Genomic DNA, 72,089 nt, shown 5'->3' with positions numbered 1-72,089 from the left:
AGAACATGCGAAAGAAGCCAACTTGCTTCTTTTAATTGTTAGTTTATTACAAGTTGGGGAGACATGTGCTAAAAACATGTGGAGATGTAAGTTTCCCTTTTAAATATTATTTCTACATGCAAGTTGGCAAAAGCAATGCAAGCTGCCCAAGTTTCTTTTGGGCAAGTACAAGGTTCTCAGCATGTGGCTCTTTTCAGATCTCCATTTAAAGGGGCAGATGCACAAGGATTATGGACACTCAATCAAACAAACAAATTAACAAACTCTGCTCAAGCCAGATTTGCATACGAAGCTGTAGTCAGCACCAAGCCTTCATCCTTTTCGGGATCAACCTTCACCAAAAGCCTTCTTTTATCTAGTTTATTAGCTCTGCTGCTCACTTGCAGTATCGATCTCCTTTGTAGTTTTCATGTATAACTCATTTTTAGTCATTTAAATTACAAGCAATCTACAATATTAGTCACTTTCCTCTGTCCTTTACATTTCCGAGCAACCTTGTCATATACATATTGTTCTATCTCTCCATATAAGTTGTTTGTACCATACTTGACCAATCCCAAAACTCCTGAGCACCGGTCAACGTTATATCGTCAAGGACCCAGAAGAGTTTCCCTCCAACCAGGAGGCCAATTACAGCACGACACGTGTCGACATCAGAAGCCAATCGTAGCGCGACACGTGTCAACATCAGAAGCCAATCACAATACAACACGTGTCAATGTCAGAATGAAATTAGAAACTCTCTTCTATAAATAGAGATCATTCTCTCACAATATTTCTAATGTCATTTGTACTAAATCATTCACTAATACTCACTAAAGGGGAGCTTAAACGTATATACTTGTGTAAACCCTTCACGATTAATGAGAACTCCTCTACTCTGTGGACGTAACCAATCTGGGTGAACCACGTACATCTTGTGTTTCCTTCCCTGTCCCTATCCATTTACTTACTTATCCACACTAGTGACCAGAGCAATCTAGCGAAGGTCACAAACTTAACATTTTCTGTTGTACCAAAGTCCTCACCGATTTTGTGCATCAACATTTGGCGCCGTCTGTGGGGACGACACTTATTCCCACTCTCTTCAACTTTGTCAAGCTGGTTTCCACCATTTGTACACTCTCTTTTGACCAGGCATCCCTCTCCAACATGGGGAGCGAAAGAAGCCACAGCACACAGAATGACAACCATCTTGCACTTAGTGCGAAGCAACGAAAGAATGAAGGAAAGAGGGTTGCTCTTCAAGCTAAAGTCGATGAGCTAGAAGCTCAAAACAACAAGATAGCAATGAAGAATGAGGTCCTCCAAGAGCCGTATGAGAAGCTCTTTGAGACGCTCCACAAAGAGGATCACCTGTGGATATCAACCATCATCTGGGTGCCCTCCAACACAGAGGATCACCTTCATTCGACACGGGTATCCCTGATGAGGAGCGAGCTAATCATCAAAACATTGATCAACATGAGACTTCTCTCAACCCCGCGACTTCGACCTGAAGTAAGAGAAGTGGAGGAAGACACTTCTTTGCAGAAGGGTTGGAATGATCGAAAGTCATTTATTGTGACTGCCGAGACTTCCTAAAGCAACGTCGAAAGAATCCCCTCCACATATGCTCGAAGATCAATGACCCAAGGGTTTCTGAACGACTCGGTCCCCTCCCACGACCCAGGCCAACTGTCAATCTAGGGAAGGAACGACATGTCTTAGAGGAACATGAAGGTAAAAATGACTCTAAGGTATTCCGACAGACTCGCCCTAGAAGTCAGTACGGCGAGTCCAAGGAAAAATCACAAGCCCTTGCTCAAACTTTCCTACTTCAAAGAGGCGATGGAGACTTACGAAAGAAAATCCAGTGGTACATGACTCCACTCAAGACCCCCTTGTCCTACAGCTCATTGAGGAAGTAAACAAGTTGAAGACCAAACGTCAAGCCGAGATACCTAACTGGAACCAACCCAGGCCTGACCCTCTCACAAGAAGGATCCTTAACACCCTCTTTCAAGCGAAGACAAAACAAAAGCTTTGTTTACAACTCTATACTGGAAAGGATGAACCAATTGAACACCTTACCCTCTTTGAGTCCACCATGGCATATTGAATGCACACCGACGAAGAGTGATGTCTTCTCTTCCCCTTTATCCTCTCTGGCGGAGCTCTAAACTGGTATTGCCATCTTCCACCTAAGACAGTAGACTCTTTTGACGAACTGAGGAAACTGTTTGTCTCTCAACACATCTTCTAAACCGATCGCTTGCATTCTGTAGATGACTTGTACACTATTCGCCAGAAGTCGGACGAGTCATTACGAGAGTATGCTGGTCATTTCAGCCATGAGTATTCTCGGTGCACTGAGACAGATGACAAGATTGCCCTTAAGGCCTTCACGATAGGCCTACGTGATTGTTTCTTCAAGTACATGATCAATGCCAACACTTGGAAGACTTACTCTGAGGTAATGGCACAGGCTTATAACCATGTCTCCGCCGAGGCAAGGACATATCAAGGGAAACCCCCTACAACCACCCCTTATCAGCAAGTAAGGAGTGGAAGCCAAATCCAACCAAATGAGAAGACCTCGACCTTCCAAACGGCAGCGGTGCCTCCCTCTGCCTTACTTAATACTTTGCTAAGTCAACAGACATATCAATCTCAAGGCAAAAGGAAAGATTTCCATCCTCACCAGTCTTATTTTAGTAAAAAGAGTAAGGGACACTACCGCGATAACCAAGGGTATCGCCATGATAATCCCTAACCCCAGGCAGTCAACACAGTGGGTCAAGCACATGTTAGGACAGCCCATACCTCGAGGTATGAGGCATACACACCCTTGAACGCCACATGCATGGCCATTTACCCTAGCATAACACACTTGATACCGAAGCCAAAGCCGAGGCACCCGGATTACAAGCCCACGAAGAACACGGGCACGTTTTGCTACTACCACGAGCATAATGGCCATGACGACAAGAAGTGTATCACCCTTCGTGATCATATTGAAGCTTTGGCACGTGAAGGAAAAATTGATCAATCCCTCCTTCACCCTCCAAAGGGTAACCGTAACCAACGCAAGGTAAATATGATATATTCCATAAGTGGTGGCACACCTATATCTAAATCTTCCAACAGGGCTATGAAAAATAGTGAACGAGCTTTAAGGTCTGGCTACCAAGTGTTTCACGTGGAAGATATCAGGGAAGGTAAGTATCAAAAGGCTAACTGGGATCCAATATGTTTCTACCCTAAGGAAGAAAGAGGTATCATCTACCCTCACAACGACCCACTGATCGTGGAAGCTCACATAGCCAACTTTGAAATACGACGAATGCTGGTAGACACAGAGGCTTCAATCAATATCATGTTTGCTGAAGCTTTCAGGGCACTTAATGTAGCTTAACACTTGCACAACCGCTCGATTTCCCCTCTGATAAGCTTCTCCGGTGATATCGTACAACCTTTGGGGAGCATACACTTACCTTTCACCATTGGTACAGGCCTTTACACAGTTACCATTACCACTAACTTCCTGGTGGTTGATTGCCCAACGGCATACAATGTCATCTTCGGACGCACAGGCATCAATGATTTCAAGGCCATGGTATCCACACATATGTTGTTGATGAAATTTCCAACCCCCTATGGCAATGGTTACATCAGAGGAGATCAACTTAGTGCACGATCATGTTACAACACTTCGGTCAAGCAACAGCACCTGCATGTGCCCAAGGAAACCCTTTCTATACATGAGCAAGTCATAAAGACAAGCCTAGATGAAGGCAACTTGGATCTTCACGGTGGTAACAGTCAACTCGACGATCCTCGAGATGACTCTTTCACCCAGCAAGCACAACCCGCTGAAGAGTTGGAAAAGGTCTCTATCTCAAAAGATTATCCGAATCGCATGGTGAAGATTGGTACCACCTTGTCACCACCCATTCGGTTGGCATTGATCTATTTTTTGCAAGAGAACACTGAGGTCTTCGCCTGGTCATACGAGGACATGCCAGGTATCTCTCCCTATATCATCTGTCATTGCTTAAGTATTGACCCCAAGACCAAGCCAGTGAGACAGAAGCGAAGATCTTATGACGCTGAACGGTATGAGGCAATGAAGGCAGAAGTTGAAAAACTCAAAGGCATAGGCTTCGTCCGCGAAGTCAATTATCCAACGTGGGTAGCAAATGTTGTCTTTGTTAAGAAAAATCCCACCAAGGAAAGTCTCCTACTTCAAAAGGTTTTATGAAGAATGTGTGTCGATTACACCGACCTAAACAAAGGATGCCCGAAGGATAGCTTTCATCTTCATCTCATAGACAGACTTATAGACTCTACGACAGGGTGTGAACTCCTGAGCTTCATGGATGCTTACTCAGGATACAACCAAATCCTCATGAACCCTCCAGACCAAGAACACACAGCCTTCACTACTGACAGGGGACTATATTGCTATAAAGTCATGCCCTTCGGCCTAAAGAATGCAGGAGCGACTTATCAGAGACTGGTCAATTCAATGTTCGCCGAACAGATTGGGGAGAGCATGGAAGTTTACGTTGATGATATGCTAGTCAAGAGCAAACATGCTGACCAACACATCACCAACCTATCTGAAACTTTCACCATTCTGAAGAGGTATCGAATAAGGTTGAACCCTAACAAATGTGCCTTCGGCGTAGGCTCTGGCAAATTCTTAAGCTTCATGATAAGCCAACTAGGCATTAAGGCTAATCCCGAGAAGATCAAAGCAATCCCCGACATGAAGGAACCGGTAACTTCAAAAGACATCCAGAGCCTTACTGGCAAGGTGGTAGCCTTAACTAGATTCATTTCTAAGGCCACAGACAGATGTGCTCATTTCTTCAAAGCACTTAAGGGAAGTAAGAAGTACATTACATAGACTGATGAATGTGCTGAGGCATTCAAGAACCTCAAAGACTACATGAGTAAAGCCTCTTTGCTCTGCAAACCTAAGGCTGGTGACACTCTCATTATCTATCTGTCGGTATCGGCTTCAGCAGTAAAATCCGTTCTCATTCGAAATGATGGTAATGTCAAACGGCATGTCTACTACGCTAGCAAGGCCTTACAAGATGCGGACGCACGATACTCCAACATTGAGAAATTGGCTCTAGCATTGGTCATGTCTGCTCAAAAACTTCGCCCTTACTTCCAAGCACACTCCATCATCATGCTTACCAATCATCCTCTTCGACAGATACTCCAAAATCCTGACACTTCCGGGCGAATGATCAAATAGGCGATAGCATTGGGTGAGTTTAACATCTCCTACCAACCAAAGCCAGCTGAGAAAGGCCAAAGCTTCAACCTCAAAGCTTCAACCTCAAGATAGTGTGAAGCAAAATCAATTCATGGTGCCCAACAAAGCTTCAACCTCAAAGCTTCACCTACAAAGCTTCAACACCAAAGCTTCACCAACAAAGCTTCACCTATAAAGCTTTAAAAAAAATATATATATATATATATTTTTTTTTTCGGAAATTCGAAAATTTGAAAGAAAAAAAAAATTACCTAGGCCTCCTTTTCTTTGGGCCTAACAACTTTCATAACAAATATATATGAAGAAGGAGTTTTGGGCTACCACTTAGAAAGGAAATGCCTCATTCGTCAACTCCCTCAACCGGAGACTTGGGGGACTCCTACCATATGCTACTGCACCTTGATACTCGGAAGTCTCACGACCACTCAGTGACTTGGATTTTTCAAGTCTCCAAATGAGAAGTTTTCCTCATTCGGGAAATTAAGGGAGCACTACCTCAACCTACATGCTTCGCTCACAAAGCTTCAACAAAAAGAAAAATTCAAAGAACTTAGTGAAGAATGCCTTGGTGTATTTAACAAAATACGTTGAAATGAAGCAAAGCTTGTTTATTGATATCTCCGATAAGTTACAAATATGTACATATACATTAATCAAAATAAACAAACAAGAGGGAGCCTTCACAAAGGTTGGTTAGGAGAAGTCTCAGCAGTCGGCAGAGCCCCAGAAAGAGGAGGCACCAGAGGGTGATTATTCGGAGCCTCAGTACTAGGCAGAACCCCAAAATGAGGAGGCACCGAAGGTTGATCATTTGGAGCTTCATTACACGATACAGCCTCAAAAGACGAAGGCAATAAATGCCTTTGGAACAAACCCAAAAACCTCTGATGATCAAGTAAAATCTAACCATTAGATTCTTACAGCTGGTCAAGCTTCCTCTTCATGTTTGTAGCATAGTCATGTGCGAGCCTGTGTAACTGTTTATTCTTATGCTTGAGCCCTTTAATCTCCTATTTGAGACTTATCACTTCAACCGCCAATGATTCAACTTGGCAGGTTCGAGCAAATAGGCGTTGGGACATATTAGACACGGAACCTGCACATTGAACACTGAGAGCCAGAGAATCCTTAACAGCCAACTCATCAGACCGTTCGGAAAGTAGTTTGTTATCTTTGGGAGTGAGAAGGTTCATAGCCACCACCGCAGTGGTCATATCATTCTTCATCACAGAGTCCCTAACGGTAAGAGAACCAGTAGGGGATAAGAAGGATGGGCGCCATATGTTGTCTTGAGAAGGCATGGCTGCCTCTTCACCAAAGTTCAAGTCAAAACGATGGTCGGATGGGCTAAAGATTCTCAGAAATGATGAAGGAGAAATGAGGTGTAATAAATCTCTGAAGTAAGGGGAAAATTCCTACAAGCAATAACTCTCTGAATGAACTCCTTGCACAAAATTGGTGCCCATATAAAAGATAGGGCAACAGGGCCGTTGGTTCAAAAATCGAAGAGGCACTACTCTCCGGATTCTGAAAAGACACCACTCTCCGGATTTCAAAGAGACACCACTTTCCACACGCAACATCAGCTCATCGGGTACCACATATAACTTTGCCAAAGATCTCTGACAAAGTTTAGACACATGAATTTTGAAGGTCCAGCTACCCTACTATTACCCACAAGGGTAAAGGAACAGCACCACTGCTTGATAACTAGAAAGTCCCAATGTGTGTCAACCTTCGTGCTCCATGGCAAAGCAGACTGGCAAAAATGCCCAACCTTAACTCACATTCGAGAAAACACTCCCAACAAGATTGCTTGCTAAAAAATCGAAGAGGAACCACTTTCCAAATCTCGAGAGCCAGACTCCCAACAAGATTACTTTCTCAAAAATCAAAGAGGCACCGCTCTCCAAATCTCAAGAGCCAGACTCCCAACAGGATTGCTTTCTTAAAAATCGAAGAGACACTGTTCTCTGAATCTCGAGAGCCAGATCCCCGACAGGATTGCTTGTTTGAAAACTGAAGAGACACCGCTCTCCGAATTTTGAGAGCCAGATTTCCTTGGATAAAGCTTATCTGCAATCTTCACACACAACATCAGCTTTCCAGATACCACAGACCATTTTTTCAAAGCGCTCTGACAAAGTTAAAACATGTGAAGCTTACAGCTCCCACTACATTGCTATGACCAAGAAGGGTAAAGGAATACCATTATTACTTGCTCAAAAATCGAAGAGGCACCGCCATTCGAATCTCGAGAGCCAGACTCCCAACAGGATTACTTTCTCAAAAATCGAAGAGGCACCGCTCTCCGAATCTCAAGAACCAGACTCCCAATAGGATTGCTTTCTCAAAAATCGAAGAGGCACCACTCTCTGAATCTCGAGAGCCAGATCTCCAACAGGATTGCTTGTTCGAAAACCAAAGAGGCATCGCTCTCTGAACTTCGAGAGCCAAATTTCCTTGGATAAAGCTTGTCTGCAATCTTCACACGCAACATCAGCTTTCTAGATACCACATACCACTTTTTCAAAGTGCTCTGACAAAGTTAAAACACGTGAAGCTTGCAGCTCCCACTACATTGTTACGACCAAGAAGGGTAAAGGAATAACATTACTACTTGTTGTTAGGGAGACTCCTATATATGTCGACCTTCATCATCCACGGACAGGCAGACCTGCAAAAATGGTTAACCCTTTCTCATATCTGAGAGGGAACTCCCAACGAAGCCTCTCGAAATACTCAGCTTTCTTCCCCCCAATAATACCTATGCAAACCAGCCACACCAGTGCAAGAGTATCTCATATCATCAGGATCAAAAGCAAGAGTATCCCATATTATGCTTTTTCCCTGTCTTTTCCTTTGCCCTTGTTCTTACCTGCAAGACAATGAGAAAGAGAGCAATCAGTCAGCACTTGGAATCAAGCTTCCAGTCAGGAACTGACTGCTTGGAAACTCTTGCCTGATTACTTACCTGGCATTGCTCTCGAGTACTCATCTTCAACATCTTATGCTTCTAGAAAAGACACCACATCTGCCTGAGGAACGGATATGGCAAGTGAGAATGATACAAGGAAGCATGTGGAGACAAGCGCAACAAAACACATGCCGATTCATCTATTACTTCGTCAATAGCAAAAGTATCTCATATCATCAAGGTCGAACGCACTCTTGATTTGATGGACTTGTTTTGACTCTTAAATTCTTGAGTCGGCCTTATACTCTGGAGGAAACCAGAAAACCCTCCAACCCTGTTCAAGAATAAGCCTGTGAAAAGTTACTTCTTCAAAAGCAAAAGTATCTCATATCATCTCTTCTCCATTTGCTTCTCCTTATCCTTGTTGCTGTTTACGACACAAGGAGAATGAGAACAATCAACCGGAAGCCGAAGTCGAACCTCCGATCCAGGTTGCTTGCTTGGAAGTCTGATTGCTTACCTTGTCTGTTACCTCTTTCAGCAAATCTTCTAACTCGGTAACTTGGGGGACTTCTACTATAGGGTTTTGTATCGCACTCCGAAACTACAAGTAAGCTTCAAGTGAAATTGATACATTACCTTGTGCATCTTCATCGGTTAAATATACCACCCCTGGATGGAGGAAAAATACTTTCAGAGAAGATGCCACAGCTACGTATGAGACAGATAATGCAAGTGAAAATGATACCACACTTTGATACTTAGAAGTTTCGTGATTACTCAATGGCTTGGATCTTGCAAGTCCCCAACCGAGGAGTTTCCCTCCCTCGGGAACTTAGGGGAGCACTGTTTGTACCATACTTGACCGATCTTGAAACTACTGAGCACCGGTCAACGTTATACCGTCAAGGACCCAGAAGAGTTTCCCTCCAACCAGGAGGCCAATTACAGCGTGACACGTGTCGACATCAGAAGCCAGTCATAGCGCGACACTTGTCAACATCAGAAGCCAATCACAACACGACACGTGTCAATGTCAGAATGAAACTAGAAACTCTCTTCTATAAATAAAGATCATTCTCTCACAATATTTCCTAATATCATTTGTACTAAATCATTCACTAGTACTCATTATAGGAGAGCTTGAACCTATGTACTTGTGTAAGCCCTTCATAATTAATGAGAACTCCTCTACTTCGTGGACATAGCCAATCTGGGTGAACCAAGTACATCTTGTGTTTGCTTCCCTGTCCCTATCCGTTTACTTACTTATCCACACTAGTGACCGGAGCAATCTAGCGAAGGTCACAAACTTAACACTTTCTGTTGTACCAAAGTAAATCCCCGGCTTGTTCGCGAGGCCCATGGTGGATTTAAGGAGCGAACAGGACTTTATGGAATGAGCTATTGTTGGGAGATGTACCCATAATGATATTACTGCTTCTATTCCCATTTTTTAGCACACTTCATTTTCTGAATTGTGCAACCAGGTTAGCTCAAGGTTCAATGGTTTGGTAGTTGGTTCATTTAACCTTACATATGCTATGAATGGATACGCATGTTGTCTTTTGGAATGTGATATGGATGTGCGTGTATTGCACATGTCTGTAACGAAAGAGAAGACATATTTTGTTGATATATTGGTGAGCTTAAAAGAATCAATTGAAATTGGCAATGCTTGTCAAGATATTCGTATTACAGAACCATTTTTGGCTGAACGTATAATGCACACCGATGGGAATGAGTTTTTGGGGAAATTTAGAACACCTAATGCTAAGATGTATTTATCACATCCTTGGAAAAGCTATATTAGTAATGTTGATCAGGATTATGAGGTTGGAGCGGATGAGTTCAGGCTTAAACTATGCAAGTATGCTGTTGAGATGGGTTTTGAATTTAAGTATTTCGAAAATGAGCATAAAAGGATAACAGCTTCTTGCATTAAGAAAGATATCGAAGGTTGTTCGTGGCATGTTCATGCATCTATATGCAGTGCTAATGGCCATTTTATTATCCAGACATTAAATAATCAGCACACATGCACCAGTTGCATTTGAGAACGTAAAAGTGGGATGATGACCTCAAAGATTGTGTGTTCCATAATGGTTGAACAAATTCGGTCCAATCCACACATTAAACCAATTCAGATAGTTGATGATTTCAAAAAGAATTAAGGTTTGGATATTTCCTATTACAATGCATGGTACGGAAAAGAGATGGCGATGACAATGGTTCATGGTGATGACGTTTTATCTTACCAAAAGTTAGGTTGGTATGTTGAAGAGATCCACAAAAGTAATCCTGGATCCCATTGTGTGTTGGAGTGCGACCCAAACGCCTCCCACTTTCGTCGTCTATTTATTGCTTTTAGAGGTTCTATTGAGGAGTTTAATTATTGTAGACCCTAATTATTTTTGGATGGTACGTTTGTGAAAAGCAAGTACAAAGGCACTTTGCTTGGTGAGACGGGAAAAATGGTAACCAAGGTATGCATGTAAAGATGTTTATATATTTTTGTATGTTAATTAACATCATGATGTATTAATTCTGTTATATTTTTCATTTGTATAGGTTTTTTCCCTTTTGCATTTGCTTTGATTGATGCTGAAGATGAGGCTCACTGGACTTGGTTTTTGATGAACTTATCTGCCGTATTATTTGAAGATGAACATACCATTACATTCATATCGAACAGGCATAAAGAATTGCTTCAATCTGTGGCAAATGTTTTCCCTACTTCTCCACATGGATTTTGTATTTACCACATAGAAAGAATATTAAGACCATATATCCTATTGGCTTTGGGAAAACGTTTCGTAAGAAAATGGTCGAATTATTCAAGAACTGTGCTTATTCGTCCACTCCAGAAGTGTTCGACGTAAACCTGCAGATTTTGAGAAAAAAAGGGTGGTGGACTAATTGACAAATTTTTGGAGGACTTGCCCAAAGAGAACCATTCATATGCATTATCGTTAAAACTCAAAGTTTTCAAGTCATTTTCATTAGTTTTCCTTTCTTTTTAGGTGCCAGGTATAATAGTTATGTTGAGTTTTAATGAAGAGGTGCTTGTGTACATGATTTGGTTTAAGACTTGTTGTCCTATCACTATTCCTTTTCCTCATTGTATTCCTTCTCTTATTATGCTTTCATTGACAACATATTTTTTAGGAGTTTTTAGTTGGTATGAAAACTTGGTTATGGAACAACATAGTGTTTGGATTATGTAGTGTTTTGATTAACAATTTTTTTGGTAGGTACGGTGAAATGTGTCAAATGTTGCCGAGTCATTCAATTCTTAGATTAGGAAAGAACGATTATTACCATTATTCCAATTGGTTGAAAGCATAAAAGTTAAATTGATGGTGATGAATGCTGAGAGACGTATTGTTGCAGAGAAATTGAACTCTTATTTATGCCCCAAAATGGAGAACAAGTTGGATAAGTTATTGGAGGTGGGAAGACATTGGCACATTAGCCGGTCAAGCGAGTTTGTATTTGAAGTACGTAGTGATGACTCGGTGATGGTGGACTTCGAGAAATGGTATTGTTCATGTTGTCAGTAGCAGGTTAAAGGTTTACCTTGCTCACACGCAGTTGCAGCTATCATGCACAACAGTAGCAATCCTTATGACTACATTGAAGACTATTTCATAGCTAATTACTATAAGTCTTCATATTCTTTTCCAATTGAACCGATTCCTAACATTCATCAACCCCCACTTGATATAGTGAAGGATTTTGTCATCAAGCCTCTAGTGACAAGAAAACAACCTAGGAAACCAAGGGTTAAGAGGATTAAGTCTAATAGGGAAGAATCAAGACCAATGAAGTGTGGGAAGTGCAAGAAGCTTAGACACCACAATAAGAACACTTGCTCAGCACCCTTTTGATTATTAGTCATATATATCTTCTTCTTTTTTTAATTTGCTCAGCACCCTTTTGATTTTGCTCAATATTATGTTTTTGGTGATAAATCATTAAGTTTTTTTTATCTACCATTATAAACACTTCTCTTTCATGCTCGATGTTGTATACGCTAAGTTATCATATACTTTTGAAAGACATAGCTCATCTTCAAAATATTCTTGATATCTAAAAAACCCACCTATCGGAGAACCATTTGATAATCAAATAGTATAAATAGCGCACAGTAATTTACATGGTAATTTACAATAGTTCAAACTTATCGCATTAATGTGTCAATATAATGCTAATTAACGTATTTATTAGTTGATAGTTTAATACCAATCAACTATATATTAGTTGATAGTTGCAGTTATAACTCTAATTAACGTACCTATTAGTTGATAGTTTAATACCAATTAATCATTAATCGTCGAACTAATGACAAAAGAGAAACCAAATAATTGATACATTTGGATTAACACACCAACACTTTGCCAAACCCTTAGGTTTCAAAAATAAAAAAAACTTTACGTACCAAACGCCTTGAATGATCTAATTTAATATTATATCATGAACCAAACGATCATTATGAGTCTGTGTAACATTAAGTAACGTACCAAACTCCTGGTACATTACAAACACACTATATAACGTTTTTCCAGACATATACGTTTCAAAAAAAAAAAAACTTTATGTACCAAATGCCTAGAATGGTCTAATTTAATATTATATTATGAACCAAATGATCATTATGAGTTAGTGTAACATTAAGTAACGTACCAAACTCCTGATACATTACAAACACACATTGTATAACATTTTTCCAGACAAATACGTTTCAAGAATAAAAAAACTTTACGTACCAAACGCCGTGAATGATCTAATTTAATATTATTTCATGAACCAAACAATCAATATGAGTCAATGTAACATTAAGTAACGCCTAACATTCAGTTGCAGCCAAGGCCTCACTCAACATAATAGCTTTTAGTTCAGCTTGTTCACGCCTAACATTCATTGCATCCAACTCCTTTAGAATTTCTTTTTCAGCATGAAGTTAATCTATGTTCTTCTTTCCATCCATGTCATTAGACTGTACCTCTCCATATATTTTCAGTGGGATTTGAATTGACTTGGAAGTATATCCCATGTAAGTCCTTCAAATTGATCACTTATTGTCTTCAACCTACACATGTTCTTTTCAATGTTATTTTCCATTGATTTGGATGTAAGAGTACGTAATATAGGTTCTATAGGTGAAACAGGTATGTTTGTATGTGCAACAACTCCAATTCTGAAATCTTTAGCCACTTCATCTTCCTTAATAGGATCATCTGCCTAAAATTCTACTTGTGTTTCAGGCAGGCAATGCATTATCTTCATCATAGGCCTACATCACCATCAAAACCCCAACCACACAGGTTTCAATAAAATAAAAATATAAATCAAACAAACTCATAAACAAGATTGAAACTTTATAAAGATATACTCTGTAATCATTTATACTTAATAGTAAACTCCTTGTGTATTACAGAACCATTTTTGGCTGAAGGTGTAATGCACACCGATGGGAATGAGTTTCTGGGGAAATTTAAAACACTTAATGCTAAGATGTATTTATCGCATTCTTGGAAAAGCTATATTAGTCATGTTGGTCAGGATTATGAGGGTGGCGCGGATGAGTTCAGGCTTAAACTATGCAAGTATGCTGTTGAGATGGGTTTTGAATTTGAGTATGTCGCAAATCAGCATAAAAGGATAACAGCTTCTTGCATTAAGAAAGATATTGAAGGTTGTCTGTGGCGTGTTCATGCATTTATATGCAGTGTTAATGGCCATTTTGTTATAAGAACATTAATTAATCAACACACATGCACTGATCGCATTCAAGAACATAAAAGTGGAATGATGACCTCAAAGATTTTGTATTACAGAACCATTGGCCATGCAGATTTCATGGAACGGTAGAATTTGTCAACTTGAAGTCATGGAATGTAACATAAATACTGTGTTAGACTATGGGTAGCATTCAAAACAATATTCCAACGATAACATATGCTAGTTCACTTAATTTCATAGTAAAATACACGAAATAAAGAAAGTTAGACAAAAAAGCATAATATCATTAGTTAACATATATAAACGTACCTCCAATGTTTTTAAGTCCATGTTGATCAATGTTTTGTGTAGTTGGAATAAACCCCACTATACAAAGTTAGGTAGTTTGTTCTCTCTACCAATGATGGGGGTAAGTAATCTTGTTTTTCCGCCAAACCAAAACTATACACATAAATAGTAATATAATGCATTAGAATCAACAACTACAGCACTTTTCAACAAAAGAAAAAAAAACCACATTATGAAAAACGTACCAACAAAGCCGGAACACATCCTGTTACCAAATGTGGCTTACTGGCATGTACAAGCGATTTGTAACACTCCGCAATTGCTGCTACCCAATTATATGTTTGAATTTGATCCAAGTTTTCACATATAACCACAAGTTTCCACGAAATTTGAGTAGAACTATTGCACAATAAGAGTGTGTTACAGAAATAAATGCACACTAAACGTGCAAAGTCTGCATGCTCTTCATTTGATCTTCCTGCAACTATATTTCTTATGGATGCCTCAATTCTAGTCTTCATAACACAATCGACCATATCAGAGAAATATCTGGACATGAATGTTGTTTTCTTTGTTTTCTCTCCTGGCGTACCGGTGTATTCCAAAATTTTCCCCTTATTAGGGATGCCGAATATATCAGCAAGGTCATTAGTTGTCACCACCCCTTTGATGTCACCAAATACAAAGCACCCTTGGTCTTTGTCATGTTGTTCAATTATCATCTTGATACCATTGTCCAAAGTACTAAAGTGCTCGGTTGTCACAAGTTTATCTCTGTATGCTCATATAGTCTCCAAAATGGTATTGTCTTCATATGAATATCGTGTCTGACTTTAACATATTCTTCAATTGTACCATACAAACCAGCGAAGTGTAGAAGATTAGATCGGTAGTTCATGCTCCCATTCTTAGCCGTTGGTAGCGCCATAATGTACCTGAAACATTTTTAGTCAAATAATTTGTACCAATATATATAAGTTCTAGGCTGCAACATGTGCACACGAATCATATATATAGCACACTACACGAATCATAAATTCTAGGCTGTAAACGTACCAAAAGCTAGGTGTCAAACTACGAACATGTTTACCAATTAAAAATTGAAATCAAAATCTTAGAATGCAAAAGACTATCAAAACCAAACAGCATATAATATTCATGTTCAAGCACACTACAAGAAGAGATGTAGGAGTATGCTAACGAATGTACCCATCATAGCCTCGCTTAGGATCCTCAACTTCTTATACTAGCTATGTACGTTGAGGTGTAACTCCTAGCAAGTTGGATGGATCTGAGATCCAACTGAAGCTCCATTTGGGATTCTTAATTTGATTAATACTAAAACCCTAATTAACAATTTGGCTAATACACAACATGCATCGACCCTAACGTGTGAATCATTTTTTTAACTCGATAACAGCTTCAGCTATACCTAGATTAATCAAGTTTTCATCTTTTTATTATTATTATTTTTTTCGTTTAATCAAAACCTTCGACTTCGAAAGACAATCAAAATCAACGCACCCAATTGATAATTGAATAAAAATCAATAACTGGAACCTAAATACCAACGTCAACCTCGATACGAAAAGAAGGCTTCTAAAACTTATGGTATGTTCATAGGAAGGAAGTGCCGCTAGAAAATAAAATTCACTAGAAAAATAACATTATTAATATCCTTAAATTCAAATCCTTCTTCTATTCAACCAGTGTTCTTCTCGGATTAAAACTCTGAGACATTAGTTAGCAAGAATCTAGGAAACTTGCATGCATTTTGGGGTGAAGAAACTGGATACGGCAAAGAGAATGTTAAGGGCCATGGCAAAATATGTAATTTAGGTACATGACAATGGGTTAATTAAAATACACATGGCACCAAAATTATAGGAGAATGTTTAATCAAATTGTTAAATTGAACAGATATTTAATCTAAGAAGCCTAAAAATGAGGGGTCTATATCAAAATTCCCCTTTAATTTACTATTGTGACTGTTAATGGGTACGCTCATGTCAGAGTTTATTTCAATTAAAATTTATAACGGGTATCGCTTATGACTGTTATTACCCATTTCCCTATTTTAATTTACTTTGTAATCATATGGATTATAATTAAAGACTTGCTTGGGTGTAGCAGAAAAATATCGTTCGTAAATTATTATTTCAATTATTGGAATTGTATGAGGACTTAAATGATTAAAATAGGGAAATGCATGCTAAAATATACCTATAACGGTGTTTAATTGTCAGAAAACGAAAATTATGACAAATTTTTCTTTTGTAATTTTCAAGTTGTTAAAAAAAAACATAGTAGACAGGGTGAAAAAAAGGTAAATGGGTAAACAAGGATAAACGGGTTCAAAAACAGGTAAATGGTTATGGTTAAATAGGTATACGGTTATGGGTATGAGTATAATTGTTTATGCAATTACCCAACGGGTAAACAGTTATATAGATATGAATATAAACGGTTATGGGTAAATAACGGTTATCCATCCACCATAACCGATTTCCATCCTGGTGTCTCTACTTGCTTCCTATGTCGGCCAGAAAATAAAAAACAAAAAGGAAAAAAAAGCATTGCGTAGACGGCTGTTGACCTAAATTTGAAGTCTACTACTCCAACCACCATGATGTTTACACTAAACAAATCAAATTCTTGTTACAACAACCAAGCAATTAGGCTGCTAGCTCAAGACCAATATACCATTAAATCTCTTAAGATCCACCTCAACTATATGCTATCACCCAGCTGCTTGAACCTTACAGTTCATGACCCAAAATCGGATTCGGACAGTCGCGGTCGAGGTCACACTTGCATTGGAGCCACCGCGTGCGTGAACGACTGTTTCTAGTAAAATCCGTTCACTAAACTCTTACACTGATGCAAACCTTGTTTATTATACAAGTTACAATTGCCCAACAAAAACAAATTACAGTAGCCTTCCTTTCAATTAGGCTCGAGAGTTCGAAAATTACAGTAGCCTGAAGGGAACAAGTAGATACATACATATCGTGCAAAAAGTCCTGCAACTATTTTACATCCACAAAACTGCAAACATACATATCTATATAATCTAAATGCAATGATCCGAGGCTCTGGCTAATATGTTACAAGCAATCTCAGCTCTCGTAATTGGGCTGCTTCGACCAATTAATTTTCATAGCGCGGCAGGAGTCTTGATTAGTTTCAATTCTCTATACCCTTCACTAGTTCCATTTTCTTATTACCAGAGGCATCATCTTTGCCGATAACAATTTTGAGCAATTTAAACGTCTCGTGAGCCTCTTCTAGCATTTGAACCACACTTCTCATGGAGGGTCTTAGCTCCGGCAGCCTAGCCGTGCACAGAACTGCAATTCTTAACACCTTGATAGCCTCTTCCTTGTACACCTCTGGAATATATGAGTCCACCATACTTAATATGCTCTCTCTACTCTTGAGCATGCTGCTTACCCAGCTCACTATGTCCTTGTTCTCCCCGAACTCTGCCTCTATCGGCCTTTTCCCCGTCACTAGCTCCATTAGTACCACTCCAAAGCTGTACACATCACTCTTCTCGTTCACTTTGTACGTGTATCCATATTCTGCATATTTAAAAATCACATTAGCCACAACTAATAACAAATTAATGAACTCAAAGGTACTAAAATATTTCCATGAATGGAGTATTTGACTAACCAGGAGCAATGTAGCCATGTGTTCCGGCAATAACGTGAGTAGAGTCCTTGCCTGCAGTGGCCTGAACAATCTTGGCAAGCCCAAAATCCGCAATTCTCGGCTTCAAAAACTCATCCAATAAAATGTTACTAGACTTGACATCTCTGTGTATCACCAGCCTCTCCAAGCCATGATGTAAATACTCCAACCCTTTGGCTGCTCCCACTGCTATCTCATGCCTTGTCTCCCAATCAAGCTTCATCTTCTGGCATGTATGAAGCCGATCCCACAAGCTTCCATTCGGCATGTACTCATACACCAACAAGCTCGAATCCTCGCTGGTAATGCTGCAGTACAACTTCACCACATTCACATGCCTAATTGAGCTCAACGTCTGCACCTCAGCGTCGAATTCCTTGGACTTCCCACCTCGTTTTGCAAGCATTGGGGTCGTGCTCTCGAACTTTTTCCTGCCACTTGGATTGGTATTCCATATATGTTTTACGGCGAGTTCTTTGCCATTCGCAAGTAAAACTCTATAAACATTTCCGGAACCCCCTTTTCCGATAAGATTCTCTTGCTTAATGGAATCAAGAATCTCACCCTCAGTGAAGCTCATCACATGGAAAGACTTCACATCCCAAGATTCCTCCTTTAATGAACGGTCTTCGTCCTTTTCTCCCTTCTTTAAGAACAAGAAGCATGTGAGGGACGCAAGCAGGATTGCTAAACCTACCGAGAAGCAAATAATTAGCGTCCGGACATCCTTGGACATCCCCGATCTAGAAGAACACCGCGGGAATGAGCTTACGTCCGTGCTGCAGAGACCGGAGTTACCAGAAAAGCTACCGTTGTAAGCGGCAATCGACAGAGATTTTGGTATGGCGCCGGTGAGCCTGTTGTCTGATAGGTCAAGAAGGCTTAGCCTTAGAGATCCTAAGCTCTTCGGGATTTCACCCGAAAGTTGATTTCGCGACAAATTCAGAGAGTTCAAGGTTGGAAGAGAGCCTAACGATGATGGGATATCACCGGAAAGCGAGTTTTCAGCAATGTTTAAGTCACTCAGAAAATCACAGCTTCCTAAAGACTTTGGTATCGAAGCAGAGAACATGTTGCTCTGCAAATACAGAGTCCCCAGATGCTTCAAGTCACCAATATTCCCCGGGATTTTCCCCGAAAACCTATTGTTGTTCAAAACAATCGACAACAAAGATGTTGCTTTGGAAATCTCATCCGGCAGCTCGCCAGATAACTGATTGTAACTGACGAACAACTGCGCAAGCGTCTTCGCGTTTCCGATGTCAGAAGTAATCGGGCCTTGGAATTGATTGGAAGTAAGGTCGATGATTTCCGCATTCGGCAACCCCCAAATTCCAGGAGGAACAACACCGGACAGCGAGTTGATGTTAACTCTGAACCGCTTCAACGTCGGACATTTTGCGTAATTCGCCGGAATTTCGCCGGTAAAGTTGTTCTGGAGCAAGAAAAAGCCTCTCATCGTCCCCATCTTGCACATATCCGGCGGAATACTCCCCGTCAGGAGGTTCTCAGAGACATCAATGAAATCAGTCTTGGACCAAGAGCCAAGTTTCTGAGGCAGAGGACCGGTCAGCTTGTTCGTGTACAAGGACAGATTGACAAGCTTCTTGAATTCCCCGAACTCGGCAGGTATTTCTCCGGTGAAATTGTTCTCGTAGAATTGGAGGGTAACTGAGTTCTCCAAAAATCTCAGCTCCGACAAATCGCCTTCGAGTCGATTCGCGGAGGCGTCGAAGTTTTCGAGGTTGGTGAGGTTTCCTAGGCCGGAAGGAAGCCTCCCGGTGAGCTTGTTGTCGTAGAGCTCGAGCTGCCAGAGCTTGTTGAGCTTTGTAATCTCGGATGGGATTTCTCCGACCATATTGTTTTGGGATAACTCCAAGTTGATAAGCTCCGTGAGGTTTCCGATTCCCTTCGGGATCGGACCTCCGAGGCTGCAATTCGCCAAGTAAAGCCAGTTGAGTTTCTTCAGATTCAACAACTCGGTTGGGAATAGGCTTTGATCAAAAGGGTTGTCTCCCAAGCTCAGTAGAATCAAACCCGTCATGTTCGCCAATGATTTCCATGGAAAAGTACCCGAAAATCCGCTGTTGTTGAGATGAAGATGTTCTAACCGGGACAGGGATGATATGTCGGGGAACGATCCTGAGAACGAGTTGTGGCCCAAGTCCAAGTACTTCAAATTTACGCAGTTGTTCAGGTCCTCTTTGATTGTCCCGTCCAAGAAGTTGAACCCCAAGGAAAGCGTTTCCAATGATTTGAGCTGGCATATTGCGTCCGCCGCAAGAAACCCGGATAGGTTCTGATTCGAAAGATCGATATCTCGAACGAATCCGTTTTCGTTGCAGGCAATTCCGGTGAAGCTGCAAACGCGACTGGTGGAGTTCCATGTGTTGAATATGTTGTTGGTGTTTGAACCTTGGAACGCGGATTTGAGTGTGAGAAGAATCTGAAGCTCGTCGGCCGCCGCGGCGGAGAGGAGGCAAAGGAGGAGGAAGAGGATGTGGAGGGGTAGATGGAATTTTCTCCGGCCTGTCGACGACGACATTTTTGTGGGGTTGACGGGAGAGTGGACTTTGGGGAGTGCGGGGAATTTTGAAGAGGGAAGGGTGGAAGTTAGTCTTAAGAGTGTACCATTTTTAACGTATGAGATGAATGAGTGGATGTAATCATTAACCACTTTCAAAGTGTAAATTATTAAAAAAAAAAATTAACTCTCAATAATCATCACATGGAGTGTCTGCTACCGTGATTTCTCTAACATTTTTTTCTTTTTACATAAGACTAAATTAGAAGATGCAATTTATTATTACGGTCTAATGATATTTCTCTTTATTTGTAAATGAGATGATTTAGATTCGATTCTCCTTAAACACGAATTTGAACCACATAATTGCTAGCTCATTGTGAAGCTAAGCACTTCCTCTCTCCTTTGATTCTCCTTAATGTAGATATTATTGATTGTTCCAAAAGAAAAAAGACCAAATTAGAAGAGGAAGCTTCGAAAGCATTAACAAATTTGCAAAATTTACAGACCAACTACTTTGACCTATTGGAATTTGGAAGTGCTCACGTTCCATTAACTTGAGTGGTAAAAACACTTCCATTTTCAGATTTTTACTAAAAATCTTTGAGCAAAATCAATTGGAAGTTGTTTCTTTAAGTAACATCCTCCATAGAAGTAAACAACACAGTTTTCATAAACGCTATCAAACACTCTACTCTGATGTTTGATAACTATTTCATTTTAACCACTTTTTGTTTGCAATTATTTGAAAAATTGATAGTAATTACCAAAAAAGTTTTTTTTAGAGAAAGCGAAAGCTAAAAATAAAAAACTGAAAATGAAAAAGTTTATCAAACAACCCTAATATAAACTCTTGTTTTTTGTCAGAAAATGTTGTTTTAATCATTTTAAAAACACAGCCAAAAAAAAATTTTATCCGTCGAAAAATAATTATTTAAAAAAAAAGTGTGAGAATGAGCTTTGTTTCAGCAAGTAAACCACTTTCTAATCAAGGTTGGTTTGTCGTGAATATGTAAAATTAATTTGGAAGCAGTCTGCTTTTCCAAACTTATCTGTATTTCATATATAAAATGTATTTTATTGGCTTTGTTTGTTGGCCTTACTCTCTCGACCGCATTATTTAACCCAGTTATGGTACCTTGTCTTGTGGTGGTTGTACTATTAATATTATTATTATTATTATTATAATAATTATTTTCCTCTCTTGTTAATTATTGGGAATATTCCAACTTGTATTTTTGTCTGATCGGCTTAAAAGTTATGTATGTGAATAATATTGCTGGAAAGGAGATCGTGTGTATCAGCACCACTTTTTGCCTCTGTTCTCCACTTCTTTTTGATGTGTGAGATGAGTTGTGTGCCACTTTTAGTTGTTGGTTGAAGACGTACCGGAAGCAACTGAGAAGGACGCAGCTAATTAAGCAGGAGACATGGCATGGAGGGGTCATCTCAATTTGACTTGAAGTTAACAAGAGCCAAATGCAATGACTCTAACGAAATGCATCTACACTTGTAACATAGAACAAGAGAAGGCAAAAAATAGTAGCCAAGCTCATCACAAGCTAGCAAGTTGGTCCCACATTTTCAATGGGAGCTACTATATGCTTGATACAGTTCGACGAAGTTGGTAAGAGCGTTTACCCTTGCATTCGAAGTTTTAAGTTTGATTATATCCTACCGACTATAAGATATGATAGGTTTGTTTTGTTTAAGGGTTTTTCTTTCTTTTTTTGAGAAATATATCAATCTTGTTGCCCATGTGGTTGCTTCCTATGCTGCCTTGCACAGTGGTTCTTTATGGGACGAGATTTGTCCAAATTTCTTTTTTTTAATTTTCTTGATGAAGATGTATACCTTACTATTAGATTATAAAAAATTATATCCTTGATAAAAAAAAAATTTAAATGATGAAAATAGTTGTTTTTATTTTCCAAAAAGAAATATACAAAATTTCTAGGATGCTTCAAAATATTGGATCTTCATTTTAACAGTTCAACTTTATAAACAAAATTTAAGGGTTAATATATCTAAAATATTGTATGGAACCACAAATATCTAATCAAACAAATGGAACACCATCATGCGATTCACCATCGGTAAGAATCGAACCCACGATATGTCGTATGAAAAACAAGCTTGAAATTCTCCCCCAACCACTGGATCATCCCGTAGTAATTGATAGCTTTGTTCTGCCTAAGGGATTTTCTTTTTCATTTTTTGAGAAAGGAGGCAAATGATGAAAATAATTATTTTTGTTTTCGAAACAGAAAAATACAAAATTTTATGACGCTTTAGAGCATGGAATATTCGTTTTAACCGTTAAATTTTATATTTTTATAAACAAAGTTTAAGGGTTAATGTATCTGAAATATTGTAGGGACCGCGACTACCGAATCAAACAAATGGAGAATGTGGGTGAAGCACGGCAGCGTGAAGCCGCCCTTCTTGACCTTAATAAAAATCGTTCACACAAAAATGTGGATAATGTTGAACTATCAACTGCCCCCGACCCCCACGCGCTTCAAGAGGTATGACCTTTACAATTATCATTCATTTATTATTCTTCCGGAGTCAGAAATAAGGAATAGGATTGTCTGTCATTGCACTTTCGGTGTCCTTCCGTGCTTTTCTGTTTATGTGATTACGGTTAAATCAAGTTAATATTTTATATTACTATTCATTTTTGTCTTATTATCTCTATAAAAAATAATATAAAATGTTGACGTGATTTAACCGTGATAACACAAAATAAGAGGACACGGGAGGACATCGGAAGTGGAAGGGCAGACAATCTTTGTCTCAGAAATAAACGTTCTAACACTGCAATCCGAATAGATTTCTCTCCTCTTTTAATTTCTTTCTCTTTCTATCTTATTTTTTTGTTTTATTTAAACGATTATGATTACGACATTTCATTTTTTAAAGTTTTATATAAAAGTAGAACACAAACACATGAGACGATAATAGAATGAGGAAAAATCCTACTCGTGCACACACCTCTAATGAAGATTTATTAATAAGTATTTTGTCATTCTTCGAGGAAGATTCAACGCACTCAGTCTATGTGTCCCAAGGTGACACGTGGGCTCCACCTTCTGGAAGATTGGTATGATTGTCGTACATAACAGTGATATCTTTGAGAAATGTTGAAGAAGACTCTGAATTTAACCCTTTAGTCATCAATCGCAAGACCCACTTATGTTGAAAATTATTCATTTTTTTCTAGTGGGTAAGTCCAAACAAGTGTAATTTTCTTCGAAAGGTAGACAAAAAATGGATTTGGAGAGGAAACTTTTAGTTATAGTTGTTTGATCAAAATTCAACGATTTGTGTGTTTGAGTAAAGAGGATCCGTCTCCCTTGCTCGTGAGAGGATCCAAATCCACGAAAAATTGTCTGTGAATGAAGTCCAAGTGATTGGAACTTTCTCCTTTTGTCCTCGACATTTCAAACATCCCAAAGAAAATTTGGGACGGAGTTGTTTGTTAATGTTAATCCACCTACCCCTGGTATAGTTTTCCACGCAACTGTGTTTGCTAATTATGCAGTCCCATTATTTGAGCCAGAGGAAATTCAACAACACGATAACAGACACAAAAATGACACTTGCCTCACCCTTCCGATTATCATATAGAAGAATTTTGCTTGAGTTAGACAATCTCCAACCCAAAATTATGTGAAATTCTAAATTTTTGTATTGCATCTGCAGCTTCTGATATCATGTAATTGCTGAACCAATTTGTGAGCTTCACTTCCTTTTAAGCATGGTGCTGTTGCTATATGTGACCTGTTTTTGGATTTAGACTAAGGCTAGGGAAGAAATGGTGCTAAAAAACAAATTTTAAGTTTTAACATCGGTGTTAGAGATGGTCTTACAATTTGAAATATATATTGAGCCAAAAGCAATTAACCGCAGTTCATACTATATGTGAATCTTAACAAAAAAAACAACAAAAGTTTTCTGAAATATTCATGTAATTATGAATGTGTACAATATCGCTTTTACCATGTCTGGACATGAGTCATGTTCTTGACTACCACCGCCTTCTCCAATATCGCTTGTAAAAGAGTAAATTGTTAGAGTAAACATAATCCAAGAACAAGTTATATGAGCTACTGTTATTAAAACACAAGTCATTGTTCATTAAACTAATGTTGGAGAAAACCGTACCTGCAGATGAACCCGAAGAAGCAACCATATTCGAATTCAGCAATAAAACCGTAGTGTGTCTTCTCCTCTCTTCAGTAATCAAAACTCTTGACTAATAATAGGTCTTAGTCCTGATAATAGAGCGTACAAACTGCGAGAGCAGAGGCCACTATATATACAACATAATCTTAGCCAAATTCTATAAGGATTTCCCTATTAAAATCCATATAGAAAACTGATTCCTATCCAACAGTGGTTTAGTATCTCTGTTCCTTAAGCATTCCAGAACAATATGAATTACAAATCCATTCCCAATGAGACTTCCTATTAAATCTTGAATTCAAAAACTAAATACAGTCTCATACCAATGCTCATATTCTTACATAAATAATATTAAAAGGTACAAATAAGCTCTGAGACACACTATTCTTATTTAAAATGACATCAAAACAAAACGATGCCATCTAGAAGGACATGCATGGCATTTTTCTGCATGGTTTATTATCAGATTTACAATGCCATCTAGAAGGCAGAAGAGTTCATGAAACTTACTTCATCAAACCAAACCAAACTTCATTTCATTTTTATATTATTTTTTTAGTATATCGATATTTCAACACTAAGGAGATGGGGAGTTCGGTTAATTCACATAATGGGCAGCCTAATTTGATATCGAATATAAGATCTTTCACTTCCAAATGAAGAAGAATGTTACCAGACTGTAGTACTGAATGGTAATTTTATATTATTTATTTATTACTATTAACTTGTTCTTTATATTATTACCTAAAATGTTGTTGTTGTGGACTAATTTGTACCGCACCCGTTGGAAAGTTCTTGTCACAGGAATCTGATGGGGCAGCTACGTAATCTACAGTTTAATCAGCATATACCAGTCTTATTTAATAATTTAATTCTGATTCTATAAGAACGACAGATGAATTACACATAATTTACAACTTAGATAAAGAGAAGTGCTAAAGTTGATTTCCCAAAAAAAAAAAAAAAAAAAAAAAAAGGAGAAGTGCTAAAGAAGGAAAAGCTAAAAGCCAAAAAGTGATTACGACTTTTTTAAGGCCATACATAGCTCGACACTTAACACATAATGAGTCAAGTCCGTGCTTTGCACAATGGTGACAATGTATATTAGGCCATTATATAATTGATGTAGGATAGTGCTATCACACATTAATTTTGATTTTTCACATGTTTTTCTCAAATTTTGAACGTCAGATCAAATAAATTGAAAAAGTTCAATGTAAAAAATTAACAAGGGATGAAAACAAAGCATCAACTTACACAAGGACATAACACCAAATTCTACATGTGACGAATGTAATATGACACAATTATTTATCTATAACAAAGTTATAGTTTATTTTTCCATTGAAAGGGAATTTGAGTCATTTGATACTATTATCTATCTATGAAAATTATTTATCATCATTATCTACTTATAAATACAAATATATTAAACATCATTGTCTATCCATATAGATAAAATTTGAAGGCAATCTTCTACTTATAACAAAGATGAAATCGAAATTACTCGTGAAAAATTAATTTTTTTTATTGAACTCTATAAAATATGGAAATTGAAGGAAATAGTAACCTTGTAAAAGAATTTGCAAAACCTATATGGGCAAAAGAATTATATACGTATAGTATGTCTCGACAATGATTTAGGAAGATAATGCTGATCGACTAAATTAAGAAGGGATATATCAAAAGAGACAACACCAAGTATATTATGTCAAAGTTCTTCTTTTCACATCAGCAACAAGAACATAAAAATATTGAAGTCAAGCATATCTGATCCCTAGACAACCTTTCGACCACTTCACGAAGTTATTGTAAAAGTCTACTTTTCACAAGTTTGTTCAAGGAATTGGTATGCGTAAATTATCTGATTTGCAATGCTTGTAGTTCTCATTTAGGAATATTCTTCAAACGCAAGGGGAGTATCCTGAAATGTACTCATTTGACCTTAATGTACTTTTTTCCCTACCATCATGATCATTATTTTCCCATTGGTTTTTGTTGCCTTAAAGGTTTTGATAAGGCTCCTACTCTGGGTTGGTCATACCCTTAGGTGTGTTTTACTTGCACCATGAAGATGTTTAGTTTTGACTTATTGCATTTACTCACTTTTCTCATTAGACTATGGGTTTTGTCCTACTTGAGTTTTACCATAGTCAGGTTTTGTGAGGTTTATCCCAAGATACATATTTTTTTTCTTATCCTGAGAACTCGCATTTGTTACTTATGTTGACCAAACGAGACGACTTCATCAACTGCTTCTATATCATCCATAATGAGCTGATGTGACATAATTACTTGAGTATTTATACACTTAATGGGGAATGTTTAACATTATAGCACATGTGTGATTGCGTAAATCCTAGTAAATTGTATTTAGGATTCTTATGTAATCTAGAACTTAGGCTTGCTTACATGTAGGAAAAGTAAGTCCATTATGTTTACTATAAATAAGGTACATGGTAAGGGAAATAACACAAAAATTTCCTACATCTTTCTTTTCTCTCTCTTTGCCGTTGCACCTCTCCTTCAATTAAATTTAGGCCACGACAGTTTTTAGTTTTTATGCAATTAATCTAGCCAAGTAGATGTACTCCCAACAAGTCGAATAATCGTACTAAAATTTCATCTGTAGACACGATTTAAAACTTTGAAAAAGAACATGTTTTCGAGCATTGCCTTGCTCCTTGCATGATGAGCCATTGCTACTTACAGTAAAAGAGAAGCTTAAATTATTGGACTCAGAGCGCCACCAGAGGCACTGAACGCAGTGAAGTGGGCACATGTAATAATCAGAACTTTTTATAGAAAAGAAGGGTATACAAAACCTTTTGGAACACTTTTCCCGATAACCCTAATTAATAGTGTGGTTTATTATCAGTCTAAACATCCTGCTATTCCAGCGTTCATGGTATAAGCCTAAGGAATGCCGGAGCATGCATGCATATCTGTTTCCAAACCACGTTATGCATTAGAACCAACACAAACGGGATTAAATTCTCACACAACATAACTAATTATTTTAAAGAATATATATGTTCACACATTAGACATAAGGAAATGTGCTATAAAATCTGTCATTGCTACTAGAAATTACTATTTGTCTGACGGAAAACCTATATTCATCTGGCAAAACCAATCAACGTTGTTTGAATGTCAAGAAAATAAAAATTTAATTTTATAAGAGTTGTATAACTTAAGTAGCTAATTGTGTTGGTAATCTCCACTATTTGTCCGATGGAAAACCTATATTTGTCGGACAAAACCAATCAACGTTGTTTGAATGACAAGAAAATAAAAAATAAATTTTATAAGAGTTGTATAACTTAAGTAGCTAATTGTGTTAGTAATCTCCACTCGTGTCGGAGTTTGAATTCCTTCTTTCATAACATTTGTTCTAACAAAAAGAGATCAGGTAGATTGATCTTTGCTTACAAACACAGTATAAAGTGCACTGATTAATGTTTCTTCATTTGACAGCGTGCAAATCCTATCGGATCCCTCAAAACTACAGACAAATCAAAAGGGAAAAAGGAAACAATAAATTACAAGAAAAGTAGATGAGTCAGCTGCGAGATCCAACCAATAATTTGAGCCTCACTTATCATTTCATATGGAGACATGAATGGCCGTAGTAGTCGACTCAGAAGGCATTTCTAGCACCCATGCATGCACATTTAGCACAATCCATGCATAATTGCACATATTTTTTTAATTAATTCAAATAGAAGATAAACTAGCTTTTCGGAGTACGAAGACGTAGGTTGTGAAAAATGGAGGCAGATTCTCTGTTCTCTTATTTTTCGTGCCTTCTTATTTTGTGTGATAATAATTAAGTTACATCAACATTTTATATTATTATTTTTTTTTATCTTATTATCTTTATAAAAAATAATAAAAAATATTAATATGACTTAACTGTGATTATACAAACAAAAGACACGGAAAATGAGACAACAGAGAATCTGCCTCCGTGAAAAATGTCCACGTACCCAAAAGCAAAGGATCACAGTCTGGGAACCCACCACCCATGTACCATGTCTTTTCAATCCCGTCCATCGATCAAGAAGTTATCATTCATTTCTGTTTTTTTCTTTTGGTATTAACGATTGAGTCCATTCAACGCAATCTGGTCTTCGATCGATCATCCATCAAATATCTACAGTCTTCTTCTTCCTCATCTCCTCAATTAATATAATTGCAGAACAAGACGGGGGTGTGTGTGCGCCTTTTATCTTCCTAGTGGAGCCAGTCCAAGCCATTGACCTAGGCTTTTTATTGGGTCCTGACCTCCTTTGAGCCTCAAAGTTTGTGAACGTCACACTAGTGTATGCTGTGTCATTCCTCACGAATGATAATTGATAAAGCAAGTGATCATTTGCTTTCCGCTCCATTCACATTTCTGCCTACTAACCCACTCAATGCCACAATTTTGACTAACTATTCCTAAGCTAAAACTTTTGTTTTTGACCCACAGAGTTCATGTGTTCGGCTTTTCCTATCCATAGCTAGTTTATTTTAAAGGGGCATATAGGCCTAGTAGCTTTTGCATGACCTATTAACTAGATATGAAATGATACAAAAATAACAGATTTAGAGTCAATCTGTTAACGAGACATGTTGTTATTAGGTTACCCGTTAAGATTTAGACATTAAATATGACAATTTCTTACATAATTAGTTAACCTGACACAAAACGGCTAACAAAGCAGGTTGATCAAGTCGCGTATAGTCGTTATTGGGTCCATTATTAATAATCCGTTAAGAAAACGAATATGATACGAAAAAAAACACGGGCACGATAAACACTACTTATTGATCAGGCCGCGTATAGTTGTTTCATTCCTTACAGTTTATAAATAAGGAGATATAGATATATAGGCTTAATATTATAAAATATGATTTAGGTAAATTGAGTCAAAGTAACTTTTAGAAGATGAAGTGAGAGTCATAAACACCGGCCGACAGAGTTAAAGCGTACGTAGAAGTACACAAGCGAAGAGTAAGAACTCACTACTCGCAGGATTCAGCATTTCCCTTTACAAACTTCCATTTGAGAAACGGTGTCGAATTTTATTTGTACCATACTTGACTAATTCTAAAACTACTGAGCATCGGTCAACGTTATACCGTTAAGGACCCAGAAGAGTTTTCCTTCAACCAGGAGGCCAATCACAACGCGACACGTGTCAACATCAGAAGCCAATCACAATACAACACGTGTCAATGTCAGAACAAAGCTAGAAACTCTCTTCTATAAAAGGAGATCATTCCCCCACAATATTTCCTAATGTCATTTGTACTAAATCATTCACTAGTACTCACTAAAGGAGAGCTTGAACCTACGTACTTGTGTAAACCCTTCACAATTAATGAGAACTCTACTCCGTAGACGTAACCAATCTGGGTGAACCATGTACATCTTATGTTTGCTTCCCTATCTCTATATGTTTGCATACTTATCCATACTAGTGACCGGAGCAATCTAGCGAAGGTCACAAATTTAACACTTTCTGTTGTATCAAAGTCCTCACTGATTTTGTGTATCAACATATTTCAACACTCCCATAACTATCAAAATTCTGTAAAGTTTATTTTATATTTATGTTTACTAACTAATGGTTTGATGATAAAACTTTGATTTTCACGATATTCTACAAATTTATCTAAATTATAATAAAAAGATTCAAACTTAGATGCAGACGAAAATCATACTGTTCTAACCAATTTAACGGATCAGTTAAAGAATTTTTATACTCAATTCAAATACATGCATGTTTGGCTGTGGGGAAGTTTACCATGCCAATTCCAATTTTTGTTTCTCTCTTCTAGATGTTAGCAGCCAGTTCATTGTCCTAATGCTACGGCTATAGCATTACATCATTGCAGCTGGTTGCTTCCGAGTGGAGTATATCAAACCACATCACCAAATTATGGAAAGGCATATATATCCTCCTTCAAAGTTCAAACCACAAAGCAAGTGACGTAGTACCCAACACCCTCCCACTCCCCCACTTGATCATACAAAACGTCATTTCTTTAATCATGTTTGAACATAACATCACCTCCAATCAAGTAGGGATTGAATTTAGCACTAAACCTAATAGTGATTACCAACTTGATTTATGCATTTTGTTAGTGTTAAATATGATTACAAGCTACAGACCTTTTATGTAGATGTTAATCGATGAGTTTTGTTTGAAATAAGTGTTGAACTAGTGCTTTCACGCGACCAATTCCTAGCATAAATTGTTACTTTTTTCTGATTCATGAAGCAAAAGGATTACTAACGTAAATCCTTGAAGAACCGATAATCTGGAATCCACCAGCTTTTGGAGGGTAATCCCAAAATAGTTTTGAGTCATTGATGTGATGATTTACACTGATAACATCAACGACTTAAATAAGTCATTTACAACTATGTTGGACAACTCAAAAGCTTAGGAAATTAAAACGACATTAATCGAACGGAAATCGAGTGGTCTGATTTTTATTTGAGAAATTAAAATTGCATTTTGGAGGTTGAGACGACCTCGAATGGTTAAAATCCCACTAACATAACAGCAAAGCCGTGTGTTTAAACCTTTCTTTATGAAAAAGTATCATGGGCCCAAATCGAAGCTCAAAAGCCAAATCTACAAACTCCCACTGCATTTTTTATCATCCGACAATCCATTTTCTCTTCATCTACCAATCATTTGTTCTACATCATTTTCTTTTTTATTTCTTGATTGGGCACTTGTTCATGAAATCGTAGCTTACATTTTGATTTACACTAAAAGTCATCAATTCTCTCGTATGAGATTAAAAATAAATTGAAAACAATGGAGACCACAAAATGTAGTGCATTGATATTTTTGTATGAATGGGACATGTTAATTTGGAACAAGCCTAGTTCGCCCAATATGTGCGGCGCATGATGGGCCAAGCTGGGGTGAATAACTTAACAGATTGGGTTATGAACTTCTAAATTTTCATTGGGCTCAAGGGAAATACCCTTCTCGTGGGTGATAAGTCAAGTCTTTATTTATTTAACTAGAAAAAACATTTTGTTAATTTTGGCCCAACAGTTTCTCTTACTCAATTGCCATTTGAACTAAAGAGTTAATTGGTTAAATGAATGAATTAAATTGTGCAAGTATGGAAAAATAAATCAACACTAGTTAATTAGTTTTTAAATTGTTGGACCGAATCGGGTATGGTCCTTAGGGTTGTGATGTAGGACATAATTGGTGTTATTTTAGGTGCGGGAAAATTAATAGAATGCATCATTTAATCAACAAAAGTGATTGGAGAATTGGTAGTTCACAAGCTCAAAGGTAACAAACAACAAAATATCAAAAACAATCTTAAAATATTAAAATCTCGTTTTAAACATGGTAAACGAAATAATTCGTCCAAATTCTGACTCGGCTCATTTCTATCCAATAAGTCATGTAGATCTCATCATTTTCTTCAAATCCATTTTGTAATGTACCAAAAACGGAAATTCCAAATGAAAGTTTCGTTAATATGAACAACATGAAAAGTCTAAAAATCCACTTCCGGAATATGCTAGCATCAAATAACCTTTTAACCCGTAAATTACCAATTCTCCAATTACTTTTGTTGATTAAATGCCGCCTCCTTTTAATTTTTCCACACCTAAAACAACACCAATCTTGTTCTACGTCAGGCTGGGTCATCAGTTTATGAGCCGACTCATAACCTAATATGCAAGGTTCATGCCCTAATCATTTTGAAAAATGGCCCAATAAAATCCAGCATTGTTGGGCCGACCCATGACCCTAAAAAATAGAGCCGACTTGAGTCACCCCCATCGAAAAATTACAAGTTCATAAACCCAATCAGTTATTGAATTCAACCTGGGTTGGCCCATTGTGTGCTATAAAGATTTGGGCAGCTAAGGCTTTTTTTACATTCATACAAGAAGGAAGAATTGCAAATGCCTCCGAACGAGCCCGATACTGCAATTTGGGTTGTAGTTGTTGTAGCCCAAATGGTAATTGGATCCCCTCAGTTTGTTGTCGATTAAGTTTGAAGACGTGGAGTGTTGTTCACTATCGAAAATTTAAGAGATTGCGTATGCCAATTTGGTGTGGCCGACATGAACAAATATCCAATGTTGTCCTTTACCAAAAAATAAAATAAAATATCCAATGTTGTCAACGTCTGTACCGACGAAGGTCAATTGAGAATTGTACCAAATACTAATAAGGAGAATTGTACTAATTCTCTCTCTCTCTCGCTCTCTCTCTAATGACGCAACTCCTAGGATTTGTTTACATAAGAGGGCATCTCACAAAGCGTACATCTTCCTCCACCTCCAAACCCCTTACTTGAGGGCAAGTATCACATATTTATCAGCTTATCTGACACGAGTATATTAGTGTATATATTTAGTGAGAACGTCTTAACCACATATCGGTGTATACATCTAACTAATGATAGAAAATAATCTTTCTTAAACTTGTAAATCACATGAGTAGTACTAAATGCATCAAAAACAAAATTCTAAAATTCTATATGCTTAAAGATCAAATGGTTTATTCTTCTCAATCGTAGAGAAAAGATGTAGGTATTCACGAAAACGTAAGAACTATTACAAATTTCAAAATTACACTTCTAAATTGGTGTATAGGGATCACTCAAGAAACAAGACTTTGTTAATTGATGAGTCACCGCATTAGGCATTCAATACATATGGTTAAGAGTAAATTGAGCAACACTCATATAAGAGTAATTGGATTTTGATTGTTTTTATTTGCTTTAGTTATGAAACTTATTACTTTTAACAAACAAGATATTGTAATTTTATTTGTTACGTTATTTAGGTAATTATTAATTTTACCTCAATATTAGTTTGACAATCAGCGTCGGCCCTTAAAATCTAGTCCGACTCGTCTAATTCTTTACGAAGGAATGAAGTTTTCTTTGTTCTAGCTTTAATCTTTTACATCAATGTATATACCCATTTTGCCTACAAAATTTATAAATATACACCATCAAACAGCTAGCAAACCAACGGTCTGCATTCATTTGTGTCGTTTACCCGAAACAAATGTCGGAAGCAGTTTAGCCTTTCGGTGCAACCTTCGGCTTGTCCGGACTCAGTCGACCTCCGGAAAACCAAAATTCCACACCGACCGACTTTGCCCTCACTTCCAATCATAATTTGCCACTCCAAACTCCGCATCCAGTGCACTTTCGTAAAATTAAATAACATGCAAGGGCATTTCCGTCTCCCCATCCCCTTCACTCTGACTACACACCTGACGTTCCCGCGGCCAAACAAAAAACCGCCACCTTCTCTCACTTCACGCCATTTCCCACAGTTCTAGAGAGAAGGAAGGAATATATTCGAGGGTTCTAGAGAGAGAGAGGGGACCGGTCACCATGCCAGCTCCAGACGCAGACCGCCACAGGGTCAGGGCTCGACCGGCGGTCCGAACCCGAGTCCCACTCCGGCAACTCCTCCGAGTGGCATCGGTCGCGTGTGGAATCCAATTCGGTTGGGCCCTACAGCTCTCGCTCTTGACCCCGTACGTTCAAGAGCTCGGAATCCCTCACGCTTGGGCCAGCGTCATATGGCTCTGTGGGCCTTTATCGGGCCTTGTGGTCCAGCCCCTTGTGGGCCACATGAGCGACCGCTGCACTAGCCGATACGGTCGCCGGCGCCCATTCATCGTCGTCGGAGCGGCCTGTATCGCCGTCTCCGTTCTAATCATCGGTTTCTCCGCCGATATCGGTTGGTTGCTCGGCGACAGAGGCGGCGGCGTCAGGCCCAGAGCCATCGCCGTGTTCGTGTTCGGGTTTTGGATTCTGGACGTGGCCAATAATGTGACTCAGGGTCCTTGTAGAGCTCTCCTCGCTGATCTCACTGGTATGAACCTTCAATTTGAACAATTTGAACAATTTGCAAACTTGTTTATGATAAAACAATATATTTACATTAAGCGATGGGGGAGTAAATTGGTATCGAACGAAATTCAAACAGACGATACACTTGTTAGGAATACCGCTAGACCGTAGTGAGTAACAATTCAATCCATTGACCTTAGTCAACTTTTAGTCAATTTTGGAATGAATTTTGATGAATTCTGTGAAAAATGCTGTTGAAAACTCTTCATAAATTAGGTAATTTATGATCTGCTGAAGACTGAAAGTGTAAACATTTTCCTAATTTTGGAACTTTGGTATTGATAATCCACTCATTTTGTATGCTGTGATAATCCACCCTAATATGTTAAGCTGTGCGTGCTGCAGTAAACTCGAGAGTTTAGAACTCGAGATCCTTGGTAAGTTAGGGGTCAGTACTTGGTATGGTCCGTATGGATGTTTGAATGCATTACAGAATAATGGCTACTATTGTAGCAAGAAAGCTATTTATATTTGCCTACGTGCGAGATGAACATTGAACAGACCTCCTGAACAACTATTGAGTAGACTGTTTCCGCAAATGCTAGAAATTTGATTGCTTGCAGATGTCTTATAATTCCAAAAAGGCTATGAAAGCCGGTGTCTGTAATTAGTGAATGCCAAAGTGGCAGAGGTCTAAACCATGCCTTGATTATCTTGCAAGAGATTATCTTCCCCTCAATGTAGGTCATCGTGATTTGTTATTGATTTCACATAATGGAGAGAGATTAATGACCACATCGCTATGGAATTACTTTTTTTATGTGAAGTTCTCAAAGACAACTAGAAATTATTGATGCATGGAACATTGTTGATTCTTTTGTGGAACATTGGTTAGCTGCCAATGCGCTGAAAGGATCAAATGTGCTGAAAGATCAAAGTGTCAAAATAAAACCCAGTAACACTTTTTTTTCTTCGTAATTTCTATCTTGCTAGAAAAGGATTATCGAAGAACTCGAGTAGCAAACGCTTATTTCTCTCTGTTTATGGCGGTTGGCAATGTTCTTGGCTATGCAACTGGATCAATAAGTTACTTGTTCAAGGTTTTTCCATTTTCAATTACCCCAGCATGCAATGTTAACTGTGCAAACCTCAAGTCTGCTTTCTTCGTCGACACTGCCTTTATTGCAATTACTACGTGGATAAGCATATCAGCAGCTCAGGAAACACCTCTGGGTTCAAGTAACAGAACTACACCCTTTGCTGATGAAGGGCCAGGACAGTCAAGTCATATCGAAGAAGCTTTTCTCTGGGAGCTGTTTGGGACTTTTAGATATTTCCCAGGGTCTGTATGGTTAATCCTACTTGTTATTGCTCTAAACTGGATTGGGTGGTTTCCATTTCTTCTCTTTGATACTGATTGGATGGGTCGAGAGATTTATGGTGGCAAGCCAAATGAAGGGATAAATTATAGTACTGGTGTTAGAATGGGAGCTCTTGGTTTGATGTTGAATTCGGTTATTCTTGGTATAACCTCAGTGCTTATGGAGAAGCTTTGCAGGAAATGGGGGGCTGGTTTTGTGTGGGGAATTTCAAGCATTCTCATGACTCTTTGCTTTTTCGCAATGCTTGTTATTACATTTGTGAACAAGAGTATTGGTGTTGGGGGCCATGATTTACCTCCAGATGGTATTGTGATAGCTGCACTGGTTGTTTTTGCAGTTCTCGGTATTCCATTGGCGGTAAGCTTTTATCTCTGGTTGAATGCGAAGCATGCTTTCTATTTGGCAATGTATGTTTCACTGTTCGAAGGCAAACAGGGGCTAATTTTTATGAGCAGGGAATGTTGGAAGTTGCTTACGACCAATCTTTTTCTTTTGGTAACTAATGATTAATCAAGCATACCATAATGGTTATTTTACATCAAAAGAATATAAAAAATTACTTCAGAACAAAAAGGGTTAATCTCATCCATTTGACCTCAAAATATGCTGCTGTGGGAAGGGAGGGGGTGTCAAGTTGGGGATATTCTCTGTAAGAATTTGACCTGTCAAGTAATAATTTTTTATTTGAGGAAAATTCATCTCACTTTTCTCTTTTGTTTTTGAAACACTTTGGGTGAATTTGAAAGATTTTATCATTTTTGGAGGTGGTCTCTTCACCACGCGGTTATTATGGAATGGCCATGCTTTGTGTGTGAACTTGGTCTATGAATGGAATTTAAATTACCGGAATATTTGTTGCAGATCACATACAGTGTTCCGTATGCTTTGGTTTCTTCTCGAATCGAGTCTTTGGGACTTGGCCAAGGTCGGAATTTCTTTAACAGAATGTTAAAGAGTTTTCGTTGGAGTTTTGGCTGTAGGATTTCTTACATTGATGTTTGGTTCTTGTAGGTTTATCAATGGGTGTACTGAATCTGGCAATAGTAATCCCACAGGTAGGAACACTCATTTCCTTTTAGCAATGCATGTGACGCTTCTGTGTTGAAACTAAATTAACATGAAATGCATTACTGTATAAGGTTATATTACACTTCTACAGTCATCAACCAAACGTGAAGAGATACATGCAAATATGACACCTGCACCTTGTCCCAACTTTGGGGTTGGCTATATGCATCCTAATTCTTTTGTCATGTCCCATCATTGGTTAAATTTTCATTTTAAGTCGTATGTTTTGATTATAATTCCTAATTACCACTAACTAAGTAGTTGTTGGCCTTCCTCTTCCCGTAGCACCACCGTCCATGTATTCTATGTATACATGCATTTGAGTTTTTTCAGCTTCTTCAAGCCTTTTAACTCTGAAAATAAGCATGTTCATGTTGAGCATGTCCTCACCTGGGACATGAAGGCACTAACCAATTGATCGATCAAGAAAAAACGCTTTTAAACTTTGCACCTTTCCATTGTTTTATTATGTGAAACATAGTCGAAACTGTTTTCTACTATCACATTTTGGGACGAATTACTGAAACCAGCCAAGAAACAATACCCTGCTTCACAAAACCCCTTAAACTGCTACTAGGATGTGATGGTTCAGCCGTTCTGTTATGGGTTGATGCCTTATGCAAATCATCGATGCTTGAGTTGAAGAGCATGCTTTGAAAAGAATCATATTTGTGTATTTATTTTCCCTTGTTATAACAATTACTCGATTATTGCAAGTGGTGGATTGCCTTGTTAGTTAGGGCCTTCTTCTTCAACATACTGTGTCCCGGGTTCAAACCTTCCTCACTCCCCTTAGTGTGGTTGATTAGTGTATAATATCGCATGTAATCAACAATTACTCCATTATTAGTTGTTTTGTATTGAGCCAATATTACCTGATTGAACTCCCATGGACTTCTCTATGAATGACTTCTCTATGAATGACATTTATCATCTTTATTATATTGATTTTGGTCATGAATATTTGTTTTTTGAGAACAGGTGATCGTATCACTAGGAAGTGGACCTTGGGATCAGCTATTTGGTGGTGGAAATGTTCCAGCCTTTGCCGTGGCAGCAGTTGCATCCTTAGCCAGCGGCCTGGTGGCCATCTTGGCAATTCCACGTTCTGCTGCTCCTAAGCCCCGAGCTGTCACATGAGGTATTTTGTTGTATCTACTTTCCACTAAACTTTTTTGTCACCGAAGTGGTAAAATCTCAATAATTAGTGAAAATCTGTAAATAGCTGTTACTTGCTATACAGTCAATCAGTTGAAGTTACTTGTGTTCAAATAATTTAAAGGCCTGGCAGCGAGTATGTGGATGTTGAACTCAATTTCCACGTGAAGTGCTTCGATTCAGCGAATTATACATCTGAGTTTGTACAATTTATTCAATTCCTGCTGGGCACTTGGTGAAATCCCTATGTTGGAATCACATATTTGTTTAGACATGGGAAATCCATGTGGAATGGGTGATTTTAGACCCTGCTTTTTTTAGAAGTGTCGTGGGAAACAAGATTGTCATAAAGCGATAGCTTTTCGCAGACGCTGGCTACGAAAATATGTTGATGTAATAGAAGTCAGTTAGTGCCCGGTGAGACAAGTTATCTACAACCAGTGGAGAATTTCTTGTATGAAAAAACAAGTCCCATCTGCAGGATTGTGGCAAATTGCCATGGAAAAGTAGGTGCAGCCTCCTCAGCTGTAGATTCCGGAATTAATCCGAGACTAGTTTGCTACCAACCAAAGATAATATGTTGCGGCTGTTTGAGAATAATTCGTCATGTTTTCCTTTCTGGTAAAGCTTCGATTGGGCGATGGTGGTTCGGTTATGAGGTATTGGAATCTCATGCGTTTTGTTCATGGATTTTGTTGTATGAATATGGTGGCCAGCAGTGAATATGTGAAATGTACTGATCGAAACCTTGATGGAGACAATGCCTCTTTTATTCTCTCCGATTTTTTTTTTTTTTGGTTCTCTCTTTTGTTGGAAAGTTTTATTCTCGTGATGGCTTTGCGTTTATTCTCTTTTCTTCTGCTTTTTTTTTTTTTAAATTATATATTGTTAATTAGTTTAAGTAAAATTTATTTTCTTCTTTGTATCTAGGCATTGGAATAAATTCTTGCCTTAATTGCTATAATAAGTATCTATGAAAGTCTGTCTGCTTTTAATCCTCCCATGCTTGTTTGCTAGACAGGCATCTAGAAGTACTGGAAAGAAAAGAAAGGGAAAAAAATAAATCAAATCTCTCGGGTAACGTCCACTATTGCTAATTTGCTATTGAATAATGCTTGGATCAGTTGCTCATGCTTGAATGCGTCAAATAGTCAAGAATTGCCCACTCGCGCATCGACGACAAAATTCATTTTGCTGAGTGGTAGAGGGAACATAGTGGGTTCCGGAAATACGAGAAGAAACATGCATAGTACAAGTCACAAGGCTTTTACACTAGTAGAAGAGAGATTAGTGACACATTGTTTTTTAGAGAGATTTAAGGCATATCAGACTTCTCCAGGAAAGGCAAGGGAAAAGCTCTTTTTGCCCTGAGGGGAATACGTGAATTTGTTCGTGTATTTTTAAGAGGAATATTTATTTTATTTTATTATTAGTGTCAAATCCCAAGAGGTCCTATCATTGCAAATGTCCTCTTCCCAAAACAGGCCTTGGAGTTTGTATATTTATTTTGTTATGATATGTTGATGGAGTTTCATTTTTCGGGAAATGGATTATCTCCTGATAATTTTTACCAAATCAAAGAATTGAATTTTTGAAATTTGATTTAACGGTTATAAACAGGAGATCTTTTTAAAAGTTATAATAACTTTAGTCGTTTGATTAAATTTCAAAGATCCTGATTCATTGATTTGGTGAATTTGGTGGTAGAGATCCGAAGCGGATTCCTTTCCCATTTTTCGTGGTCACTCACCTTTTTATTTATTTTTTATTTGATATAAAAAAAATTGAGAGTCTTCGATGCAAGAACTCAAATTCTATACTTATATTTTTATAAGGAGATAATTTTCACATAATTTCTTCTCACACTCTTCTTTATTTATCATATTAAGGAAATCAAACGAAAAAAATTAAGGTTAAATCGGAGTATGTGAGAGCCTAAAACTGATATACATTTATCATTTCTTGTTTTATATTTGGGTCCCAAAAAGTTGCTACATTTATGTATTTTGGTTATTTTCTCAAATGCAAGTACTCAAATCTTAAGACTCATCTTGAGTTTTAATATTTGAGTCTTTGTATTGAAGGAGAAAGCACCGGACTCAAAACATGTGTTTTAACAATTTAGTTATGTCCATTGAAGATGATTGGATACAAATTTCATTTTTCTTGGTTGAATAACATTTTTCCTAATTTGACACTCCACCTCTAACTCAATTCTCATAGTGAAACTTAAATTTGAATCCCAACTTCGCCGGACACTTATACATGAGCTTTAAGTCTCTGGAGCATTGAAGAACCTTAGACTCAAATTAAAATAGTGTTATTTATTTTGTTTTGATTTCCACAGATTAAAATATCAACACGTCTATTTCTAATATCAAATCTACAACTACGAGTGAGTGAGTGATCATACGTTTGCCCATTTATGTCATTGATACCCCAAAAAAATTCTGAAATTCTGGATTGAGTGCAAGCATATAAGCATAAACCCCCACTATAACAACAACTTGGGTTGATACAAACTGGTGGAAATTGCATTTTGGGTGAGAGTGAATGAGACCCCACTTCCCAATTAAGATGCTAAATTCGAATTCTTTTTTTTTTCTTTTCTTTTGCATTTGCATTTGGAAGGAAAACTATTTTTGTGTATGAATTACCATTCGTGCATAAATAATGCACCCTAAAAATAATGACCCGTGAATCCTTTTCATTTTTTATATCAAAGATTACAAAATGTGTGACAGAAGAATGTGACAAAAAACTCTAGTTGTAAGGAAAATATCAAAATATATATACTTTTTTAGACATGATTGATTGGTAAAGTAGCAGTTGGGGAAATCAGTGCATAATTTTTTTAATTTCAATTTTCAGTTTTTCACTCGTTTTGGTCCATTGGTTTTGTTGCTTTTGACTCGCACCTCTCAAACCTCATCTTTCTCTACAGAAAAAAAACTCATTGAGCTCGATACACATGGAGTATCTGACATGGGCGGGGGTTATGGGTTTCTGGGATGCGATAAAATCTCTACGATACAACTCTTTAAGCTTCTCTTCCTCTTGGGAGTCACTCAAATGGGAAGATAGACTTTCATGCAACGGAGTTGTCATTTTGTCAATGGATGTACTAACATAATTACGTAGTGTTATATAAAAAAGTTAAGATACATGATAGTGCATGATTGATTTGAGATGCCGCAATAGTGAATCTCATATTACATGTGCCGTTTACGTTGTAACTCGAGATACTAAAGTAACTGTGTCTTAAAATGGGAGGAGGGAAAAAGTTTTACTTGCTAGTATCACTGCTTGTTTGGGCTGGTGGTAGCAGGCAGAGAGGCAGAGGTGCAGAGCAGGAAACAGAGGCAGAAACACACAGAGAGAGAGAGAGATAGGAGAAAGGGCCAAGGCTCTCTCCCACAGAGAGACAACCTCATATCTGTTGTGTTAATAGGGATACAAATTAAACGGTTGTAAGTGGAGCACGTAATTGTCTATCAGTGTTCCCTTTCTCCCATCTGCCTACCTCTTCTCCAAGCATGCACACACAGTCATCTCTCTCTCTATCTCTCTTTCTCTCTCTCTCTCTCTCTCTCTCTCTCTCTCTCTCTCTCTCTCTCTCTCTCTCTCTCTCTTCCCCCATCCCATTACAATCCATTTCTCAGTGGTCCCATTCCCTCACACAATACCTACCTCCAACATACCCATCAACATATATGATATATACCTCCTACATAATTGTTCGTTTATTTATTTGTTATATTAAAAAATATGGTGAAAAAAAAAGGTGCAACAAAAGATGAGTTTAGATTTGCCACACATTTTCCTCACTTGGACAAAACCCTTAAACCAAAATCCCACTTGTTTAGTTAAATTAGGTTAAGCCCCAATTTACCAACAAACTAAGCAAATCTTAATTTGATACTCAATCTTTCTGGTGGTTGATACTTTTGCGAGTCTCAAGTCTCAATTTCCTGTTTAATTACGTCCTAAACCAGTGACCTCATCTATCTGGCTTGGGTTCGAGTGCATGACAAATTTTGAGCAGCGTCTCTTAATAGAGTGATCAACGAACGAGGTACAATTGTCTTGTCCTATGTTTGGTGAACTTGATAATGACGAGACTAACCCCCTTAAACGACATGCTAGAGAAAACAAGTACCCTTTACAAATGTGGGAATTTGAGAGACATAATTGAACTTGATCCCGTCTTGACCCTCGCACGAAACGATGCCCTAGTTAGGGCCATCGGAAGTACGGGGGTTTTTATTTACTAGTAAAGTGACTACTATTTTCCATATGCGATTAGGATCTTAACAAATGGATCGTGAAATCAAAGCCACTTTAAAAGGAAACAAACTTTACCACAAGTTAAAATATTTGGTTGACCTCAAAACCCATGCCTCACTTTAAATCCTCCTAAGTGGGGTGGAGAGGGCCAAAAACATGTTGTAAGCTTTGGCACCTCTCAAATTGAGCTATCCAGTCAGTAGCAACCTAGTGATGTGTTGATATATTCTAATCAAGTGGTTGAAGAGACAGCAAAGAGTTTTGCTGAGATTGGTTAATGTTGCTAAACGTGTTTTGTGCCAAGATGCAGACATGCATGGCCAAAAAGTTCAAATATGCAAACATGTTTGCTGCCCACAAGTTAGCTAGCAGTTCCAGTTGTTGCCCATATTCTCAAAGACACCAACAATACATAACAAACTAATAGGCTCTTGTCATTTCTCAAGCAAGCAACCAACAAATTAATTAACTAAAATGCTATGTAGCACTAGTCACAAATTAAAATGCTTTTTTACTACCAATTCCACTTGGCAATGGCATCCTAATTTAAGATAAACTTGTTTTACTTTTTTGGTATAGAAAAACAGATCCGAATGCAGGCTATAGACTTTGGGGAGGGGTTTAAAAAAGATTATCTACTTAAGAGAAAAGGTTAAACCATGAACGCATCAACACCAAGTTAATCCCACTACTGACAAAGTGCTAAAATTGGGCCACAATTACGATTTTCCGATAATCAAATATAGAATATTGCTTATGCGGTTAAAATCGACCAATAATCTTTCGGGGCTTTCAATTGTTTAATTTTTTTTTTTTTTGAGTTTCTCCACCCACACCTTTTCAAACTTTCATACCACCATATGAACACAAAATGAAGTGACTAACCTAATATTTAGAGACAGAGAGAGAGGTAAAAATTAGGGACGAATGGAAGGTCGGCCCCCACACAACCTCCCCATGAACCATTTTCTTTTAGGTTTTATCTTTTACCCTTTTCATCTTTCTGGCTGAATGAATCCTTTCAAAGCATTTTCGGGAGGACACTTTCCCGATGAGGGTTCCCTCTTGGATATATTGACACGTGCATGAAGCAAATTGTGGGACCCAATTTCTTCCATGTGTATATAAAACCCTCCTCACCCTACTTCCCTTCTCACATTCAAAATCCTCCAACCAAAAACAAAAAGACCCAACAAAAAACAGGGTCCTTCCTAATTCTATTTCTTCCCACACTTTGTTCTTTAAAATTGTTGTTTTCTTAATCCAAAACATCATCAGCTTTAGCTTTAGCAAATTAAGCTAATCAATCATGTGCAACCCAAAGCCTTCTTCTCCTTCCTCATTTCTCTCGACCAACAAAACCCTCTTAATCAAAACCTCCAACAAAACCATGGACGACCTTCACTCTTCTGATGTTTTTGTTGACGATGACGATCAAGAGCTCCATAGATGGCCTACTCTCTCCGAGGTACTTAACAACAAAACCCCAACAATCATTATCATGACACAACAAAACCAACAATATAAAAAAAAAGTTTATATGCTTCTTGTTTTTGATTAATTAATAATGTTTGGACGGCTTTTCGAAGTAAACAATTAATTAACATGTGTTAATTCTTGGCATCTTTCTTATTTTTGTTTTTTTTTTGTTTTTTTTGCATTTTCAGGCTGTTCAAGAAATCAAGGCCATAGGGAAGATCTCAGGTCCATCAACCATGACAGGCCTACTTCTCTACTCAAGAGCCATGATCTCCATGCTTTTTCTGGGATACCTTGGTGAGCTTCAGCTCGCCGGAGGCTCCCTTTCAATTGGGTTTGCCAACATCACAGGCTACTCCGTCATCTCCGGCCTCGCCATGGGAATGGAACCCATCTGCGGGCAAGCGTACGGCGCCAAACAGTTGAAGCTCCTCGGCCTAACCCTTCAGAGAACCGTCCTCCTCCTCCTCTCCACCTCCCTACCCATCTCCTTCATGTGGCTCAACATGAAGAGAGTCCTCCTCTGGTGCGGCCAGGACGAAGAGATTTCCTCCGTCGCCCACACTTTCACCCTCTTCTCCATTCCTGACCTCTTCTTTCTCTCCCTTCTCCACCCCCTCAGAATTTATCTGCGCACCCAAAACATCACATTGCCAGTGACCTACTGCTCCGCCATCTCCGTCCTCCTCCACATCCCTCTAAACTTCCTCCTCGTTGTCAAATTCCAAATGGGGATTTCCGGGGTGGCCATAGCAATGGTTTGGACTAATCTCAACCTCTTCATCCTACTCTTTTCCTTCACGTACTTCTCCAATGTTTACAAGGACACGTGGGTTTGTCCCAGCGCTGATTGCCTCCGCGGCTGGTCGTCTTTGCTTGCGCTCTCTATCCCGACCTGCATCTCCGTTTGCCTCGAGTGGTGGTGGTACGAGTTCATGATAATGCTGTGCGGACTGTTAGCCAACCCAAAAGCCACCATTGCTTCAATGGGAATACTAATCCAGACTACCTCTCTTGTCTACGTGTTCCCTTCGTCGCTCAGCCTCGGCGTCTCCACGAGAGTTGGGAACTTATTGGGCGCTAAGCGACCCTCAAAAGCGCGCATTTCTATGATCGTCTCGCTCGTTTGCGCGGTGGCTTTAGGCCTTTTAGCCATGTTGTTCACAACATTGATGAGGCACCAATGGGGGAGATTCTTCACTAATGACGCGGAAATACTCAAGCTCACGGCGATTGCATTGCCGATAGCAGGGCTGTGTGAGCTCGGAAACTGCCCGCAAACCACCGCCTGCGGTGTTTTGAGGGGAAGCGCGAGACCTACGGTTGGAGCCAACATAAACTTGGGGTCATTTTACTTGGTGGGAATGCCGGTGGCGATGCTGATGGGGTTCGTGGTGAAAATGGGGTTTGCAGGGCTGTGGCTTGGATTGCTTGCAGCTCAAGGCTCTTGTGCTTTGCTCATGTTCTATGTCGTTTGCACAACAGATTGGAATCTTCAGGTCAAAAGATCAAAGGATCTCACCCAAGCTTCTTCTGCATCTGCTTCTGCAGCTTCTACAACTTCTTCGATATTACCAATATCATCCCCACCACCACCAAGTTCTGATCATAAGGATCCCAACTTGGAAGATGATGAGGTTGTCAAATCATCAGAAGCGCTGGAAACGGACCCACTTATTGTATGATCATCATATATATCATATCATCAGCTGCTACAAAAAGTTGACACTAGCAATGTGCATTAACTAAATATATATTATCATCACAGCTAATTAAGTTAGTTTCACCCTAGCTAGTTTGCTTCCCCATTTTTTATTTCCCCTTTTGAGGAACTGTATGTGATTCGCAAAGCCCCCCACATCATATCTGAGCTACTGTATAAGAATCTTCTTTTATATTTTCTCTCTTTATATATATAATTAGTCTACTTTTTTTTGGTATTTTGCTTTTCCTAGTTGTATTAATCAAACATTGTATTTTAATTATTAATCAGTTTTTCATGTGTTGGATACGTGTGTTGAGAGAGAGAGAGAGAGAAGGGTTTAATTGTCGGTTGCTTTTGAGCCGTGATAAAGATCTATGCCTACTCTTCTTCTTGGTCTATATTCCAAATTAGGCAAAAACCTTGCTGTTCTAAAAGGGAAATTACACATTATTACATACAATTTCTTTGCAGATACTAACCTTTTACACATTATTTTTGTTCAAAGACCTAATTTAATGGAACATGCATTGTTTGGATCATAAATATAAGTAACACTTTCTAAAATATATATACATTAACTAATTAACACCTAAGTTTAAATTCATCAGTTCATACATAAAATATCGCTTGTCTAAAAAAAAAAATGTAAAACAACACATGCATAATGTGAGTTAACGCAATTGGCTAGAACGACTTTTGCAGCCTCGTTTGAATGTCTTTGGGGATCAAAGTAGTTTACAAGCATGCGAAATTGCTCAGTTCACTATTTAAGAGACTTGTAATCTGGTCTGCTAATTCTTTTTTCTCTTGTTATAGTGCTTGGAATCATTTTCAAGCATGCAAAAATCTTTCTCACATGCAAGCATCTGGTTTGTTTGATATTATTTTATGTGCTCATGAGGAGTTTCTTTTGTTGATATTTTTTTTTATCTGAAAGGGTTTCAATTTGAAATTATCTATATCTATATATAATAAGTGGCTGTCCTTCTAGGCTTCAGCTCAGCACACTTTGCTAGCATCATGAAGCAATTATACCAAGTTGAAAAGTAAACAAAAATCAAATTTGAAAACATAGAAGTTTGCACAAAAAACAAAAATACATATACATATCTATATAACTACTTGAGAGAGAGAGATATAGAAAGATCAAGAGAGAAAGTAAAATGATGACAATAATTGACAGTAGAGAAGTATCTATAGAAGGAGACATTTTTCAAAGTTCTGAGAATATAATTTGGTACATCAAATATCATAATATTCTTAGTTGAGTTTTTATTTATTTTTCAAATTTCCAAACCAATTGTATTGTTATACTTTGAAGAACCGATCGTTTTCCCAAGACATTAAAAAAAATTCTCCTACACAAGAGGGGGCATTGAATGGAGTGTGAAGGGCCCTAGATTCTAATTGAAGAAACAAAATCCAGCTATTATTGCCTCTGTCTACTTCTCAGATGATAGCAATTGGAGCAGCTCTGCATTACTAGTTTCCCACTCCACACAACCCATCATAACCCTGCCTAGCTACTTCCCCCCATTTTTCTCATGAATAAAATTCCAATTTGTCTTCCATATTTAATTCATGTCTTGTAAATATATAATGTCTTTTGTGGTAGTAAAAATTTGTTGTCTCAGTTTTGACAAAATTATATGTGCAAAATAATTAAACACCTTAAATCGATGATCAAACCCACATGCCCAAAGAGTGCGAGAGGGAGTTTGGCTACTGAATCTTCGATGCCTAAGTTAGTTTTTCTTAAAAGAGAGATTTAGGGTTAAGTTGTGCATAGTAACTTCAACTTACTTGAGAAGTGTATAGAATGTGGTATTTATTGGGAGATAGTCAGTCACATGTGTAAGGATTGTCATGCCATGGGTCAACATCTAGTTGGCTAATGTGTGTCATCTTGTTAAATGTAGTAGAAAAGTATCTTTAAGATGCTAGAAAATAATCCTTAGGGTATTATTAAATCAATAATAGTATTTAAGAATTATACTTAGAAAAGTCTCAATTGGATGTAATTGTGCTTCCTTGAATAAAAGAATATGCCTTCAATGAAGAAAGCCTCAAGGTATGAATTAGTTATTAATTATACATTTAATTACCTTGCCTTATCTGTGACAACCCATCCCAAATTTTACGATTTTATAAATTTTAAAATGTGAATTCACGAGAATACCCTAGAGATGAGGGTATTGACTTTCGTTGACCAACATATAGTGAGACATACGAAATATTCCATTAGCGTATTCTTGAAATACTCGACAATATGGGCGCGTAAGCGTAAGCAGAAGCGGTTTTGTAGTAATGATAGTAGCAATTATTATTGTATATATTTTTATAAGTTCTATTATATTATTTGAGGATTAACTTTGGTAAGAATTGAGGGAAGAATAAGAGAAAGAAGAAGTGGGGAGCGGGAGAGAGCAGAAAGAAGGGTTGCTGCCCAATCAGAGGAGAGGAAGAGAGAAGATTGACCAACCAGAGAGAAGAGAAAGGAGGGAAAGGAGGAGAAAGGGGAACCGACCACACTCAGATCCCTTTGACCCGTCGACCCGACCTGGCCTTAACTCCCTAATCCGGCCACCGTTGATGACGGGGCTAGTGTCAAAATGCTTATCTCTTTGAACCCAATCAAACCCTCCCCTTAATTCCACCTATGGGTTACTAGGAATAACGAAGGAAGCTCGAGAACCTCACGGGTTCGCCGAAACCCTAGAACCATTACCTTTAATTTTGGCAGCAAGCACAGTGGTGCACCACCTGGGCTTGGTAGCTCTTCCTTGCAAGAGTAAAACCCGACAAAAATCATGGTCATCGGACCTTCGATGAAGGAGCGGCGATGCTCGAAAGACTTGGGCTAACCGACTCTTTCGTGGGATTTTTTGGCCACTTCCCGGTCGAACCAGGCTTCAGCCCAAGTATGAAAAATGTACATCTCCTTGAGTTGTACATTCCTGCAAAATTTGGTAATTTTTGGAAATAGTTAAATTTTCCAGCGAGTTGGGGAGGCCGACCGCCACCCACGGTGGCGCGTGCGGTGGTGCGTGGCCAAGGGACCGTCGATGCTACTCTTAGGTTAAATTAGATGCCTTAAGTTAGTTTTGGTAATTGTATAACATAGGTTGATCGTTTGAACCTAAATCCCTTACGATACGCTACTTGGTAAAATGTGAATCGACGATTCGACAGTTGGATCGTCACCAAACTTTAATTTATTATAGTGCATAATATTTAAGGACCATAGAAACTTGCGGATCAGGAATCTAATGTAGGGATCTTCCCGAATTGGATTTGTAAGTTCATAAAATAAAATGTTGACCGCCACTTGGTTTTTGGCAATTGGCGGAGATCTGACAGTTGGATCGTAATGAAATTTGAGGATGTTATTCTAGAAGCATAACGTGGATCTTTGGAAGTAACAGATCGGAAATCCGTAATGTGGATCTTCCGGATCGAATCTTAGGGGTGTGTTTTATGTAAATTATGTATTCTATCAATAAGAATTCTGATATGTGATTTGATAATTGTCCCAGGCACCGATCGTTCGTAACGCCTTTATGTGTGTGCTAGGGAGTTGTAGCGTGAACTCCAGGTGAGTGGTTCTTTTCCTTTTCATCGTATATATTATATATATATATATGATTGATAATTTCATAAATGTTTATAAATTGATTATGGCTTACGATTACTGTGAATGCTTTGAAGTAATTATTGTGAACTACGAATGGCTTGATCTTTATTTAGGGTACGTAGGCAGTCTAATAAGATGTTAGATGCAGCCATACAATAAATGAGACTAAATAATTGAGACAATAGCCTTGTTTAGGGGATTGAGTAATGTGAGGGACATTGGTGGAAAATGTGAGATTTAACCTTATAAATTAGTGGTTAAATGTTAGTCATAAATCAATAAGTAAAGAATCAAGAAATTGGAAGTACGGAAGCGTAATTAATGATAGTTAATTAAACTAGTGTTTAGTTGGGCTTATCACCGATAATTATTCCTGAAAATAAATAGTTCGGGAGTAGGGCGTTACAGCTTATGCATTTTGATGCCATTATATATATATATATATATATATATAAAATTGAAAATGCTATAACATGGTTGAGTATTAGATTGCATCATGATTTATCTATATGTATATTACCTGCACATAATTATTGTGAATGATTGAAGTGCAAAGGTGAACACAGGACACCCAGGTAAGTTCAGGTGAGTTTATGGTATTGGTTGAAATGATGGAGTTATGGCATGACTATATAATGTTTTAAGCAACTCCGGCATTGTCGTACGGGTTGCCCATGAATCGTACATGTTATGTTGAGATGCATTGAGAGCTTATAAATTTGCACCCCGGTGTTAGTGCTCCCGCCCATGGCCAGGGCATAGTCCTTCATGTGATGTTCACCTCCGGCACCTTACGCTCACCTTGGATCCAAGGTAGGTGCACAATCCTGTTGTACATACCACTTTAGGTGGTTCCGACTCGTAGGTGACCCACGATTATTCGCACAGTCTTCACGTGATCGTAGTACTTGAGTGTATTTATTTACACCCAGTCCTGTCGTACATACCACTTTAGGTGGTTCCGACTCGTGTGCATGTATACTTATTGAGCTATGGATAAGTCGTACAGGTCACTAGAGGTGACTTTGACTTATGAGCTAGCATATGTGATGAAATATGTGATGAGCTAGCATATATGATGAGATATGTGACGAGCTAGCATATATGATTAGATGTGTGATGAGCTAACATATATAATGAGATATGTGATGAACTAGCATATATGATGAAATATGTGATGAGCTAGCATATATAATGACATATGTGATGAGCTAGCATATATAATGAGATACATGATGAGCTAACATATATGATGAAATATGTGATGAGCTAGCAGATATACAATGAGATATGTGATGAGCTATCATATATGATGAAATATGTGATGAGCTAGCATATGTGATGATAAATGGATAAGTCGTACAGGTCACGTGAGGTGACTCTGGCTAGCATCTTAATGAGTTGTTAATTCAGCCGTACATGCCACTATAGGTGGATCCGGCTAATATGCCATTTCATATTGATTTATTTCACCTGAGTACTTATTCTTATTGAGATATTTGACACGGTATAATTGTGAGACTATTATTTTGGTTATGGTATTGATTTATAGTCATGCCTATTATTTTCGGGAAATTATACTGGTATTACGGTGAAAGGCTAATACCTTTGGTAGTTGGAATTGGTTTGAAAAGTTTTTTTTCACTCACTCACATTTTCTATTTTTGTAGCCCTCCAGGTTCTAGCAGTAGAGTTCCGTATCGACGAAGATTCGTGGCACTTTTCGGTACATATGTTTTCTTGTGATGGTATGATCATTGTCTCACCTTACTGCACTATACCTATGCTCTGTATCACGCGTGAAATGGGTTCAGATCTGCTCACAGCACACTCGTGTACTTAAGGGACTTTTAGGTTTTAAATTATTCATTATCACACTTTATGGCTTCGTCACCTTCTAGGTGTCGGCCAGCACAGCTCGATTCGGAGTCCTAGTGGACATTTCGGGTCAAGATGTGTCATTATCTCCTTGCCATGTGCAAAAAAGCTTGGAGAAGTTGTAGTCAGCAGCTCAGGTCTTTTTGGTTGTTAAACTGTGTGGAACGGATAAGGGCCTTGCCGGTTTAATGAGGGCATTTTAATCTCTTGTAGGTAAAAGTTCATGTGCCAACTCCATAATTTTCTAAATTATTTTTTACTCTACATCTAAACAATATAAGGAAAGGTCATTTCGGCATTTGATTATTATTATTATTATTATTATTTATTTATTTATTTATTATTATTATTATTATTATTATTATTATTATTATTATATTTTAACATATAAACAATATAAGGAAAGGTCATTTCGGCATTTAATTATTTTTATTATTATTTTTTATATTTTATTATCATCATTATTATTATATTTTATCATATAAACAATATAAGGAAAGGTCATTTCGGCATTTAATTATTTTTATTATTATTTTTTTTTTATTTTATTATCATCATCATCATCATCATCATCATCATCATCATTACTACTACTGTTGATGTACAAAATCAGGTAGACTTTGGAACAATGTAAACTGTCCACGCGTGACCTTCACAAGGTTGCTCCGGTCATTAAGTATAGGTAAATATGTAGAAAGATAGAGATAGGGAAGCAGACACAAAATGTATGTGGTTCACCCTAAGTTAGGCTACGTCCACGAGAGTAGAAGAGTTCTCATTAATAATGTCGAGTGTACATGATAAAGAGGTTTAAGCATAACCATCATTAGTGAGTTCTAATAATGAATTCATTATAATAATGGCATTAAAGATTAATTGTAGAAAATGATCTCCTATTATAGTGGAAGAGAGTCGCACGCTTTTTTCCTCGGTCAATGTGGAACTCTAAAAAGCTTTATTATGATGTTGACATGTCTCGCGTTATGATTGGCCTCCTATTGGAGAGAAACTCTTATGCTTCCGCAAGGGTTCCTGAACATGTATCCTTGAGTGGGTCCTTGAAGGTATAAAGTTGATTGGTGCTCGGTATTTGTAGGATTGATGAAATATAGTACAAACAGTGCTCCTCAAGTTCCCGAGTAAGGTAAGCTTCTTAGTTGGGTACTTGCAAAACCCAAGTAAGTGAGTAATCACGACGGTTTCGAGTGCCCAAGTGTAATAGCATATAGTGGGTGTCTCCCAAGTCTCCAAGCGAGAAGGATAGCCAAAGGAGGTGGCTTGATTTTTGTCGAGTTGCCGAGGGACCAAAGTCCCACCCTTTCCTTTTCTTTGCTTTTTTTTTTTTTTTTTTGTAACATTTCCATTTTTTTAGGACTAGGAACAAAAAAATGTGGGAGGGACCGCATAGATGGATTTTGATTTGCACACTCTTGAGCAAAAGTGTGCTAGGTTTTATTGAGTTTAGTAATAAGAAAAGGTATGCAAAGCTTCACACTTGCATAGGTATGCGAAGCTTCCACCCTTCATATATATGTGGAGCTTTGCACTTGTAGCTCCCCCTACATGGGTGTGTGAAGCTTCACACTTGTAGCTTCCCCCCTTCATGAGTGTATGAAGCTTTGCACTTACCTAGCTTGATTTCATGCCAAGGTGGTGGAAGCTAACATAGGACCTCATAAGTTAATTTTGCTTCACACAGTTATGAGCAAGAGTGTGAGGCTATCTACATGTTGTAGTTCTATCTACATGTTGTAGTTCTTAAAGGCTCGAATGAACCATATAATATGATTTTGCTTCGCAGACTTGTGAGCAAGAGTATGCGGCCTATCTAGGTTTTGTAATTGTGAAGGTTCAGATGAACCATATAATATGATTTTGCTTCGCACACTTGTGACCAAGAGTATGCGGGGCTATCTAGGGTAGAGATAGGGAAATATCATTAAGTGTAGGTAAATATGTAGAGGTATAGAGATAAGAAAGCAACCATAAGATGGTGGTTCACCCTAAGTTAGGCTACATCCACAAGGGTAGAGGAGCACTCATTAATAATGTAAAGTGTACATGATAGAGAGGTTTAAGCATAATCATCATTAGTGAGTTTTAATAATGAATGAAGTACAATAACGGCATTTGGGAATAATTTTAGGAGAATGATTTCCTTTTATAGTTGAGGAGAGTCACATGCTTTCGTTCGCAGTCGATATGGGACTCTAAGAGCTTTATTCTAATGTTGACATGTGTCGCATTGTGATTTGTCTTCTAGTTGGAGAGAAACTCTTATGCTTCGGCAAAGGTTCCTTAACATGAATCCTTCAGTGGGTCTCTGAATGTATAAAATTGACTAGTGCTCGGTAGTTACAGAATTGGTGAAGTATGGTACAAACTACAAACAATTATTATTATTATTATTATTATTTACAAAATAGTTGATTTTTAATTTGATTAATTGGAATTGGATTAAAACAAAAAAATTTGGATAAAATCATGAGATTCTTCGAACCATACGATGCCAAGCAAAACGAGCTAAATGGTTAACAACAAAATTAGTTTCATAGCAAGCACCAAGAGCAAAACATCCACTAGTCATCTCTTTTGAGCAACTCTCCTTCATCGCCACCATTTGATGACAATTTTAAGTAGCGATGTATTTAAAGGAAAATTCTACAGTACCTTTTAATTAAAAAAAGAGAGTATTGTTATCATTTAATTTAACGTTGGCAATGTATATAATGCAATCGCATCTAAATATAATATCTTACGTTTACAGTATAATATGATTATAGTTATGGTTATAATTAGAAGGAAAAATTAGTATCCGGTCCCTAGTTTTTATTGTTCATTGACTAACACCTTATTAGTTCTTAAATTTTGATTCAAGTCCCTAGCATTAATGTGATAATGAATTTACATGTTTATTATATAATTTTTTTAATATAAAAATTAGTAATTAATTTAGGGTTTAATACTCACACCTCTATTAAACTTCTAATTAATTTTCAATTCAAACATGTCCAAAATAATAAAAAATTAAATTAAATTAAGTTTGTACCTATTAGTTTTTTTTAATATATAAAAAGATTCTCAATTTTTTAATCTTAAATGTACCCATTCATATAATTTTTCAATTTTTTTTAATCTTAAATGTACCCATTCTCAAATATATCAATTTGTTATATGTAAAATGTACCCCTTTTTAATATAAAAACCATTCAAATTTTTTAATCCATGTTTAAACTTATATGGGTACATTCTTTTTCGTTGATTTGAGAATGTATCCATGTTTTGGTACAATAACTTTTTTTGTTAATTTTGGTTAATGTACCCATACATATATGTATACACACACACACACACACACAATATAATAGAGAGAATAATTTATATTTTATTATTTTTAATCCCATAAATTATGAGTTTTATTTAAAATCTCATTAATATAAACAATTAAAATTTTCAATTTTTAATTTTTAATTAAAAAATATAGTAACTTACATTATTACATTAATACCAGGGACCTCAATCAAAAACTAAAAACTAACAAGGTTTCAATCAAAGAATATTGATAGATAGGGACCGCATCCAAAGTGTCCCTAATTAGAAATACAAATGATGTAGTTATTACTATAACATGGTTGGTAGTTATGATTACATGTTGTCACTTAGTACTATGTTATAGTGTTATTATTCTTTTCTTGTAAGTGAGAGGTTTTAAGTTAGATTCTAGCCAAATGTGCATTTGAAACAAATTATTATGGTTAGCCTATTGTGAAGTTTAACCTATTCCCACACCCCTTAATTAGTGTAGATAATATAGAATGTATTAAAAAAATGGTTGGTAGTTACGTTGTAGATGTCCAATGACAGAGGTAGATTCTCTGCCCTCCCACTTCCCGTGCCCTCCTGTACCCTCCTATTTGTGTGGTCACGGTTAAGCCACGTCAACATTTTATATTACTATTCCTTTTTATTTTATTATCTTTATAAAAAAAAAATATAAAATGTTGATGTGGCTTCACCGATAAAACAGGAGGACATGAGAAGTGGAAGGGCGGAGAATCTGCCTCCATCCAATGACACTGTGAAGATAAGTTATTATTCTTAGACGTGATTGCATTACTTTACCCATGTTGATAATTACATCATAGACGTCTTATTATAGTGCAGACTGAAACACTAATTATATTTATATAAATGTTACCTAAGTGTTATATAAATGATTTCCCAAATTATACATGTAAACCACTAGGGGTAGTTCAGTGGTCGGGAATGAATTTCATGCTCATATTCCACACATGTTATAGATTCGATTCCTGGTGCTAGTGCATCACACGATGGTGGTAAGGAAGAGATTGAAATGCCTTTATGAATCTTTCACTCCACTATTGTGGCGAAGCCACCAGTTGATACTTAAATATATATATATATATATATATATATGTATATTTATTTTTATATTTACTCTTTTAGCTTTTGCATATTCAAATTTCCTGGACGTGGTGCTTGAAGCCCACTTCTCCTCTCATCAGCTTTCCTTATCTTCTTTTTGTGATCCAATTGATATATAATATCTACATATCTCTAGCTAGCCCTCCTAGTACTACTCTATGAACACCATGCATTTGTGGCAAATAATTGTCTTTATAATGGGTGGTACTAGTATACCATGTATCCATATTTCCTAGATTACCCTACATCCCTATTGGGTTACTATTACAGGTTGTGTTATGTTGCAACTTACAAGCTCATAATTATTTTATTCTGTCTTTTTCTTTATTTTAAATGTAACATGAAATTTTATTTTGAGTGATTTCAAATTAGTCTTAACCTTTTAAAATATTTCAAATAACTACGTAATGTTTTACAAATTAGACATTTGTTAGGTCACCGGTGTTAAGTGATGACTTTACCAACATTAAGTAATGTTTCTAGCACTAAATGATGAGGTGGACCAATACTAAAGTTGCTCTTAACTAATCGTCATCTTTGGAGCTCTAATTTCCCAAATAGACTCCTTCTTTTAGTCAAGTTAGGACATAAATTTGCTTATCTAAAATGCGTCGATTTGGAGATTGAAAACACCATAAATGCCTTGAGGGTAAAAACTGGATTTAATAATTGTCCATGTCATCACTTAACGCTAGTGAACTTAACAAATGTCTGCTTTCAAAATGTTAAGTAATTATTTGAAATATTTTAAAATTAAAGTTAAGATCAATTTGGAATCAATCCTAAAAGTTGAATAGCTATACGAACTTAAAAAAAAAAAGGAAAAAAAAATTACATGCACCGTTCCTCGGACACCTAATTAAACTTGAATTTTTTAGGTTTTGGTGGATGATACCCTCGTAAACTTGGTAAAGTCTTTAAAAGTGTTCTACCTATATTCGGTAGCTAACAACCATGTTCAATTTTATTAAAATGTTATATGAAATAGTGGGGAGTAAATTGCATTAAAAAAATATGAAGACTAAAGTAGGTATATAAATAAAAGAGATTAGCAGCGGGTTTGGAACTCAAGTGATTAAACCATTCCCACGACTTGCATCATCTTATGTACAACTCTCTTTCCAAAGCAGGGCCGGTCTAGAGATTTTTGAGGCCCAGGGAGACACCACAAAATGTGCCATCATTTAATATAAGAAAATTATTTGTTTTCACATGTAAGGCATCAATAAAATTATACTTAGAAAAACACTTCAAACTTAATCATTTAGAAACACCGAAAAACTAATTTATTTTGTATCGTGCGAAGGAAACAAAAAAACTCCGGGTTTACAAGTAGATAAATATGAGTTTTGTTTTCCATTTAAACTTTTAAAGTGTTTTTGTATGAATCGTGAGATGTTTTTTCTTATTTACAAACCTTGTCAATATGGGACTAAAAAAATAGTGATGCTTTTGAGTCTTTAATTGATATGTATAAGTAATAAATGGGTACTAAATTAAACTTTTTGATGACACATTATATGATTTGCAAATTTGGTCTAAAAATTTGGTCAACCCATTACTGTTTGTTGAAAATTAGACTTGAATTGGAACAAATGTTTTAAAAATAACAACCCACATAGCAAATAAATTAACAACTAAACAAAAATTCGTAAAAATTGAAAAGTAAATAAGCACACATGGTGATTTGAACCCAAGACCTCCTTATTAATTTCAAGCAACAAAACCACCATCTCTAGTTAAATTTCTTTGTTATTGAACCAAATATTATAAATTTATACTCTTATGAAAACATATATAAATGTACCACCCTAATACTTTTGGTGCCCCCAATTATTTTAGGCCCTCGACAGTCGCTCTGCTTGCACTGGGCCTGAAAGTAGGTATATTTAGATACTGATCAATCTCCAAGAATATTTCATGCTTTGATCTTTGATTAGGTGGAAGACTTGGTCTTCAACGAAAATCAATCTCATAAATATGTGGATGTTTTGTTGCAAGCGTTTCAATTCATTGAATGCACGAGATTTGAGCGCACGTTATCAAAGTTAAATAAAACTATGAAGCAAAGATTGATTGCGCGGGATTCCGCGAAAAGCCAAATCTTTTCGAGAAGAAATTTAACGATTGAAATTCTTGTGCTAAGTGGAATGGAGATACAAGTACCTGATAGTATACAAACGGAAAGCAGAATTTATGTCCATCTGAGATTTTATATGGGATATGGTCTGATTACATAAACATAGAATAGTCAGGATGGCCGAGTGGTCTAAGGCGCCAGACTCAAGTTCTGGTCCTTTAACGAGGGCGTGGGTTCAAATCCCACTTCTGACAAATCTTATCTTTAATTTATTTTATTTCTTTTCTTTTCTTTATAACTAGATAGGATTCCAAAGACATAAATGACTAATTTGTCATGCGAAAATAATGCGTGATAATATTTTTCGAGAGCTAACAGCGTGATAATATTTTTCGAGAGCTAACAGCTATAGCAAGAAATAAGTTTTCAATTAATGTACAAAAATTACTCTTATTTCGGGATTTTTTTCTTAAATAATGCTCCCAATGCCATTTAGTACAATAATTTAGTGGTACTCCTCTTCATTTGTATTGAGAAGTTTTAGATTCGATTATCGCCAAAAACAAATTTGAATCACCTTATTGTTAGCCCATTGTGAGGCTAAATTCATCCTCTTCTACCTTATTGTTAGTTCATTATGAGGCTAAATCCACCTCCTCTTACTTAGCATAGAAAATATCGTTTTTCTAAAAAAAAAGAAAAAAAAAAAGGAAGTAATGCTCCAAATAATTAATACATAGTCATTTGTAGGATCTATTAGAATTTCATTATTTTTCATATTTTGGTTATCTCACTTTGGCCGCATTAAAGTTGAACCCCTTATATAACGAATAAGAAGATGCCAAAAAATCTATTTTAAAATTTTGGGTGATGCTGCATTTTGAAGCCTAAAAATTGACATACAATTCTTTACATTATTTCTATGGCTATCTCCAATCTACAAGGTAAAAGTTAGAGTTACATGCGTGGAGATATAAATTAACCACATCCAATTGAAGGAAACGTAAATAATACGCTTAATATGATAGTTTTACCCTCGACGTCATGAGTAGAGTGCACAAAATTACCTAAAAGGAATAAGACGTAGTCTGCCCTAGGTAATGAGCTTTTATACTAGTAATGAGTCATGAGCTTTTTAGGCAGTCCATGGTATGGGTCATGGATTTCTGAGCCTCCTATGACATATATTATGGGCTTCTGGGGACGCCCATAATATGTCTTGCCATCAAGCCATACCGGTCTAATGGTAGCAGGGCACCGACTCTCAGCGATCCCCCTGAGATGTTAGGTGCATATGTGCTCTTACCAACATGGACCTTCGAAATTGCTAGCTGATAGGACTACGCCTGCATCATCAAGGGCTACCTAATACATATGCTTTGCAACCTCTCCTCCCAACTGTCTGCTAGGGTTTTTTTTTTGTTTTTTTGTTTTTTTTTTGTTTTTTTGGCTTATAGCCAGGTCAAATAATGGAAACCATAATTGTCACTAACTACTCAGAACTCTCTCAAGTTCTATTGTTCTCTCTGCTATTTTTCTGATTTAGGCACTAGGGGTCCTTTGGTGGACACCCTCCACTTTTTTTCAGGGTATTTGTTTATTAGCCTAATGATGTTTGTTCTCTTGTAGGTGGAATTTCGTCAAATCAACCGTGTACGAAATTTGCATCCACAATGTGACTTCAATTGTGGCGGTGCAGGTTGTAATATCTTTAATGCTTACAGAGTCAAATTTAAATTTTTAACTCTCATGCATTACAAAGGGATTAAATCAATTTTAGAGTTTTTTTTTTTAACAAATGATATTATCTACACTAAAGGGAAGATGTGAGATTAGCCTCACAATATGTTAGTAATAATGTGGTTCAAATTCACCTTTGGCGATAATTTAACCTAAAACATCTCACATACAAGTGGAAAACTACTAAACTGTACGTAGTACTAAATGGCAAATCAATTTTAGAGTTAAATATAATATTTGTAGCTTCGAAAGGTGCGGATCCTACTTTTAACTTTTAGTGTTTTGCCCAAAGTCAACTTTCTCTAAAGTTAATCCTTGTAACATCGGGATGGTGTGAGCCAAGTGATTTCTGACGTAGTGAAGGGAATGAATAGGGAAATGATAGACATACACACTTTCTTCTCCTCCTACATGCTTATGTTTAATTTTTTTTTTTCATTATTTTTGTTTGATTTATTTAATTTGACGACTAAAGATAAAGAGAGGTACGTAAATGGCTGTTTGAAACTTGGCTTCCAGATGCATAAGCAAGTTCTAGGGTTTCTTGGTCATGAAACGATTACCTCTACATGGACAATAATATCATGCCTTAATATAGTGACAAGTTTAAACTTGAAAATGATTAATTAAGGTAGGCCTGGTTGCGTGTTTAGCTAATTTGAAGATTCAAAGTAAGCCTAGCTAGATCCATTAGACTAGTTTTGACTTACAAATAAAAAATGGAGCCACTGAGATCATGGCTAACAAGGCAATTAAGGTTATACAACATAAAACAGTCATCCGGTCATCCAGTCATCCTGAATCCTATGCAACTAGATTTCTCTTTTAAACTGTCAAATGATCAAAATTTTAGGTTTTCTAACTTTCATACTTTTCATCCGAAGTTTACATTATTTTTCTCAAATATAAAATTTAGGTCTTCTTATCCTCATCATCTAGATTGCCACATCAGCTGAACAAGTTTTCACCGTCATTACATACAATATTGATCACTGTACAAAACGGAAGGATTAAGTTTTGTGCTTTCCTTAAACTAGTATTATCTTCAACAAGCATGCACGTGTTCCTCAATAAAATGAACACTCGATATCTATCTTTTAAACCTTTTAAAAATGGAAGTGTTATTAGCACTCTAAAAATCTCATTATACATTCCTTACAATAATATTTTTTTTTCAAATATAAAAAGTTTGAAATGTAGAATAAGATTTTTGAAGTGTCAATAACAATTCCCTTTGAAAATAGTTATTAGTTCTTTTCGCAACAAATATTTTTGCTGGTTTAACGTGGGAGCTGCAACAAATATATCAATCAAAACCATCATTGTCCCCTGCCTCTCCTAATTAACGTGGAAGTTGGAATCGAACAAATTCATGCCACGTGTTGTGTCACGCTGAGGATTTGACACGTGTGTGTCATCTCAGACTACTTTAATTAACTTAAATATGTAATCCACCAATGGTGCATCGTATTATGAGCTAAAAGAACCATTTTTCAATGGGGTTTTAAAAAGACTTGAGAAACATGGCAAAATGGCACCGCCCCAATTGGTGAAATTAGTGGTAGGGTTTGCTTTACAACAAAGAACTAATTCAACAAAAAGTAACACCAAAAAGTTGGTGTAAACAAAGATTAAGTAAAGATATATAATATGCTTAATTAAATCTCCAGCCAGAGGGCTGGCTAAATGTCCCTGTAACGTCTTATCAAAAACCACCCTGCTCCCATAAACAGGTAGAAAAAAGAGAAAGAGAGGGCATGCATTGCAGTTGGTAATGGTGGCCCTTATCGCTTCCATAGCGACAGACGAGTGGATATATGATGCAGTTGGTGGCCATTGTGCATGCATTGATGCATATGCCTTTATCAAAACTAGTATTGAGGAATAAGGACCTGACCTTCTGCTCTAGGCAAAGCAAGGCATGCAAAAGAATGGCTTTAAAGTCTGTAAACACCAATTCATACGGTACGTATGTTGATTCCATTTTCTCCTTTTTTATATATGTATTTTTTATTTTTATATTTGCTTCTTGTAGGCCAATATGAACAAACAAAATAAATCTATTTTTACACTGAAAATAAATTACAACGAGAATCCTCGGTAGACTCTATTTCTAAAAAGGGCAACCTTTAACCTATACATGAGTGGTGATATGTCGGATTGGGAGTACGTGCTGATAACTGATCCGTTAATAATCATGGACAATTGATCAAATATTCCTACACACATTGATCGCTTTTTAAAACCCTAAATAAAATAAAATTTTAGAATCTCTTTAAGTGTCTGTCGAATAACAAAAAAACTTCAGCCTACAACACAAAAGTGACTAGATATGGGAGCAAAATATATAAATGGTATGTTGTTGTATTAAGTGGTCCCCATGCATCGATGAGGATGAACCAGGATTCTCTCCTGAGCATTTCCCTAGGGGTCCTAGGGATCCCGCAATCTTGTCCGTTCATTTTATATCGTACGGTCAGTTTTCGTTAGGTACTATTCATATTTGAATTTTAAAATTTAAATTTTAAATGATTTCTGACCGTACGATACACGATGAACTGACATGATTGCAGGATCCCTAGGATCCCTAGGGAAATGCTCAGGAGAGAATCCTGGTTCGATGAGGATGACCCACCCCGACCCCGCAGTTTATGTCTCCACCTGGAAAACACTTCCTGAAACTCGTGATTTACAGTAGAACTTTGTGTACCTTTAGCTATCCTGATTCTTGTCCATTGACAAATGTACTGTGGTCGCAGCCGAAGCCACCTTTAACTTGTATGGATACATTCATTGCCATTGTTGTTGTCTGTTTTTGAATACTTTTAGAGTAAGGTGCTTAGCTTGTTCTTTCTGAACTAGATCAATTAATTTTTGCCTTAATCATATAGACAATAACTGATCAACTCCAAAACTATAAGCTGGTCGGGAGCTACAATGTGCATCTAGTACATGGAGAGACAAACAAACATATAGGTGCAACTTCACTCCGAAATCTGTAAACCAAAAACGAAAGTGAAGAATTAGTATTAAATCAAAGTGAAGAATTAGTATTTAATCTCGTGCAAAGAAGATATGAAACGATGTTGGACAGACAACTACTGGTCTAAAAATTTTAAGTTCTTATAGAATAGGCAATGTAAATCAAGCTTATAAAGAAAGAGTTAATATTTTTTTATCTTTGTAAATTTTAGAAAAGATTTCATGAAGAAAATGTAAGATTGCCTCACGTGAGTGTGTTTGCACATCATATTTGTCTTATATTAAATAAGAAATAGAATTATACATGTATTAGGAATTTTAGTGGGAATAGAAATCTGAATGAGTAGTTTTAAACCAATCACATCGTGGATGACAATTTCCTTAATAGGAGGAAATTTTCAACTGTTGTAGATATATATGTTTTGGTCTCTCCTTTCATGATCTATCGTTCATATTGAGAAGTTTGTCCTATTAAAAACTGAACACGAGATTGTAGAGAGGAGAAGGTTGACTCTAACTTGGAATGATGAATTCTTCAAGTAAGTTTTACTGATCGTTTCCATAGAACCAATTATATATATATATATATATATATATATATGATTATGATATTAATTGTAGTTACTTGTATTTAATTGCTTTAGATTCTTAATTGAAAACACTTACAGAAAAATCAGCCAATTATCGATCCAAGTTTATTATAAATTTTAGGAGAATGGTACATATTTAAAATGATGATTAATTAGTGAGAAAATGCTACATATTATTTGGAGGTGATGATGAAAGGCATCTCTATGAAAGAAAATATCTTCATTGTCACCGTGACATTGTAGTTCAATAAGATAACAAACAAGGATATGCATGTATAAGACTCTCTATATGACTTTACATTATTATATTAAAACACCATGATGATTATGAATTCATTTCATATAAGTTGTTTACAAATTAGCATCCATTATTCAAAATGACCTATAGATCTCTATATTTAAAAAGTGAAAAAATGAAAAGTTCCAATAAATAAAAAGGGATGAAGTGGAGCCCCATCCGTGCACTCTCCACTCTCTTCCTGTGGAAGAGTGCAAATATCACCCACAACCCTAGTCCATATAAATACGACGCATATCTTTTGACACTAGCACAATAGCATTTCCGTGCTGACCAGAAGTACCCTACTAGTATCGAAAGAGAAAAAAAAAATCGATCATGCAACCATTCAAAGATACCAATTGAGTGTCGTGCATACAGTCTCTCTCACAAGGACAGGCCGCAGTGCCGTGGTGGCTTTTCCATAGGGGTCCCCTGCATGCATGGTGCTCTGCATGGACCATTTTTATTTTTATTTTTATTTTTCACCCGGAACATCCACTGGGGTACTTACAAGTTGTAGGGTTTTGCTCTAGTGGGTCATGATATACAACTTAAAAGGGAGCAAATATAGTCATTTGTAGGGCAAATATTGTGATCTACGGGACCCTGGAACGGAAGTTTGAAAGATTAAGGGTGTGGAGGCTCTTTGTCATTTATAGATGATGGTATTTTGCACTTTCTCCATATAAGAACCGACCCATTATTTTGGAATGTTTCAATAACTCCCAAAAATTGTTGGCCCTTTGTTGGCCACTTTATGTATTGTTTTTCTTCCCTATCACTACACCATAATATCATAACATCACAACATTTATAACGAAGTCAAATCTACAAAACGGTGATAAGACGTACTAGTAGTGATAGAAGATGAGCCACGCCGCACTGCACTTTGTCACTACCATACGATGGTGAAAGGCAAAGACCCTAAAAAGAGAGTTAAAATATGTTTCTAGAGAGTTAAAATATGTTATTTATACCATATTTTTATATCATATTTCTATACCACCTTAGATAATATTTGATATGAACAACCACATCATTTGAAAAATTTGCAAGGAAATGAAGGAGAAAGACTCCTCGTATACCACACATCATTTGAAAAATTTGCAAAACCCAAGAAAATGAAGGAAAAAGACTCCTCGTATATTACAATCATCATTTAATCAACTAGTTTTTCTTAATTATTAGTTTATTAAATAATAAACTAAATTTAAAAATATGATTAATTCAAATGATGTGGTTGTCCACATCAGATGCCACCTAATGTGGTATAAAAATGTGGTACAAAAACATGATATGAATAACCGTACTCAAAAAAATATATACTCTTTAAATTAAACATTACTATTATCAATCATATAGAAATTTGACAAATTGGAGCGAAGTAGGTGAATCGGGATGAAATTAGCATAAAATGCAGGAGAAAAAGAACCTTTTTTTTTTACTGATTTCGGATTAAAAAAGATCTGCAATTCCAAGGGTTTTTGAAGAAATTTTTTCTCCCACCTTCCTCATGCTCGTGCATATGCAGCTGCTGCTGCTGTCCATCACAGTCTTGCGCCACCCTGATTTTTGCTACTGGGACATCTGATCTAGTAAGGAGATTTTTTCGAGGTCGGAGTGAGCAGTTGCCACTTTTGCCATCAAATAGGTCCGCCACTGATTGTCAATACTATGCTCACATTACAATGAACATGATATAAATAAATTATTAGCTCAACTGTCATCGATAATGTATCCAATACTGTATATTGATACTTAATATTAAAAACTCGTTTCATATGATGTATGTATTGTATGTGTATGAAATGAAGATACAGCAATAGTCTTGCTTTTATGCACAACACGTCGATGATAGGGGGCTATAGAAAGCAGAAGAACCCTCATCATGCTCCATTGCAAAGTATCCTTGATCTTGAAGTGAATGCAAAGCAAATAATAGATGCTACTTTCTCCAACTTATTAGTGGGTTGACATTTGATTTTTACTCGTTTTGAATATATTTGTGGTTTGACTGGGAGGCTTAGTTAATTGGGTCTCTCCTCCAATTAAAATTGGTACATACTTAATTGAACAACCAACTAATGAGAAAGTCATAAGAGGGGGAGGTGGAAAAGAAGTCCAACAAGCTATGATATCTTAATTGGAGTAGAGAAAAAGATAATTACATTCTTTGTATTATTTTGGATGGTTGTCTAGGTCAATACTCAAAGTACATCAATTGATAGGGAAACTAACATTAGACATTAACTTGTCACTTAACACTACGATTTAGTGATATTTCTCTTCACTTAAGTGAGAGATCTTAAGTTCGATTCTTGTGTAAAGACAAATTTGAACCACATTATTGTTAGCCCATTGTAAGGCTTAGCCCACCCCCCCCCCAACATCCTTAACTATAGATAATATATAATATCGTTTGTTAAAAAAAACATTAGATATTAACTTGAGGATGACGACGGTCATGATTAACCCTAGTGCTTGAGGCAAAACACAAGACCTCATATATTTGTTCAAAAACGCTAACAATACCGGCAAGGACATCTTAGACAATGACATGGATTTGAGCCTATAGAAACATGCATCAATTAGTCTAAGTAATTTGCAGCACGGAAGCATGCGCATTGGCAGCGTTCTAGTAAATCTGAGAGTTTGAATGGTAGAAGCCAACAAGAGATATAGATACGTAAAAATCTATGTGCATGTTAAGTTGCTCACGAACGTACTCTCCAATCATATTAAGAACAAGGGAATAATCGAAGCTTATCACCATCTAGTAATATACTTCTTCACTCGTAAGTGAAAAGCCTCAAGTTCAACATTGATAACACTAGCGTTTTATATTTATGTTGAGTTAGACACTTCAATATGTTCTGGCCATTGTGTGAGCCAGCCAAATCTTTCATTCCCTTAGAGTAGAGAATCTCCTTCTCTTATAATAGAATATCGTTGTAAAACAAAAAACAAAAAAAACATGGTTGTACTTGCTTACAAGCTTGAATATCCAACTCCAATAAGCATGAAAGAAGTGAAATTATTTTGCAGCAAGATAAGATAGTGTTGAAGAATTGTGGGCAGAATTCAAAGGATAAAGTGGTCGTTAAGCCAACCCAATGAACTCCAAACTGAAACTATGAGGGAAGTAAGGGTCAGGGATTTTAGTTCACAGAACTGGACTATGCTTGGGTGCATTTGCTGGCCCAACCCACTGTCCAACTGGGAACCTGACTGATAATCAAACTAGTGTATAACAACATATTTACCACGTCAATTCTATCACGGGCATCAACAGCTCGTGGTAGAAACTATTCAATTACCACGGTCAAGTGTAGCTCGTGGTACATAATATTAATCCACCACAGTCAGATTCCGGCTCATTGTTAAAAGTGAATAATCTACAACGGTTTTTAATCACGTGATGGAATATCAAAACCACCACGCGATATGCTCGTAGTGGTTACTTCAAATGACCACATTGCCTTTTTGAAAATTCACCACGCCATCGGCCCGTGGTGGATGTTTTTATGTTTTGTTTTTGGGTAAAAGACTGTTTACTACCCTCATATTTCATGGTTTTTAACATTTAGTACATCAAGTTTTTTTCGTCTCAGAGTCATACCTAAAGTGTAAATTTTGGGACAGTCTCATACATCCGTTAGTCAAACGGTTAAATTTGCCGTTAATTGTGACATGGCGCCCATGTGGACAATGACTGGGCGCCACGTGTTAGCCACATTTTTTTTTCTTTCTTCTTTTCTTCTTCTTCTTCTTCTTCTTCTTCTTCTTCTTCTTCTTCTTCTTCTTCTTCTTCTTCTTCTTCTTCTTCTTCTTCTTCTTCTTCTTCTTCTTCTTCTTCTTCTTCTTCTTCTTCTTCTTCTTCTTCTTCTTCTTCTTCTTCTTCTTCTTCTTCTTCTTCTTCTTCTTCTTCTTCTTCTTCTTCTTCCACCCGACTGCAACATTTTTTTTTTCCTTCCTCCTTCTCTTTCCTTCCCCTTCTTCTCCTTCTTCCTTCTCTTCCTCCGAATCTGGGGAAGTTTTTTTTTTTCTTCCTCCTCCTTCCTCCTTCTTCCTTCCTCTTCTTCTTCTTCTTCTTCTTCTTCTTCCTCCGAATCTGCCCAGATTCGGTTTTTTTTTTTTTTTTTTTTTAGGAAGATGAAGAAGAAGGAGGAAGGAGGAAGGATTCTTCTTCTTCTTCTTCTTCTTCTTCTTCTTCTTCTTCTTCTTCCACCCGACTGCAACATTTTTTTTTTCCTTCCTCCTTCTCTTTCCTTCCCCTTCTTCTCCTTCTTCCTTCTCTTCCTCCGAATCTGGGGAAGTTTTTTTTTTTTCTTCCTCCTCCTTCCTCCTTCTTCCTTCCTCTTCTTCTTCTTCTTCTTCTTCTTCTTCCTCCGAATCTGCCCAGATTCGGTTTTTTTTTTTTTTTTTTTTTAGGAAGATGAAGAAGAAGGAGGAAGGAGGAAGGAGGAATGAAGAAGGAAGAAGAAGAAGAAGGAAGAAGGAGGAAGAAGAAGAAGGAAGGAAAAAAAGAAAAGAAAAAAGTTGCAGTCGGAGGAAGAAGAAGAAGAAAGAAGAAGAAAAAAAAAAAGCCGAATCTGGGCAGATTCGGAGGAAGAAGAAGAAGAAGAAGAAGAAGAGGAAGGAAGAAGGAGGAAGGAGGAAGGAGAAGGAAGAAGGAGGAAGAAGAAGAAAAAAAAAAAAAAAACTTCCCCAGATTCGGAGGAAGAAGAAGAAGAAGAAGAAGAAGAAGAAGAAGAAGAAGAAGAAGAAGAAAGGAGAAGGAGAAGAAGGGGAAGGAAGAAGGAAGAAGGAGGAAGAAGAAGAAAGAAGGAAAAAAAAAACAAAAAAAGAATCTGGGCAGATTCGGAGGAAGAAGAAGAAGAAGAAGAAGAAGAAGAAGAAGAAGAAGGAATAAGGAGAAAGGAGAAGGAAGCAGGAAAAAAAAATCCCCAGATTCGGAAGAAGAAAAAGGAGAAGGAGAAGGAGAAGGAAGAAGAAGGAAGAAGGAGAAGAAGGGGAAGGAAGAAGGAGGAAGGAAGAAGGAGAAGGAGGAAGAAAAAAAAAAGTTTGCAGTCGGGTGGAAGAAGAAGAAGAAGAAGAAAGAAGAAAGAAGAAGAAGAAAGAGAGAAAAAAAAAATTCCCCAGATTCGGAGGAAGAAAAAGGAGAAGGAGAAGGAGAAGGAGAAGGAGGAAGAAGGAGAAGAAGAGGAAGGAAGAAGGGGGAAGGAAGAAGGAGAAGGAGGAAGAAAAAAAAAAGTTTGCAATCGGGTGGAAGAAGAAGAAGAAGAAGAAAGAAGAAAGAAGAAGAAGAAAGAAGAAAGAAGAAGAAGAAAGAGAAAGAAAAAAAAATTCTCCAGATTCGGAGGAAGAAAAGGGAGAAGGAGAAGGAAGAAGAAGGAAGAAGGAGAAGAAGGGGAAGGAAGAAGGAGGAAGGAAGAAGGAGAAGGAGGAAGAAAAAAAAAAGTTTGCAGTCGGGTGGAAGAAGAAGAAGAAGAAGAAGAAGAAGAAGAAGAAGAAGAAGAAAGAAGAAAGAAGAAGAAGAAGAAGAAGAAAGAAGAAAAAAAAAGAAAAAAAAAAGAAAAAAAAACCGTGTCACAAAAAAAAAAACGTGGCTGACACGTGGCGCCACGTCATTGTCCACATGGGTGCCACGTCACAAGTAACGGCAAATTTAACAGTTTGACTAACGGATGTATGAGACTGTCCCAAAATTTACACTTTAGGTATGACTCTGAGACAAAAAAAACTTGATGTACTAAATGTTGAAAACCATGAAACATGAGGGTAGTAAACAGTCTTTTACCCTCTTTTTTTATATAGTTAGAGTCATTATATTACTTATTATTTATTACTATATTGATTATTGATTGCAACAAAATATTTCTTTCATAATTTATTATTTATTACTATATTTGAAATACTACACTTCTGTTTAACTTTTAAATCCTATAACATCCAATATACTTTTAGTTTTATAGCTATAAGAGAGTCCCAATGATGACATAATTGTAAAACAACTAATATAATAAAAGTTTCACCAAAACGTTTTGGACAAAATCACCCCTCAAACAAAAAAAAACTAAAACTGACCGAAAATAATGAAAACAAATTCGCAGAGATAATTTTGTCATAAAAATTTGAAAAGCTAGAAATTAAAAAGTAAATGTTGGAAAAGTTTAAAAAAAAAAAGAGACAAAAATGGAGTAGGGATGAAGACGTGATGAACCTCCAACTGCACCCACACTACCACTTCCTCGAAAGAAACTGTTTTTCCTCCTGATACAAATTAAACCGTTCTTTATACTTCGCCAAATCACTAGCACTACACCCTCACTTAGGATGAAGTCTTATGTTTCTTGCTTCAATTTTCCCAAACATAAATATCAAATTGCATGCCAGGAAATTCATGAATCAAAAAGTCTGGAATTGGATTAGTATTGAATTGTTCCCTCCTCTCTCTCTGTTTTTATGCATGTGTGAATTTTAATATTGGATGCGTTACGTTCGGTTTTAGGCAGAATCTTCAGAGAATAGGGAAAAATGAATATTCACATTTCAACAAATTCCACAATACGCCGGACCCAAGAAAAATGGTTATAATGTGCGTTCTTTGGCTTCATTTGGTGGTTTAACTAATTTGTTGTGCAATGCATTCACAAATTCCCTTATTAATTATTGTGGCGCATAGTTTATGCGATCATTATTAGTATGATTTTTTTGCTTTTTTGCGTTAGGTCAGGATTATATCAATCACATTGAGGAATTCACAAATCCAGCACTAGAGAAGAAAGGAAGAAGTTTGCTTTCCCCTTCCAGGAAGGGCCTTCCTCTTACTTCGAATTTCGAATGGTTTGGGTAAAAATAGGTTCTTCATTTGATTTTTTCCAGGTCAAATTAAGAATGACTTATTTGAATTTCTTTTGTTCACTGTCTTTGTTGTGAGTTCACCAGGTTCATTCAATAAGAGGGGATTTAGGAATCTAGGATTGTTCGATTTGCCTTCTATTTTGAATGTTATTGTTCGATTTGCCTTCATTAATTTTTTTTCTCCATTTTTACAAATATACATGTGATCTGTAGTCACACAACGTTTTAAAGTCATGATGAATTAGCAACTAATTAATGAATATACAATATAGTTCTAATATTAGTCTAATTTTGTATGAATTATTTAACTCCCTTGGTTTTCGTTTCCTTAATTCGTCCTGCAACTAATGAATGAATACGCAATATAGTTCTAATTTTAGTATCTACTAATTGTCATATTTATTTTCCTTTCTTTTCTGTTTTTGTAGTTAAATGCTGACAAAAGTCCTTTTCAACAAACGTTTGATAATCAGGTATTGCGATAAGATATGCTAAATTCCAAAGCAATGCAGAAGGAGATCTCAAATGAATTCCATAGCTAATTTTTTATCTCTTGGAATTAGCAAGAGTTGTGTCTCATAATGTAAAGGTACGTACAATTGTTGTGTGGAATCTTTCTACAATACAATTTATATTTGTTACCTTTTCTTTAATAATTAGTCCATCTCATGCAAAATTAAGGGAAATTATGGACATATAAAACCGATGCATGTAAATGGCCCCTGCTTAATTATTGTAATGTAAGCCCCATGGAAAATGTTATCTCTCCTCTCTCGCTCTCTCACACACACAGAGGAAAGCATGCACATTGGTATTCATATGCTTGATACTATACATGAGGTCTCTTTGTGTCTCTCTTTCTAGATTTTCACTATTGTTTTTCATGTCACAATACTCTTCTAGTAAGAAAGTCAATCTATGACAGTTGGTTTGAAATAAAAAATGAGCCTTGAATTCTAGCGATCATTTATTTTTTACGGGCACCATGTACTCAATTGGACCATGATTGCTTGGGCCTTTGTGTAATTGATTTTGTGGATTTAATTTTTTTTTGTATATGATGTCCTTGAGTGATAAGTTTTGATTTCTAAGCTTGATATTTTTCCGTTGTGTCTCATAGGTGGTTGGTAGTTCTAATTCATGAGGGTTTATAACTCATATCAACTACTACATTTACAGGTACCTGCAAATTTGAAGTGTGATTGGCGTGCTGGAGATGTGTGTCTTCTTGAAGAAACGATTGTAGAGAAGACAAATATCATTGGAGGATCAAGGTTGGAACCAGGGCTTGATCAGTTTTGTTTTGGAGTGTGAAACAAAGTCTATGCATGTTTTGGTACATAAATGTAAAGTAAAACTCAGTGATTTTGTGTAAATGTGCAATTTTGTAAATAAATATCTTTATTATATATATATATATATATATATATATTTATTAAATAATTTTTTATTTTTTGAATTTTTTTAATAACGGACACTAGCTGTGATCAATTTGTAATCCACAATGGCCATAGCACGTGGTGTTAGCTCTCTATCTATCACGGGCATAATTTGTGGTTACATGGCATTTGACAACGGGCATAGCTCGTGGTAGAAACAAAGACTTTTTACCACATCCAAAATACTAACGAGCACATGGTAAATTGCAATTTATCACGAGCATCCACCGTGGTAGATGAGCTTTTTTCTTTCGAATGGTTGGTCCAAAGCCTGAAAAATAGGCTGGCACCACCAAAATCCACTCTAGCCGAGCCGAATAGGTTGGCACCCAACCCAAGTCAGTTTGTAGGTAGGTCCAAAAAGTGCTGAGCAATGTCTCGGTCTATGTGGCATCCCGCTGGCGTCAACATGGCATCGCATAAACCTACTGATTTTTTTTTAGTGTCAAGTGCTCGTTCCCGATAGAAAAAAGACAGCGGGGTCCGTCGTTTTAGCGCAATAAAGTGGAGCGGGGAGATGACATGTGGCGCCTCTTCGGCCGTTGAATTTCTAACGACTAGTTTTCTAGACTGGTGGATTTCC

At 37.0% G+C, this 72,089-nt stretch overlaps 3 protein-coding genes and 1 non-coding gene across 4 annotated transcripts; 3 read left to right on the top strand and 1 right to left on the bottom strand.

Annotated features, from left to right (window-relative positions):
• Positions 1-17,103: 17,103 nt before the first annotated feature.
• Positions 17,104-20,584, bottom strand: LOC103402039 (receptor-like protein kinase 7). The gene is made up of 2 exons (XM_008340793.4): positions 17,904-20,584; positions 17,104-17,809 (listed from the first exon to the last, which is right to left on the bottom strand). The coding sequence occupies exons 1-2, from the start codon at positions 20,464-20,466 to the stop codon at positions 17,412-17,414; spliced, it is 2,961 nt and encodes a 986-aa protein (XP_008339015.2). The 5' UTR covers positions 20,467-20,584; the 3' UTR covers positions 17,104-17,411.
• A 13,405-nt stretch (positions 20,585-33,989) lies between these two features.
• Positions 33,990-38,086, top strand: SUT1 (sucrose transport protein SUC4-like; the record flags this gene model as incomplete). Its single annotated transcript, NM_001293880.1, is given in 5 exon segments — positions 33,990-34,516; positions 35,488-36,233; positions 36,738-36,801; positions 36,888-36,931; positions 37,926-38,086. Coding segments are annotated over 5 exon segments (1,500 nt in total). The 5' UTR covers positions 33,990-34,029.
• A 5,458-nt stretch (positions 38,087-43,544) lies between these two features.
• Positions 43,545-45,808, top strand: LOC103402037 (protein DETOXIFICATION 48-like). The gene is made up of 2 exons (XM_008340788.4): positions 43,545-43,857; positions 44,057-45,808. Exons 1-2 carry the CDS (start codon positions 43,699-43,701, stop codon positions 45,551-45,553), a joined length of 1,656 nt encoding a protein of 551 aa, XP_008339010.3. The 5' UTR covers positions 43,545-43,698; the 3' UTR covers positions 45,554-45,808.
• Positions 45,809-57,781: 11,973 nt separating this feature from the next.
• TRNAL-CAA (transfer RNA leucine (anticodon CAA)) lies at positions 57,782-57,865 on the top strand. Its single transcript has one exon. It is a non-coding gene; the product is annotated as a tRNA-Leu (tRNA).
• The last annotated feature ends 14,224 nt before the right edge of the window (positions 57,866-72,089 follow it).

Source organism: Malus domestica, chromosome 15 (assembly GCF_042453785.1).
Source record: "Malus domestica chromosome 15, GDT2T_hap1".
In the NCBI taxonomy this organism is placed as follows: Eukaryota; Viridiplantae; Streptophyta; class Magnoliopsida; order Rosales; family Rosaceae; genus Malus; species Malus domestica.
The sequence above is the reverse complement of the archived record's forward strand: the minus strand, read 5'-3'. Positions and strand labels throughout refer to the sequence as shown.

Bases quoted from the DNA above. Each gene is read 5' to 3' on its own strand.
- LOC103402039 (XM_008340793.4), bottom strand. From the start codon at position 20,466: ATGTCGTCGTCGACAGGCCGGAGAAAATTCCATCTACCCCTCCACATC. The intron at 17,810-17,903 runs GTTAGTCAAATA...TTAAATATGCAG, and splicing joins ACATGGCTACATTGCTCCTG to AATATGGATACACGTACAAA.
- LOC103402037 (XM_008340788.4), top strand. From the start codon at position 43,699: ATGTGCAACCCAAAGCCTTCTTCTCCTTCCTCATTTCTCTCGACCAAC. The intron at 43,858-44,056 runs GTACTTAACAAC...TTGCATTTTCAG, and splicing joins GATGGCCTACTCTCTCCGAG to GCTGTTCAAGAAATCAAGGC.